Genomic DNA, 72,089 nt, shown 5'->3' on the forward strand with positions numbered 1-72,089 from the left:
TGGGACAATGACCGACAGCAGGATCAGGCAGGAAGCCACTTTGAAAATAGTCAAGGTACTGGTGACAAAGGGATGGGGATAGGATTGAGGGGAGACATGTACAGAAAGCCATGTGTGAAGCATGAGCAAAATTTTGTCATGGTCTTTTCAATGGACAGAAGAGAAGCCTTAAAAGGCTGATAGTGGAACCATCAGGAAACTGTTCTGATAGTACTATAAAGCAAGGGGGAGGAGATCACTTCCTTCTCATGGAGTCTACGAAGCTGGGAGATCTCCCTCTGTCTCTCTGTCTGCCTCTGTCTTTTTGTGTTTGTCTGTCTTAGTTAGGGTTTTTAATTTCTGGGAAGAGACACCATGACCATGGCAACTCTTGTAAGGAAAACATTTTTGGGGGGTTGTTCACTTACAGTTTCAGAGGTTCCGTCCATTATCATCATGGTGGGGAGCATGGCGGCATGCAGGCAGATGTGGTGCTGGAGTAGCTAGAGGCCTACATTCTATAGGCAGCAGTGGTCGACTGTCACACTGGGCAGTATCCTGAGCATAGGAAACCTCAGAACTTTACTTCAGAACATGTTTCTTTCCCTGTTGGGGGAGGCTGCTTTTTCATTCCCAGCTGCCCAGACCTGAAATAATCACTCAGAAACTATATTATTTAAATCACTGCTTGGCCAATCACTTAAGCATATTGCTAGCTAGCTCTTACATCTAGAATTAACCCATCTCCATTATTTTATATTTTACCACAAGGCTCGTGGCCTACCGGCAAGGTTCCAGCTGGGAGCTCACATCTTTCCTCTCTGGTGGCTACATGGCGTCCTCCTTACTCTGCCTTTTTTCTCCCACCATTCAGTTTAGTTTTCCCTATCTACCTCTATTCCATCATTCACGGGCCCAAGACAGCTTCTTTACTCATTAGCCAATAAAAGCAACACATATACAGAAGGACTTCCCACACCATTTCCCCTTTCTGTCCCTCAGATTCTGTGTCAGTCACCTGTCTGTCATTAGCTGGTGTCGTCAAATCATAAAGAGAAAAGGGTTTTAGAAGATTCGGTTTTAGATACTTTAGTCTAAGATTGGGTAGACTCAGCCTGCAGGTGTTCTGAATGGCAATGGTGGAGAGCACACGGCAGAACAAACCTCAAGGAAGAAAAAAAAAAAGAAAAGAAAAGAAAAAGAAAAAAGAAAAAGGAAGAGGTCATGGTCCTATAGTTCCCTTAAATAGTGCATCCCGAGTTGTTCAAGAGCCTTTCATGGTCTTCACCTTCTCACTACTCCCTCCCAGGGTTGTGTCCAGGAACAAGCCTCTGGCACAAGAGTCCTTGGAGGACACATCCAAACCCTGGCAGGTTGTATGTGTGTGGGGGGTCACTCACATTGTGTCAGTTGTTCTAGCGCTTAGAATGGGGCCCACTTGATTTGAACCCCTTTAAATCCTTAGAAAAACCCAGAGAGGTTAAAATGAAACTTGATATATGTGTTATATATGTATATATGTTTGTCAAAATAAAACAGATTTTTTGACTTTATATATGTAAAATATATAAATAGATAATAAAATAATATAATATATTATATTTCAAAATTAAAGGAAATGAACATGGATCATTATGAAAGAAGTTGGGAGTTTGGAGGGAGTACATGGGAGTCAATTTTCCTATTCTTTACTTTGTAAAAGTTGAAATTTTACATAAAGCCTTGATTCTTCTTTATGGTCATCTATGCCATAGCCATAATCAATATGTGTGTGTTTGCACATGCATTCTCAAGGAGCGGCGTCCCCGGTCATAGAAGCAGTGGTTCTGATTTCATCCCATGTAGTTCACAAGGTAAGGACCAGCCGGGCTCTGAAATCTGTAAGTTTGTCCAACACTGTAGCAACTTGAGAGCTTGAGTGAACTCATCTTGACTTTCTCGGCCTCTGGCATGGGAACTGTTGTGAGGGAACACATCTCCTCAGCACTGAGACTTTCAGCAGCAAGCATTATACAATCCTCTCCATTCCTTGTCCAAATCCCAGTCACTGTTCTGTGCTCAACTGCTCACTCTGAACGTGGAGCCTGCAAAGTGAGATCTCAGAGAGAAGCCAAGAATGTGGCTAAATACTTTCCCCTGGAATTCTCTCCAGAGAAGGCACAGGAGACGCTATTCGTCACATTCTTGTCTGTTATTTTGTTTCCTTTCCACTGTTACATTCTTAAATTACCAAAATAAGCATAAATCTGCCTTCTCCCCGTCTCCCAGGTAGGCCACTTTTGTCTCCTTTACACAAGTACTCCTTATTTTGTTTTAGTTTTTTTCACCTCTGATGCTTTTTCCTTAATACACACTCCCTTAACATCTCTGAATCATTTCCATACCAGATGAAGATCTTACATCAAAACAACAACAACAACAAAAAACAAAACAAAACAAAATAGGCTACATGCAAAACTTTGAAAATGGTCTGTTCATAAGTCACATAGTAGATATTTAGGCTAAGATAAAATATTGAACAATTTTAACTAATGAGGGATAACCCAGTCAGAATTATGAAACATGTAAAAAGAAGTACCCCAGAAAATAAAAGCTATTATACCCAGTAAAGGACAGAGGCTTGCAAGTCTTTGGAACTAGGAACACTTGCAGACTCACTGTGATGAATAGGTGATAATGGTTTTTAATTAGCATGCAAACAATGTTGTGAGTCAATTTTGCTTCTAAAATACTCACAGATTAGCTTTCTTGCTTTAAATGCAAAAGAAACTAGAAGGATCCACACCCTTATTTTCATAAATGTTGAGTTTCAAGAGTCCCAGTTCATAAAATTCAACTCTCCTAAAGAGTATTTGCCAGCAATCACTTCCACTTTTTAAAAATGTCGCTCAGAGAGTTTTCTACTCTGTGTTCTGTCCACCAGAAAGTGGTCATATCCGCAAAATATCATATCCCTCGGTTAACAGAGATGGCTATTGTGAAGTATAGGAGGGAAGTTAGGATCCGTTAGAAGTGGGCACAAAGAACAGGGTAGCAGTTAACTGCTAAGCAGACACATCAGCCACGTGGCTTACTTCACAACTCTCAGGCCTCCAAAGCCATCACCTCAGCTTTGAGATTCCCTTCCAGAGGGGTGACTGTGGGCCCAGCCCTTTCACACCCTGAACTTTTCAGTCAGCTAGAAATGCTTTTGTCTAAATCCAGATGTTAGGTCGGTCCTTCCGACAAAGCATTTCTTATTGGCTTTTAGAATCATTAAATAACTTCACACTAACTTCTTATGACTATAAATTCTTAATACTACTTCATTGTTTCTGTTCAAGTTTATCAACTGTCCTAAAATCCTTCACAAGGCAATATTATTTTTCATAGCTTTTTAATTTCCTGATTTACTTATTTAGCATATTCATATTTACTGTGTCTGTATATGTAAAATAAATTTATTATTTTAATCACTTCAACGTGTTCAGTCCAGTAAAGTTAGCATGCTCATACTGTTGGATAATCGTCACCATGAAAACAGTGTGAAGAGCCTGTAGCCCTAGGACCCAGGGTGGTTCTGCATCCTTGGACCAGGGTATGAAATTTGAGCCCCAGTGACTGAGCAATGTCACAAATGAAACTACTTAAAATTAAATGGCGTGCAAACCTCCTTGATGCCCTAGAAATTGGGTAGGCATCTGTCTCTAGCTGAAGGGAAGACTCGTGGCTAACTCATAAACTGAACACTCCAGTTTGATCCTGAGTGAATATGTAGGTATTTCAATTGTAAAAAATGTGTCTGAAGTTGAGGTTGATATGAGCTTGACAGGTGAGCTTGAGAGGATCGGAAAGAAGCATCCCGAAACCCCTCGGATCCTTGCATTTCTCGTCTAAGCTTCCTTTTATTAGGTACAAGAGAGGTTTCACGTTGTGGGTTTCCAGAGATGAATTACTTTTGTTTCCCTCTGTTGCTCAGCTCAGATCAGCTTCGAGGTTCCTCAGCAAACACAGCTAAGTAGGAGAATGTGGAAAAAAAAAATGGGTCCCAAAAGTTTTCTTAAAATTAGTTAGCTTGTTTACCTGGGGGAACTTGAAGCTGTTTTCCTGTGTGAGGAACCAGAGCTGTTTCCAAAGATGTCCCTGGGGTGGATCACCTATGTGATTGTGTCCACACGAGTTTGGAAACTTCGCCAAGTTCTTGGCTGCCTGAGAATGAACAGTCCGAGAATGGACTTGGATCACATTCCCACAGTTAAGGGATTCTGGGTATGGGGAATACACCTGAATCAAAAAACTGGTAAATTTATCTTCTCATTCTGAACCCAGTGACAAGAGACCAAGAGGAATGACTGCTTAGCCTAAACAGAAGACGTCATGGCAGGTATCCACCAGATACCAGATGGATGGACGTTAGCGCTGTGTGTACACTGTGTAGTGAATACAAACTTACCCTCTCCAAGATCACCATTTCACAGAGAGAAAAGCAGGCTCTACAACACATAAGCGATGCTTGTAAGTGGCCCTGCCTGGAGAGGCTTCGGAAGCTCCAGAGGGCAGGCTTGTCTGGGAGACCTCATAAGATGGGCTTGTTTGGAAGACGCTGTAAACACTGAATTCCCCATAGCAGTTAAGTGACAGGCTGGAAGGCAGAAGTTCACATAGCATTTCTTGGGAGATGACCCCACTCCACCTCCTTAGTGGGTTGAACAAAGCCATGGAAGCGAACCTTCTAGTTTTGCTATGGTTATGAAAGGGATAATAAACACACAGGGTGAGGAACACTAGCTAAAGCTCCTGAAAGCTGGAGAGACGAGATGAGAGTCGCGGTCCACATCGGGTTTCAAGAAATAGACCTTAGAGGGGTCCAGCAAATGACGGACACTCACAAGCCTGCCCAGAGTGTGAGAGAGAGAAAGAGAGAGGCAGAATGGCTCATGCCCTGTGAAGAAAGGCAGATCTGAAGGGGTGAAAGTGGTAAGGAACAGGCTGACGTGGGAGGCTCGCTTGCCTCTTAAGGCTGTGTTGGCATCCGGGGCTGGGCTGCTAACAAGGACCATGTCTGCGTCTGTAGCCCTGCTGCAGCTGCGTTCTGTGTTGATGTCTGTGGTTCCTGTTATCACCGAAGGCCATAAGGACGTCTGGGGTCTGGGCCGCCTCATGTGCCACGTCGGTGCCTGGGGGCCATGCCACCACAGGGGCCACCGATGTAAGAGGCCTGCACTGCCGTCTGGGAGCACGGAGGCTTCCAGACCCAAGTTGCTGCTGAGGGCTATGTCTGGGTCCGTGGTCCCTTCACAGCCAGGGTCTGTGTTGAAGCCTGTGGTTCCCTCTACCACTGAAGGCTGCGCAGTTGCTTCGGGTCTGGGCTACCAGCTGGGACAATTTTGGAGTCCCTGCTGAGCCCATTCCGGCCTGAGAGGCCTGTGCTGCCACCCAGGGCATGGTGACAACTGGGCCGATGCTGCTGTTGCTGGCCATGTTTGCCTCTGTGGTCCGGATGCAGCTGGGGTCTGTGTTGATGTTTGTTGCCCGTGATACCGCAGGGGTCCATGCGAACCATGTGTTGAACCACGTGTTGAAGTAATAAGGACTTGCTGAGTGGTCCCAAACCTCTCTGGCCTGGAAGCCCCACCCCAGCCTCAGAGCTGACCCTGCTCCCTGCTAGCCCCGCCCCTCATAGCAAAGCTGGCCCTGCTCCTCACCATGGGTGTGGGAGAGCTAGCTCTGCCCTTCATGTGAGGTGGGTGCTCCCAGCAGCTCGGACTGACCAACTCAGCTAGCACCCAGGTCTACTTCCAGGGCTTTGAGTTGGCACTCCCCAACATTTACCCCATCTATGACTGACTGGAGTGCTTGAAGGGACCCGTCCTGCCGAACCATAGCCACAGGATCCCCATGACTGCGGCAACAGCAGGCTATCAATGATTCGATGAGAATCCAGCATTGATGGTATACCAGAGGCCAGAGGCCTTGAACCTGACCAACAACATACTACACAATGAACATTTGCAGGAACAGCTGTCCGGACGAAAGAGTGTACTGCATGATACGCATGCGCTCCAGCTCCCTCTCTGAGCTCCGCTCAGACCAATGAAGGGGGGGGGATGAAGAAGAGGGAAAGATGAGGAGCAAAGAGGGGTTTGCTTGCTTGCTTGCTTTTTGGATCGTTTGTTTTTTAATTAATATTCTTATTTGTTTCTTTTTGTTTTGGTTTTTTAATACTTATTTGTATCTTTTATTTTATGTCATTTTTTATTATTTCTTTTAAAGTTTCCTTTGTGGGGGGCACCACAAGGGTGAAGGTGGGTATGGCGAAACTGGGAAATGAGTGGGGTTGGAGTGCATAATGCATAATTCCCAAAGAGTCAATAAAAAGTTGTGTTTAAAAAAAGAAATAGACCATATAACACAGGTTAGATACCCCTTATACAACATAAATAGAACCAGAAGAGTCTCAGGTTTCAAGTTTTTTCTGATTTTGGAAGACATACAATGAGACATCTTAGGAATTCCTTAAGGTATCTTAAGATATCTTAGGACTCAATTCCAAACATGAAAGTCATTTATGTTCCTTGAACATAGAATCTGCAATTTACAGTAGCTTTTGTCTCTCTGCATTTGACTGGACATCACAAGAGTCATGGGTGTGGAATTCTCCACTGGCATTAGCACATCAGTACTCAAAAAGTTTTGGATTTTGGAACATTTTGGATTTCAATTCAAAAAAATAATACATGAGGATGTGCTCAAACAATAAAACATTAAGAAGACAATGTTAAAAAAACAGAAAAATTTCACACTAGAATCAGAACAAGTTGATAGGGTACTGTGTGGCAGATATGACTCTAAACTCCTTTAAAAGACATAACACAACCATAATGAAGGTGTCAATAATTACAAATTCTTCAGCAATTTGCACTCAGTGCATTTTGTGTGTCTGATAAGTGAGTGCAGTGCATTTTGTGTGTCTGATAAGTGAGTGCCAAGTGCATTCCAGGGGCGAGATGCTGTGCATGGCTATGGGGAGTTGGTGGGAACTAACCAGACACAACCCTGGTATTGCTACAAGTTTAATAGTCCGGCAAAATGCAAGTGAAATAGTATCAGAGGATGGAAAAGGACTTAAACCTTTGTCTCAGGGGAAAACCGTGTTTTGTGTTAACTTCATGGTATCTAAAGTATGGCCCACCTCTGCCTATGAAAGAATGGTACACCTTGGGCCACAGCGTTAGACTCTGTGTGACTTGGGCATACTGGCAGGATCTTTAAAATAAATTAACTCAAGTTAACGTTTATTTCTGTCCTTTATTTTTAGAAGTGTTGGAGATTGAAGCCCCCTTTTCCATGCTGAGCAAGCGCTGTGCGGTTGAAGCACACCTCCAGCCACTAACCATGTGCCCCAGGATGTTCTTGCTTATGGGAGAGGCCCACATCTACACCAGCAGCCTCCTGAGCAGCCACGTGACTTGCTCTGGCCACTGACATGTCTGTGGAAGTGATCTTGGAAAGAAGAGGCAGTTAAGCAGATTAGAGGTCAAGAGCGTGTTGGCTTCAGTCAGAAATGTCTGTGGAGTAGAATGGTCTCTAGCAGTAACCGAATGCTGAGTTTAAACTCATTAACTCCTTTAACCATGCATGCGCTATCTTACGCCAAAGCCCAGAGTGAGGCTAAGCTCACTAGGTAAGCCCAACAGGAGTATTCTAATCGTTACTGTTTCTCAAAATTAGGTGGCCCACTTATCATTAACACATATTAGTGTTGCCAATTTCTCTGTAATTGATTCAACTCATTGAAATCAATTTTATTGATGTTTAAGGACACCTGCAATGCATCACTTGTGGTTTCGGCTAGAAGTTTAGTGATCAGACTGGAAATGAAAGATTGATGCCTGGCTTTGTTACAGGCACCATTTCCTCTACACTTCCACAGAAGTTTGCTTAAACTTGAGTGTCCAGCACTGGGATATGTCCAGCACTGGTGACTACAAAGTGAATTTGCAAAGATGTCAGATAATGATACAGGAAAAAAAAAAAAAGGAGGACAATGCGTCTCTTTCCCGTCACTCCATTCAGTATTTGGGTTTTTCCTGGACACTTAAATCCAGACACTCTAGCTACCAGTTTATACCTTTCTTGCAATTAAAAACTACTGATTTAAAAAGGATCACAGAGTGAGCTTCGATCAGGCCCCATTTTTGGGGACTCTGCCTTGCCTGCTTGAGATCCTTGTTCATTTCTCAGAGCTATGAATGAACTTAGAGATCACTTGGATGTTGACAGAGTAAGTCATCTTTCTCATTGGAGTTAGACACTTTCCAAGTGGTCCCTGCCCAGTTCCCAAGGGGTCTCAATTCCATATCCGGATATCTGCCTCTGTAAAAGGGATGGGAGCTGTCCCTTTCTTCCCCCTCCTCCCACCATTGTCTCTAGCTAAGATTTTAAGTACAGACAGCAAATAGCACATGCTTATTTTGAAAACAACCTTGAGGAACACCAAGATACTAGAAATCATGGTCTCATGTTTTAAAATCCAGGTGGAGAGATAAAAGAAACAAGAAATATGTAAAAAAAAGTCAAAATGCAAAAATATCTTAGCAATTTAAGATAAAATAGTGACCGGCCACTACTTCCAAATTAATTGCACCAAAAATGGTTATGTGCTGTGGGACAATGGTCTTGTACCCTGTAAAGATTTGTCTCTTGTACTTCTTTAATAAAATGTTGATTGGCCATAGCCAGGCAGGAAGTATAGGTGGGGTGACCAGAACAGGAGAATTCTGGGAAGAGGAAAGACTCAGTTTGCAGTCATAACCCAGTTACAGAGGAAGCAAGATGAGAATGCCTCTCTGATAAAAGGTACCAAACCACGTGGCTGACACAGACAAGAATTATGGGTTAACGTAAGATGTAAGAGTTAATAAGAAGCCTGAGCTAAGAGGCCAATCAGTTTATAATTAATGTGTGGTTTTTTTGGAACTGAACAGTTGTGGGACCAGGCAGGACAGAAACCCCTGTCAATAATTATGTTCATGTTTTGGAAGAGAATCTGTTCATAGTGAAATGAGGTGATAATTATATGCTAAAGGTGATCCTTGAGGGAAATTTGAGAGGAAAGGGGAGAGTTCACTTCAGAAAGGTAGAACAGGAGGGGTGAGCTGTGTGGACAGAACCAGATGTCAAGTACTTTAGTTGTGCCATTGCACATGGTGCCTAGCGCACAGTAGGACTTATATATTGGCTGACGAAATAAATGGCATGATGGGCAACTCAGAACAAAGCATCAAGAATGAGAACAAAACAACAGACTCAGAGTCCAGCTGAGAAGACTTTGCCGTCCCAGGCAGTAGGATTTGGGCTTCGCTGTTGAGAGCACATCCTGGGCGGGAATGCACTGTCATGGAGTCAAGGCTTGATCAGTCCTTATCTGGACCACGGGACCTTGCCTTCACTTACTTCCTCCTGTGTTTTCTATCTTCCTCCAAGACTACCGCACACGATAGAAATTTGACCTGCCTCAGATATCTCAGGGTATTTATAACTTGTAAATGTCACTGAGGGATTACGTGCCCACAAGCTTTAATACGACCTTGAGAAGGCTGACTTTAGAGTGCTCAGCCATCCTAACTTGAGATGGTTAGTTTCCATGTGTTGACTTCACGACAAAGTACCCAGACACTTGGTCAATCATAGCTCAAACTGTTTACACTTGAGTGTTTTGGATGAAATTAGCATTTCCATGGTTCGATACTTCATGCATGTTGAGCATCTGTTGTGAACAAATAATATTGCAGAAAGCGAGTAGTAGAAATTTCTATTCATTAGTTTTTACTTCTGTTAAGCTCGTCTTTTGGGGGTTTGGGGCATCACATAAGATAAAAACTGTTTGTCCCTACCTTTGGGCTGGAGCCCCTCACCTGCAACCCTTCACAGATGAAAGTGCTACACTCATCTGAAAAGGGTTACGTTGGGGCAAGTTTAGACACACATTTTTCCCATCCCACCCCTGTGCCCACTTCCAGGGATTGAAAAGGCCTCAGGCACGCTGGGCAAGCACTCTACCACAAGGCTATAGTCCTGGACTGAATCTGAACTTCCAAGGGAGGCAGGCTTCACTGGGTTCTTTGATCTGCCGGATCCCTGCATCTATGGTGCCACGAAAGCAATCGTGAGAGACACTGAAGAAATAGTACCTTGACAACCCCGTAAGAGCTTCCATACAATGCCAGTTAGTAAACGGTGCCTTTCAGCCTAAGGAAAGTTTTCAGGTGGTCTCCAATTGCCTTCACTTTCAGCTTGCGATAAATGAAGTGCTGTGATCTTCTGGGGTTCAAAAATAAGCATCAACAGTAATTGTTTAACAACCCCACTCTCACAAACATAGAGAGATTGTTATGGCTTCTTCCATACTGCTGACTACTAGCTACTAGACAATCTCAGCATTGAGAATAACTCAAGGCTGGGGCTATAGTCCAGTGGTAGAACACCTGCCTAGCATGTAAGCGTGTGTGAGGTCCTGGATTCAATCCCAAGTATCACACGCACAAAAGGTAGTTGACTAAATCAGTTACTGAGTGACAATAGCTCAACAGTAATGTGCACAGATAGCAATAGCTAGACAGAAACATTGGGACTTGTTAAGAAAATTGTGCTGAATAACTTGAAAACAGAATTAAGAGGTAGTTTATCAATAACTGATAGATAACTGAATTCTAGAAATAACCTTTTTTGGTTTCATTACAAACGGCTATACAATACATATCTTCTTGCTTTCCAGAATCGGGGAGTGATTTCTGGTATTGCCAAGTCCAAGCTTCTGCAGAAGTGGACAAGGGACTGACTGTTTGGGGAGCATCTCTACCTATCACTTAGGTAACTTTTAAAGATCAGCTGTTGAGCCCTTATTTACAAAATCAACCCTGGGAAGAACTCTCAGAGTCTCTCCCACCTCTCACCTCTGTCCTGTCTTCTGGAACTATCTCTCAGCTACCAGACTGTCTCAGTCTCAGGAGACCACATGCAAGCAACCTTCATACCCATAGCTACTATCTGTTGACATGTTTACCATTTCTATGTGTTTTGGGTTTTATTTCGAAAGGGCTTTAATACATAGGATTATTTTGGAAGGAAAAGATACAAACATCATGCCGCTCCTGCCACGGTTATTTCCAGGGGCGCTCGCTGCTCACTAGCCCTACAAGCTTGCCTTTCTGATTAAATTAGGGCCTGAAATAAAGAGCACACCCTTCAGCTGAAACCGTGTTTCATGCCTTCCCATGAAAAAAGAGAACCTGGACATTAGAGGCTTATTGAAAAGGCCTCTGCTTTGATATACCAGAACATTCTGAGCAATTCTAAGAGAGTACCCTAATGGTGGGGCGAAGAAATAGGCTTATGGGCTGGTTTATTCAATAATCATTCTATACTACTCAACATATAAGTAGATATTAATTTACTCAGAAATGGAGAGCAATCATTCATACACACACACACACACACACACACTCTTGACAACACACTAGGCTATTTTAATTATACAACACATTTTTGTGTAACTCTGGAGCTAAGAAGTGCAAGGTCAAAGACCTTCAGAATTAAAGCTACCAACTCTGCTTCCACCTTGACCTTGAAGGTGGCCTCTGTCTTGGGACTTGCTCACGTGACTTAATAGAAGCGCTCATATTGTATACACATTTGCTTTTCCTTTTTCTTAATTCGTTTGAATTGAATTTTATGAGGGAATAAACACACGAATGCTGAGTATAGTTTTTAGTAATCCTTCAGCACAGGCACCATAAACACTTGTTTAAAAGAAGTAGAGAGGAGAGTGGCTTCCGTGCAGTGATGCTCAGTAGTGCTGTGTACACAGCTCCTGCTGGTTTTCAACTTACAGTCACTGAAAGCAGATCCTAGACACGTGTATGTGTGTGTTTATGTATGATGTGTTGCCTAGCAGTACTGAAAACATGCGACACTCTCCAGACCAACAAATACAGAGGTAAATTAAGCCCGAGGAAGATCAAATGAAAAGAGAATAGAAATGGATGTCACTGAGATCCTGGCACTGAAATAACATGAACACCCATCCATTGAAGGTAGAAATTCAAGATATAATTTTTAGTTGGCACCAAATGTTTCTTTATTATTGTCTCAGGGAAGCCAGGCTGACCCCCTGTGGCCTTTAATTGGCTTTGAAATACCATCCTGGCTCACACTAGAGTACAAAAGAACATCTCAGATGACAGCCCCTGCCTTCCTCCCCTCCATCACCTGTTCTCGGCCCAGTTTATTGGCAGAAGGGTGGAGGTGTCCATATCAGTAAAGTACTGTCCTTGGGGCAACCTGAAAAGGTAGCAAGAGCTGAGTGCCCATCCTAGAGTGTCCAGGGTCACAGTGGGAAATCCACCCTAGGGATGTATAGAACTATGTGTGCGTTTGACTTTTTCTTAGACTTGGCCAATATATACAATTATAACAAATATCCTATCAGATAACATTTGTGTAAGACAAGACACATTTGTAGACGATATGATTGACAGAGAGATGAGCTATTATGAAGTAGATTTTCCCATCTGTCTTCCCTAATACGTGAAATTGTACCTTTGAGCTACTATGAAGTAGATTTTTCCATCAGTCTTCCCTAATACATAAATTGTACCTTTAAAATACTTTTTTTTGTCATGGTCTGGTTGGAATGTCATGCAAAATACCCTAGGCTACTTTTCTTGAACAACACATGTGTATTTTTCATAGTCCTAAAACTATGAAGTCCAAGGTCAAAGCACAGGAAAGATGGGCTTCATTCCAAAGCCCCTTCTCTTGGCATGCAGGTGACCTCTGTCTTGCTGTGTGCTCACACGGTCTTCTATTTATAAATGAAAAGGGGGACCTTCTGATGTCTCTTTAGTAAAGATGCTAATCCTGACCAGAGAGTCTCATCTTCATGCCCTCAACTTACCCTGATTACTCTGCCTGACTCCTTGTCCCACACACTATCATGCTGGGGATTAGGGTCCCAACATGTCAGTTTGGTGGCATACAAAAATTCAGTCAACTTTTTATGAAGCCTTTATATCAGTAACTATTTTTTAAAATCTTAATTCTCCGGTATCTACTTCTTCAGAGTTAAGTTCATGCTTTGCTTCTTTGTCAGCTAATATCACAGCACGACGTAGGAGGTAGAGAAACAGTATATAAGCAGAAAAATAGATTCAAAAGAAGACAAAAAGAGGTAGAAATAAAAGGAAAAAATTTTATTGAAGAATTGTCCCAGGCAAGAGGGATGGCTCAGCAACCAGGCAAGGTGCTGACTTCCAAGCCTGATAACCTGAGCTCACCGTCTGGAGTCCACATGATGGGAGGAGAGAACTGACTCCCATGGGCTCTCCTCTGACTTCCACACAGTCACTAAGACACACATATCCACACTCACACAGACATAAATAAATAAACAGTGATAAAAAATAATTATCAAAAGGCTAGCCCCTGTGGAATGCTGTTAGTTTGTTCGTACACTCTATAACAATTAATTGAACTCATTAGGAACAGAGATTATGCTAAATGATGGGAATAAAACTGTGAGCCAAACCCTGTCCAAATGGATGTCATAAGATCCTGGAAATGGCACTCTTGATGAAGAAGATTCGTGTGCTGTTAGGTACCATAGGAAACAAGTCCAGGATGACAGAGGGCAGCATCAAAGGCAAGATTGACTTGAACCCCCAGGAAAATGCTCATTTGGGAAGCCATATACAAGAGAATTTTAAGTGAAAAACATATTTAGCAATAGAGTGGGGATGGGGAAGGTAAGCGGGTAGGAGGGAGGCCGGAGAGCTGTGGGGAGAGAGCCAGGCACAGAGAAAATACAAATTTCCCAAAATTCCACATAGGGGTGGGGCTCGGTCTGGATGGGATCACCTGCCCAGCTCAGGAGCTTACCCTCACTGGAAGCTTATCAGGGGCCACAATGCAACAGAATCAGACTTCCCATTTAAAGAAAGCACTCTTGAGGACGGGAGAAGTTGGAGACCAAGATAACTATAGGGGATTGTTGCAAACGTTTAGGTAGGCAAGGAATGATAGTTGGGGTGGGTGGTTGGAGAGGGAGAAGAAAGGAAGGGCGGAAGTTAGAAAGAACAAAGAGTGACAGATCCAGAGATATATTCAGTTACATTACGGAAGGAGAAGAATTCAGACATCCCAGGAGCTCTCTATAACCCAAAAAGAAAATTCAAGAGAAAATAGTAGTTTTGGTGGGAACACAGTGAGTTCCCCTGGGCATGCTCTATTGGCAGTACCTGCCGCTAAGAGAGAAGTGGGTCTAGCAGCCAGGAACTCAAGAGAAGAGCTGGTGAGAGCTACCAGCTCTGAGGGAAGCCACTGGAGTGTGTGTCTACAGGGCAGGGAGCCTGGACAACCTGAATAAAGCTGGCATATGTATCTATCTTCCTGACTACATAGTGAGTTCCTGAGGGGTCTAATCCACATGGTTCATTCTTAGGTATCTTACAGTGTTTTGCTTAAAGAAAATGCTCCCCAGCTGCGGATAGAAAGTGAGCTCTCAGCAGCCGTAAGGAAAAAACTTCAGCTCTGACACCAAGTTCACCAAGTCCAAGCTGCAATAGGGCCAACTAGAAAGGCGTTAGAAGTAGAAGCGAGGAAGACACTTCCTGTGTGTGCATTGTTTCTTGTTTTTGTTTGTTTGCTTTATTGCTTTCGTAATGGGAACAACTCATTTCGGAATAAAATAGTCTGTCTTAATACCCCGAAAGTAACATTTGCCAATAGCAAAGCCTGATGGGAAAAGACCCACAACAGGAAGTACTATTTGTAAGTAGGCATGGCCAGAAGGAGGGGGTCAGATGGAGAGTCACCCCCCTGGTAGAAGCAGCAAGGCAACCAAGCATGCTCTCGGCTTTCCGCTGTATTAGTGAGCAGCCTTTGTTTCTGCTAAGAAAGGTCAATTAATCACCCAAGGCATTGTGTGATGGTAATTAACCATCAGCACTGACAAAGCATCCGGTAAGAGCTCACAACAAAGGGTTTTGCTTTCCCCTTCGGCATCCTCCTGCTTCAGAGTCACACACATGTCACATCTCCCTTACCGGCCTCATTAGTGATTTCTTGCCATGAAGGAAGGGGTGAGGAAGCAGAACCCTTGCAGCTCACCTAAGCAGACCCACAGGTAATTAGTTACAACCCACTCCGTGCGCAGCAGAACCCTCCGTAACAAAGCAGTCAGCTGTCTCAGGACTCCGGGAAGGAGAGGAAACTGTGAGCTCTGGCCCTCGCTAGACCTGGCGAATTCCAGGATGGTACTTGGCAGGAGGACATCACCATGGTGAGTTCTAATGACGTTTCGCAGAAAAATGAAAGCTGGTGTTCAAAATTCCATAAGTTTTACCCCTTCTCCAGAGATTCTTAAGGCAAGTCTGTGTGTTTTTACTGTAGGTTTTAGTATGGGTATTTCTGCCACATGCCTAAAGATTTTGCAGTGCATGAATCATCCCCACACAGAACTCTACACTATTCCAAGGAGACCATATGCACAAACAGGATGGCTCTCACCACACAGTCTTTGCAGGGAGAAGTCTATATTTTTAGGAAGAGTCACTGTTGCTAAGTCTCCAGCTAGACCTGTGTACCAGAGAAGCACAACCTCCAAGTACCAGGTCCTCTCAGATATTCCCATGGGAGTTTCCAGCACAGAACAAACCAGATTTCCATTTTGCCTTTTCTGCCCACGGGGCTAAGGCTGTATTTTCTGTGTCTAGATCTTCCTCTTAGGTCAGCAATTTCTAGAGACTCTCGCCTCCACAATCTTTGCTGTGTCAATAAACACTTGGCCCCTTGTGTGAAAGGGGCCATGTTTTGCTTGCAACGAACACTAGAAATAACTTCCCTTCTTTGTGTAGGATCAGCCTAGGAGGGTGCAGTGTGAAACGCCACTCAACGCACCTAAGCAATTAAGAATTCTACTGCATCACATCTTCTCGTTCAATAGGTCATAACTGTTCTTATGGTTTGAACAAGTGTCTCGTAATGGCCCGTGTCTTAAAGTCTTAGTCCCCAGCCCATATCATTACTGGGAAGAGGAAAAAACGTTTACGAGTTCAGCCTAGTCTTCTGATCATACAAGTGTATACCTTTAAAGGAGTGTTGGCACCTCCTTTCTCTCTCTGTTGCTTGGCAACATTAGGTAGGATGCTTTCCTGACCATGCACTCATGCTTCCCCACAGGGACAGAACAGCAGATGAATTGGACTGAGCCTCTAAAATTACAAACACCAGAAGATGTTTTCTGTTTTTAAGTTGATTGCATCACATGCTTGGTCCCAGTAACAGGAAGCTCACTGACACGGTTGTCATAGATCCTTCTGGTTCTAGGAATATGACATCCTACACCACTTCCCTGCCTTCTGATCACTGACTCTCATCTTCAACAATTCTGGGGGCAGAAACCCTCTGAAACAGCTTCCTGTCTGTGGTCCCAGAAGGCTTCTTCTGGTGCAAAATAAAGGTAGTTAATGGTGTCCGGAGGAGGGAGAGACATTTTCTTCAGTGGTGTAGCCACTGGTAAGGTGCCAATTGTGGTGGCTTGGATGACAATGGTACCTATAGGCTCATATATATTAGAATACTTGGGTCCCCAGTTGGTAGAACTGTTTAGGAAGGATTAGTGGGTATGGTCTTATTAAAGGAGATGTGTCACAGAGGTGGACTTTGAAGCCCACATCATTGTTGCCAGTGTTCTCCTTCTGCCTCTAGTTAGCTCCAAGCATCTGCTCCATTGTGGTGCCTGCTAGCCTGCTGCCATGCTCCTGTTGTGAGGGTCATGGACTCTCTAACTCTCTGCAACTGTGAGCCCCAAATTCATTGTTCTCTTCTATAAGGTGCTTTGGTCATGGTGTTTTGTCACGGCGATGGAAAAGAAACTAAGACTCCATGCTCTGTAAATAACCCTAATTAAGTAAATAGACATGAAAGTAACCAATAGGACTGCTGGAAAGATCAGCAGGAGAAGGGCACAAGAGGGCAAGGGAAGGTGACTATGCCCCAAATACATTACAAACATGTATAAAAATGTAATAATACTCCCTACCATTTTATATAATTAATGTAAGCTAATAAATATTTTATATAGTATCCCTGTGCCTTTTACTCATTTGTTTCAATACTACTTTCCATGCCTTGTAGAGAGAAAGAAGAGTCTAAGGAGAGGTAATTCTTGGGAAATGTGGCACGTGGTGTCTGAACGATGGATGATTGGTTACATCAACACAGTCAGAGAGGGAAAGACACCAGAGGTCTCAGAAGCCTGTGATCAGGCAGAAAATCCCAGCGCGGAGCACACAGCAGAGCTGGCTGCTCATGGCACGGCATCCAAGAAGCAGAGAGAGAAAGAGACAGAGACATGAGGGGAGGGGACAGAAGGATAGAGTCCCAACATTCACCTGAAGAGTATACCTCCAGTGACATAGAAATCCAACTAGGCCACATCCCTTCAGTCCCTACCTCCTCTCAACAGCATCAGTACCGATGAACCAAGTCTCCATCACATGAGCTTCTGGGAGCCATTGCCGAAGTTTTCATACAAGTAGTAGAGGCAGCAGAGGATCTTAAGGATTGAGGGTGACTTGAGGTTTTCCTCAAGCATTGGATGGTGGCATCATGATTGAAGGAAGACAGAGTTGCAAGGGGATAAAAAATACTGCCGGGAACAAATTCGGTTGAGGATTCTTGTTGAAATATGCTGGTAGAGACGGTGAGAAGGATGCTGGGTAGACAAATATAGGGCTCAAGGGAGAAGCCAGGTCTATACATAGACTTGTGTATGTATTGAATCATCTGAGGAGGTGTTTAAAGTGGCACTTCCTGGGTTCTGCCAGCGATGACTCCATCACGATCACTCTGAGGTGGGTGGCATTTGCACTTCTACTTAGGTTTAATGAGATGGTTCCCTGAAGTCTTGTACTCTACCATTTACTTCCTTTAGATGGCATTCCTCTATTGGTCAGCTCTTTTACCATGCAAACACATACATATATCCCATCTTATTTGCACATCTTATTTTTCCATAACCATATGTAATATAATATTCTAATATAATACATACAAATATTAATATGTTGTTGAAAACAAATCACATCATGTAAAAATACTTCTGATATATACTAGTAATATATATTATTTATTAAATAAGTCACAGTATTTTAGCCTAGTTACATAATTATGTTTAAATATATTTCTTATCCTTTTCTGTCTTCATTACAAAATAAGAGATATCAAATTTCTCATAAAGGAAATAAGCATACTTTATTGACAGAATTTCCTTGTCTATGCAACTTTTAATGTAAAGGAGAAAGAGAAAGGAAGCAAGAAGAGGGTTAGTTACATTGAAAGAAATTGTTCTTCTTAAGTGCATAGTTATTAAGTGGTCTCATTTGGTTTCTGTTGCTATGAAAAAACACGGACCAAACACAACCTGGGGAAGAAAGAGTTTATTTGGCTTACACTTTCTGACCACAGCCCATCACTTGGGGGAGCCAAGGCAGGGACTCCAGCAGGACAGTAACCTGAATGCAGGAACGGAGGCAGAAAGCACAAGGGAGTGTTGTTCACTGGCTTGCTCTCCATGGCTTGGCCAGCTTGCTTTCTTATACCATCTAGAACCATATGACCAGAGTTTCACCTTCCATAGTGATCTGGTCTCCCCCACATCCATCATTAATCAAGAAAATGTCTCACAAACTTGCCTACAGGCCTTTCTAATCAAACAATACCTCAATTAATGTTTCTTCTTAACAGATGACTCCAGTGTCTGCCAATCTGGCAATAAATTAACCAGTACTTTGATGAAGAAAACGAGACTTCATCAAAGTCACATCTAATATAGTGTGACTTCTAGCACACCATATTAGAAACTCTTCTGAATTTAGGCAGGGGATGCAAATACACACACACACACACACACACACACACTATGCATACGTCAAAATGAAGACAGACATTTTCCTGCAGTGTTTGGCACCTCATTCAGCTTCCGTGACTTCTCAAAACCAGCTGACTGGTCTATCATCTCCAACCTCACCCTTGCTAACTGTCCCCCTCGACAGCCTGGTGTTCAGTTGGGGCTGAAACAGCCTAGAGAAGCTCTGACTTCCTCCTTTCCCCTCACGGCACTTGGAACCGGAGCTGTGTTCCTCTCTGGCTTTCCTGTTGACAACCACTCTCCTTATCAGCGTGGGAGCCTCAGAGTAGAAAACTCTTTGACCTAGAATGGGTCTTCCCACTCAGAAAGCTCCTCCTTTTCTCTTCTCTCTGTTCTTCTTCCTTGGAGGCCAGGTAGGTTACTCTGTGATTCAGTTGGGTTTCTCTTTGCTTTGTAATGCTGGTCTCCTCCCCTCTTTGATCTTCCTGACACAATCACGCAACATCTTTCTTCGCGGTTTGTGTGAATGCTTGGCCATGTGACTGTCTTCCTGCATGTCTCTTTCATACACCCTCCTGCTCCCAGGCACCTCCGCATGTTCATTATCTCACCACAGCAGATGTTTTGAAGTGCTCCTATTCCACGGTGAACATTCATAAACCATTATTGGACGACTGATGGGCTTAGCTTTCCGAATATGGCTAGCCGATCAGGAAGCCTGCCACAAGGCTGTTCTCATTACTCAACAGTCTTTGTTGCTAGTTAGATTACTGCTCAGGTGAGGTCAGGGGAGCTACGACTCGGGTCCAGGACAGCTGACCCCAATATCTCTCCAAGGCTGGTTTAATGGTTAAGATAAAAGGAATTCTGGAAACAAAGTTCCGGGAGACTTTGTGGTAGAATAAACGGTGGTGGTGAATAGGGACATGCACTTGCCATTAAAAGTGGCATGTTTATGGGGTGCTGACACAGTTTATGGGGTGCGTGCCTTTGGGTACCAGCCAGAACCATGCTTTTCCTAGAGTTTTCAGCCTTTTTCCAAAGGTTCGCACAGCACAGCTGCAACCAAGCGGCCTGGAGAATGCCTCAAGTTGAGGGTTGTTTTTCTGCTTAACCAGCGTTCCCTTCTACCACCAGCATTGCAAGCTTGAACGGTCACACTCTTCAGACCCAGCTATGCCACTGGGACCACCACATGGCACAAATACAGAGTCCCTTTGCATGATCTTGTATGTTGTGCTGATGGGTTCCCTTCCTATTGAACATACACACACAAACACACACACACACACACACACACACACACACACACACACACAAAACACACATCCCTCCCTGGGTGGTACTACTAAGAAGCCTTGCGTGAGTTCCTAGCTTTACTGTGCTTGCCTTATGGTATCCATCTTCATCATGTATGACCATACTTCAGTTGGCCAATGTGCTTCTAAGCACTTCGTCCCTGGGAGCACAGTGGCATAATATAATGATAGAACAATTTCCATGGAAACACCATTTTGTGCTCCACCTGTGCACCTGGCTCCTACCACATATCTCAAAATGAAAATTAAACAACAACAACAAAAAAAACCAAACAAACAGGAAGCATGGCTGCCATGTTTTGTACTCTCCAGAGAATTAAGTAATTCTCTTTCAAGGTGACAGAGTTCTGCAGCCTTGCGTCTCAGCTCTCTAGAGTTCTACCAACAATGTCCACACGCTTTAATGTTCATCTTGGGTTGTTATTTAAGGAAGTCCACAGCTTTGGAAGCCCATCTTCCTTACTTTGGGTACCAAGTAAGACCTGTAAGACTCAGTGCAACAAAAACCCAGTTTGGTCTACATTTGCACAAAAGACAAGGGGTGATTGGAGAACCCCACTGGGTTTAAAGTAGAGTGTGCCATGTCTCAAAAGGTAAGCTGGAATTGCTTAAAGATGAAAGATACATCTATTTTTGCCTATTCCAGTTCCACCTCACCCAGGAAGATGAGATGAGGAAGTAGCCAGACTTTGACCAGACACCTGATGCTGGATGTATCAGGCATTTCTAGGATTTATACAGTTGTGCTGTATACAGAAGAATACCTTTGCAGAGCCAGGCGGTGGTGGCACATGCCTTCAATCCCAGCACTTGGGAGGTAGAAACAGGCGAATCTTTATGAGTTTGAGGCCAGCCTGGTCTACAAGAGCTAGTTCCAGAAAGGGCTCCAAAGCTACAGAGAAATCCTGTCTTGAAAACAAACAAACAAACAAAAGCAGACTACCTTGCAGAAGGCTCCAGAAATGATATGTAGTAGAAAGGCTGGAAGATGGCAAGTAGCCTTTGACAAGTAATTGTGACCAGTAATGCTTCTAACTAAATCTCTGTTTTTTGTAGCCCCTGTCCCTCTTTTCAGAGCTTTCTACCTGGTTTCAGGTCTGAACTTTTTAAAATTTTGTTTTGTTGTTTGAAACAGGATTTTGCTATGTAGCCCAGGCAGACCCTGAACTCCTCAGGTGTCAGACTCAAGGGATCATTCTGTCTGAACATCACTAATGTTGGAATTACAATCAGTTATGATTTGAGTTTTCTTGTCTGCCAGTCTCACCATTTTCCCTCTGTGCTGAATGACCTCAAAATCTTTCTATCCAAGCATCTAGACATAGCTAGACTCCATATTTCCAGCAGTCTAGACATAGGACTCCATATTCCCAGGCCCACACCCCACCTCAGTCCCACTCCTTCAAGAATGAGACTATGGAACCCACTTCAGCCCATCTCTTGCCTTCTCCTGCTCAGTCAGTAACAAGCCAACATCTTTGTCTTGCACTTCAATCAACCATGCTCATCGTCCCTCATTCCCTGTGCACACTTACCTTCAATGGACGATACAATCTTTCTTCCCTCTGTGTGCAGCCCTTTCTAACTCCTGATTTCTGTATAATTTGTTTTGACTTTTCTGTCGTTGTCTAACCAGTCTGGAAACCCCTTCTTGGCCCACGTTGTCTATATGTCCGCTATCTATATGTTTTCATGACATTTAAGAAGAGCAGTCAGTGCAGCACGTGCTGCAAGACACGCAAAATGACAATTCTCAAAGCAAATGATATATTCATATTATTTAACCCCAAATTCCATCAATTCTTAAAAATAGAAAGTTGTGTTAATGTGCAAGAGCAGATGATTAAGATAGCTGAGGAACTTTTGAAAAACAAATATATTCTGAAAAAAAAATTGACTACCACTACCAGATTCAAAGTGTTTTAAAGAAGCTGTGTCTCCGCCCAGATAGCGCGGTGTGGCTAGAGCAACGGAACAGAGAGGAAAGGATGGATCCGTGAAAACACAGGTGTTCTGCAATGTTTCCATACAGTATTTAAAATTAATAAGGAAAAGAGTGCTGCCCTGTTTAGTATTGCAGGTGTCATTCATTAATAAACATTCGGAGAGAAGTTCAATTCTTCTCAAAAATACTTGTTAGTTCTTGGAGGATTTTGTACATTGCGCTTTGAGCACAGCTGTGCCCTGCCTCTCTCATCGCCTTCCCACTCCAGTCCCATTCTCTAGCCACCCAACTCTGTGTCCTTTTTGATTTTCACCCATAGTCCATTTGTGCTGCCCATATATTCTTGGGTGTGGGGTCTTCCACGGGAGCACGGTAGACTTAATGGCGGCTACACGCCTAAGGAAACAGTCACTTCCTGTTTCAGCAGCTCTGCAGCTGGCGGGGAGGGTTTTGGTGCCCACTTCCCCTCTCCGTGTTGGAATCGGGTCCGGCATGAGTGTGCCCGGCTCTCATACATGTTGGTACAACCACTGAGAGCTCACATGAGCAGTTGCCCTGTTGTGTCCACAGACATTGCTTTCCCATAGTCAACCCTTTTCAAGTTAAATTTTTGTATCATGATGGGTTACTAAATATGTCAAAAACAATTAATAGAGAGAAGTAAGGGAAAATATCTTTACCATTGTGTCCAAAAGAAGCTTCAGTATTTTACCAAAATTACGTAACATGTAGAAGGGAGCATATCAGACAATAAGAAACAGTGCGGTACTTTTAGAAAATTATTTTCAACGTCTAGTACGAACATAATAATATGAAACTTGCCTTGTCTTTTCATAGAAAAGATAAAGCTCTAACAGAAAATAAGTAAAACACACATATACCTACATGGAAAAAGGTTAGTGATGGGAGTGATTTAAGAAATAGGAAGTTAAGAGAATGAGATCCTCATCTGAGCCCCTAGCTTTGCTCCAGATGCAACGGCTATCACCCACACTGCAGTATATGAACAAACCCTTTCATTTATTATTGTGAAAACTGAAAACTGTCACACAGTTTTAAAGTAATTCCCCAAACCAACTGATCTTTCCAGGAGCAAAAAAAACTTTTCATATCACTCTTTAAGAATCTGTCCAGCAAAAATATGATCATTAACATCTTAAGATACATGGCCTAGGTGTTCTTAGAAACATTAATTTTTGAAAGAACGAGATATTAAAAACCACTTACGTCAACAGAGGAGTGGCTGAGTAGCTTAGGCTCAAACTCCACTACAGAACGCCCAGAAAACGTTAAATAGGTTGAGGTGACTGTGGATTGCCTTCTCCTGAAGGGGACCCATAATACATTAGGTTAAAAAACTGCCCACAAATAACATGTGTAATGCAATTATATTTCTGGAAAGTATCATGTTTGGATGTGAATATAAAACAGTCTGCAACACTAAACAAAGCTGCTAACAGTGGTGGTTGTCACAGGATGAAATTCTGCGCAGACCTTACATAGTCTTTATCACTTGAGTGGTGTATGCTAAGCTTACATCTGTGTCTATTCATGGGGTGGTGTTTTTTAAAAAATACTAGTAAGTGGATTCCAAGAAAGATTCCAAGGAGTGGTGGTGGCTTCCAGGAAACCATGTTTTCTGATCACAGCAGGGCAGGGGAACATGCAAACTCACAGAGGCTGTAGCAGCATGCCCAAGACTTTCACAGGTTCAAGCTGGGGTATGGGGGACGGAAAGTGTACAGAAAATCCCACTTCAATCAAAAATAGCTTCTGGGTGAAGAAAAAATTCGTTTTCTCCGATGAAGTCACACTGGCTGTATCAACCACACTCCAGGGCAGGCCCCATGCTCAGGGGTAGTTAGCCAATACAAATGGGACTCCATGTTTCTGTGTGGGTTTTACTTTTTAAGGGAGAACAAGAACATTAGGTTGGGTGGTCAGGGAGATGGGGGAAGATTTGGGAGGAGTCAGAGGGGAAATAATATGATAAAAATTGCATGATATTCTCAAAGAACGAACAAAAAGTCATTTTTAAAATATTCCTTAAGAAACATTCCTTAGGAAAGTCCCTGTTCTTCTCTGTCTTTGCCTGGGTCCACCATATCGTCTATCCTGATTCTAAATTCAGTGTTTAATCACCGTCATCTTCTAGTAGCTAATGCTGGACCCCTTCAAGTCTCCCCAGTTCTAAAGCAGATACAATAAAACATCCATTTTACCCTAGTAGTTCTTGCAGTAACCTAAACAAGTTGCATTGTAAATAGCGGAGCCCAACGACAAATTTTTGTGTAGACTACTGCCAATAGACTTTTCCTCTGAGGGCCCCCCTCACCACCAGGGTGTGTGTGTGTGTGTGTGTGTGTGTGTGTGTGTGTGTGCGTGCGTGTGTGTGTTGTCTTCCTTTTATCCTTAAAAGTCAGAGAAACTCCACAAGCCAAAACTCCGGTATCAAGCACCTGAACTAACGTTTGAGATGTGGGTCAAAGGGGAAATTGTTTGATAGCTGGCATCTTTCCACAGGCTTCTCAGATAATGCCAATGGTTAGAACAAGACGTCAGAAGCATCCGGGCAGAATCACCCTGGGCATAGACACAGGAGGAGGGGATGACGAGGGGGAGGACAAAGATTCTTCCCTTCACTCCTCACCCCCACATTTGATTTGCCCATCAGTTGTTCCTTATTAGTGTGAACCCTCCTTTTTTCGAAGAAAAATTTATCTAATTTACTTGCAAAACCTGCAAGATGGGTAATCAATCTTGCCTACTGCCCACATAGACAATGTGGGTGCTGGGGTGGGGGCTGTGTCTCCAGCTGCATCTCTGGCACGGCCTTTCACTTTTAAGATAAAGGAATTAAAGGGTAAAGATGGGAATCACAATTAAGATATTTTTAGAAACATAAAATCCTCCGGAAAACATGACACTAATGCTGGTATTATGATTGAAGGAAGGAATTATGGTTATTAGAAGCTTTGCGGTTTATGTGCCTCATAAATCTAATCGCTCCACACATCCAACGATGCCATTGCTGTATTTGCTGCAGACATCGATGGTGACAGACAGTACCTCTGAGAAAGGCCATATAAACACAATATTTTACAGACTCCAGCTTCTCCGTGCCGAACGGAGCCATATCATGGAGAGAAAAGGGCTTCATTAAAGGAAGTGCGCCAGGTGCTGAGAGCTGATTTGCTGAGGAGAATTCCATCTGAGTTATCCGCTCTTGTTGAAGAGGAATGCTCCTGCTTCCCTCCTGGAATCCTGAATACAGAATGGACAGGGAGGGGTCTGAAGGTGGTGGGGTACAGAAGAGGCAACGGAGAGCTCGCAACCTTGAAGTTGAGAAACCCCAACAACTTGAAAACCATCTGGAAGAGATACTATGCAAAAACCTGGTGTTGTGTGTGATCCATTAGGAAAACCCACCGTTACAGAAAGGTATCAGGGAAGGATGGAATTGCATAAGGTAGCCCCAGAATCTTCCTCCTCCAGCACATCTATATTACTGAGTCCTCACACCCTCACGGAGGAAGTATTATGAGGTTGGAAGTTATAAACACCAGGTCTCCGAATAGAGATGAAACAATTTTAGGATCATGGCTGACTTTGGATGTTCCTTGAAGTCGAAGGCAACCCTCTGTTGAGATCCTAATTTCAAAGACCAAAATTTATGTTTGAGAATACTCTTCTGTGAAAGGCATTAAAACTGGGGAGGTTTTAAAGGCGATTAGCTCTTTCTATATTTGCTCTAACAGAGTATGAATGTAGGAATGCCACCTTGGCTACGGAGGCATGATCTCCCTTCCAGACCCACTCCCACACACCCACACAGAAAGCCATCTACATTGTTTAGATTCCCTGGGGCAGAGATCCCAACATTTTACATATCACTAGCCCCAAGAGAATGGTCCTTTCACATTTGTAACATGATGGGCCGGCTTGTTGGGGTTTCTGTCCCGCCCGGTACCCCACAGCCGGCAACTCCCAAGGAAAATCAATCACACAGAGATCTCTATAAGTTATAAAGCTGATTGGCCCATTAGGTCAGGCTTCTTATTAGTCCTTATAACTTATATTAATCCATTATCATTATCTATGTTAGCCATATGGCTTGGTACCTCTTTCAGCTGTCAGCTCACATGTTGTTGCCTCTTCGGTGGTCTGCGCAGGAATGGCGGAGGGAGCTTCCTTTTTTCCCAGAATACTCCCAGTCTCTTTGCTCCACCCCTACTTCCTGTCTGGCTTTCCCACCTATACTGCCTGCCTGGTCAATCAGCATTTTATTAAAATATGATTGACAGAATACAGACAATTCGTCCACACCACACATTGTGCACACTCAAAAGATGTGATTAATGGAGCATGCTGGGCAATAGAACACACCGTGGAGGAAATGTCAACAGTTCCCTTACGCATATGAACAATTCCAACCTAGATTTTTAAGTGAGGAGGTAGAGAAGGTGACCCACACTAGCAATGCCCAGTGTGAATGTGTCTGTAAACTCCAGGTGACCAGGTTCAGTAACGATACTATTAAGATATCACCTTAAGGATGGTATCTTAAGAAAAGGTGCAAAGAATTCTGATAAAGCAAAGTTGACCCCACTTGGCTACTGATCTGCTGAGGTGAAGAGGAGAACAAGGAATCAAAGATGACGCCCTGGTTATTTTATGGCTTGTGTAACTCATTACATGGTGGAGGAAAGTTTGGAGGAGAAGATGGTGGGTTTCGCTGTAAATAGACTGCATCTGAAATCCTGTGGCTATCCAATTGGGGAACTATCTAAACGAGGTACAAGGTCAGCTGTAAAAGAAATAAGAAAACTGAGCTGGGAAAGGAAAACAGGAAATGCTGGAAATGTACTTTATGTAGCCGAAGACCTGGTGTACCCTTGTCATAAGCAAAATGCCATTCTGAGAAAATCATAGAAGAAATACCATTGCATGATAAACTCTTTGGGGTCTTGGCGTGGTCCTGTTTTATTCCTAATGAGTAAGCAAGTTTTCACCCTAGGCAGCCTTACAAACAAGGATGCCAACAACCACGTAGATAATTGGAATCCTGCCGTATGACAAAATGAAAGTCACCAAATGAACTCTACATATCCTCATGAAGACTTGTGTAATTGTCGCAATCAAGCGTTCTTCCTAAGGATAAAATGTCCAAGTGTCTTTTGTCACGCTCCTTAGAAGTTAGCTTTGTTGATAAACATGAAGAGTAGGATCTGATCTTATCTAAATATGGAGAAAGCTGATGGAAAAAAACAAGGGTGTGTAGGAGGCCCAGGGCCATGAATTATGCATGGCACATCATCGCACTTGTTCCTAAGAATGGAGTTGTGGGACGCTCTGATGGGAAAAGAAATTAGAATAGAACAGATATTGAGCAATTTTCTTCATAACTGGTTCTTACTCACCTTAAATGTAAAATTTTATTTAGCTTATTTCAAAGGGAGGCATCCTTATTAAGGGAACACATCTACTGGTGCCTGTTGGAAGGGATTTAATACAAACGAGCCCAGAATAATTGAAGGAAAAAAAAACACCTTCTGACTCTTCTCAGAAGAGCTTAGCCAAGAAAAGCATGGAAGGAAAGAATTACTTTATTATATTGATTTTCTTGGAGAAATCAAAGGAGGATAACTCAAATAGACCAATTCTCTTTCGCCAAGCTCAGTGGAAGCCCGGGGGGGGGGGGGGGGAAGAGCCCTGAATTTACATGTCAAAACTGAATTTACATGTCAAAAACTGTTTGCGATCATTTAGTTGAGCATGCAGATCAGGATTTGTGCATCATGACTCTAATAAAACAGCTAATACAGGAGAGTATCTGGGTTCGTTTGCACACATTCCCTGCTTTAAATGGCTACGAATATAATGGGTGTAAGTTTTGTGTAACAAGATGTTTATAGTCCAATCAGGTCATCAACCTGAAATATGGAGAGAGGGGCACGATTATGATAGCGCAATAACAAAGACACCGGGGCATGACGAAAGCAATCGGAATACGGCTCTCATCAAGCCAGAATCTATTCTTCTCTCGCAATGAGTAAAATACTTCACTTTTATACGGACTGTTTCCATGGCAGGTAATGCTGAAGCTGCACTGGGTGTTATGAGGTCATTTATGAAGATTTATTTGCTAAATCAAATAACACACACACACACACACACAAGGATCACCCTTAGTCATATAATTCTACATGGACTTTTTAAAGCATTTACAAGTATTCATTATGAATATGTTAAGAATTTGGTATTCATCCCTTAGCCTTCAGGTGGGACCAATCCTCTTTAACACTTCCTAAAGCATCTTCCACAGAATAATAATTCCATGGAATGTCACCTATAGGTTATTCAAAGAAATGGTACTGTGTGAGAGTCTAACCCACAAATCACAGTCTCAAAGAACTTAGACAACAATGAGAACCCTAAGAGAGACATACATCGATCTAATCTACATGGGAAGTAGAAAAAGACAAGAACTTCTGAGTAAATTGGAAGCATGGGGACCTTGGGTTGAAGTGGAGGGGAGAGGCAGGAAGGGGAGCAGAGAAAAATGTAGAGCTCAATAAAAATCAATTAAAAAAGAAATGGTACGGCCTACTCAAGCAAAAATGAGAAACACTGGAGAATGAAGCCAGATATATTTCTTCAATGTACCACTTCTTGGGGTTTTGCTATGTTGATGTACATGGAGAATCTGCAAGAAAGCGTATGTGAGTGCATGAACACAGACAACAGACATAGACTGCTGGTTTTCTCGAGCGCTTTCCACCTCCAGATGCTCTGGGTCAGTGAGCACATTTCAGAGCTGGTCATCTAGAACCCACTAGCTTGTTCGTTTAAATTATCAGGGTAATAGGTAAAAACGGGCAGGCATAAGGGACAAAGAAGGGACTGTGGCTCTCTAAAGAGGGGTTTCATTTTGTTCACAGACAGCAAGGTAGGTATATCAGGCTCTTAATAGTAGCAAGAAATTTGGGGGTTTGTGTGATTGAATTTGCTTTTTCATCCAGCAAGAGGGACGCGTGGACTCCGAGCTTTCTGACTGGGATTTGTGTCTCCAGGAGAGCATTTTGTTATTCACGCTGTAAAACTCGCTGCTCAGAAGTCACAGAAAATGAAATGATCTTCCAGGCAATGGCTCGCGGCCACGGTTATGTAAGGCCATTGGTCTCTTGGGCAGCACTCCTAAAAGCCAACTCACACAAGACCTACACTAGAGCTTCTTACGTCCTATGGGCCACAGCTTGTGCTATGCTGTCCAGTAGGCTGGAAACATCACCATAAAGACAAAACAAACCCAACGTTCACCAAAAACAATAATAGCAACAAGCAACAAAGGCCATGTAACTAGAGAAATAGAAATTTACTTCTTCAATGTTCTAGAAGCCAGAAGTCCAAGGGTAAGTTAGGTTTCAGCAAATTTGGGTCTCTCACTGAGACCTTGAGGTCACCAATTCAGAAAGGCTGGCCAGCCAGTGAGCTTTAATGTCTACTGTCTCTCCCTTCTCTTCCTCCCAGAGGGGTTGGCTTCTTACAGTGGTGCTAAGCATCCCAATTCCAGGCCTTGTACTTGTACCACAGACACTTTACCAACCAAGCCTGCGCTCCAGCCCTGTGTCCTGATCTCAGTCACTTCCTAATATGACTAACAGTGTTGGGTTAGGCTCCATCCAAAGGATCTTATTTTAGTTTACAGACTTCTTTAAGGATACTGTTCCAAAAACACAGTCACATTCTTAGTCAGTAGGAGCTAAAACATCTAAATTTAGGTAAAGCATAATTCAACCCAGAATAGTAAATGACATTACAAAGACAAACACCTAACAGGGGAGAGAGGGAGGGATCAATAACAGGCGACCAAACATAGGTAGGAGGAATCATTTCTGGTGTTTCCCGCACAGTAGGGAGCTGTTATTCTCAATTACCTGGTGTATATTTTAAGAGGAACTAGAAGAGAGGCGCTTGGAGGTTAGAAGCAGAAAGAAATAATAGAGAAACCACCCACCATCAATTTGATCAGTGCAGATTATGCGACTGTGTTTGATATCACACTGTGTCCAGCAGTAAATGACTCACATGTATGGCTATTACATACGAATTACAATACTTTAAGAGAGATGTAGTTTAGGTCTCTTTCACAGAAACACAAGGAAAGCCTGCCACCAGAAGAGAAACACAGCTAAAATCAATAAGAAATGGCGGGAAGATATATTGAAAAGCCATGTACTACACAGGGCCTCAAATTCTTCTTATCATGGCATCTGCAAGTCCATAAGAAATACTTTGGAGACTCGCTGGATAATGTGACCAAGGGCCAGAGGTGGGTATGGTGTGCATATATATCTGACAGCTTGTGGGCTGAACTGGGCCAGAGAAAATAGCAGTTTTGAGTCAAATCTCCAGGAGGGCATCAAGGGCAGACTGGTAGCTAACAGAATCTTGAGAAAGGTAAATCATGTAAGATGAGATCTTGCTGCCCCTTTTTTTCCTTTTTTCATTGCTTTTAGTGTTTACGAACTTTCAAAAGTAAAATATAATTTCATCGCTACCCCCACACCCCCTCCAAACTTTGCCTTCCTTTGAAGCCCCCTGTGCCCTCCCACTCTCAAGTTGATAGCCTCTTTTCTTTAATTATTAGCATTATGTACAAAATGTGTATATGTATGTATGTGCATGCACAATTATCTCTAAATACAACCTGTTGTGTCTGCTTTGTTGGTGGTATGTATATGACTGCAAGGCTGAGCACTCCTCATAGGACGATCAATAGGGTCTCATCCCCAAGAGAAGTGAATTTTTCTTCTCCCAGCTGTCTTTAGTTGCCCATAGTTCTTTGTCTTGAGGTGAGAACCCATGAAATTTTCCCACCTGGTCATCGCTATTGCCATTGTTCTGGTCTTGTTGGTGCAGCCATTTCTAGGACAGCTTCACCGCAAACTTCCTGGTATCCTGACTCTTCCAGTCATTCCGCTACCTTTTCCACGGTGTTCCCTGAGCTATAGATGCAGGGACTGTGATGCAGATGTACCTGTTGGAGCTGGGCTTCCCACGATCTGTTGATCTCTGCACTGTGCCGAGCTGAGGTTTTCTGTGATCGTCTCCATTGGCTGTTAAGAGGGACTTTTTTGAAAAGCGGTGGTCTCTGCACTTACCCGTGGGCATAAGCCTAAGTTGTAGAGCATAGGAAGGAATTGTACTGGTCTAGCAGAATAGCAGCAGTAGATACTTTCTAAAGTCCTTGACCTCACTAGCCCATGAAGCTGACTAGGTTTCCAGTACCCTCTTGATGAGTGAGACCTAGGTCTAATTAGACAGCTGTTGGTTGCCACAGACATGGGATTTCTTGCACCTGTATGCCTATCTTGCCAGGTTGGTAATCATCATAGCTCATAGGTGTTGCAGTTGGGTAAGAGTGTTTAACTGCTTCCCTCTCTTGAGAACTTGAATAGCATTTTCTGGAACAATGGGAATCAGACTGCAGGGGGTGGGGGGAAGGCTTTTCTGGTTAGATCCAGCTCAAATAGCCAAAGTCCTGTGTTCTAATTGTGTAGTGTCTTTAGCAATATAGGCCCATCCTCCACCTCTGAGAGACAATCAAGGACTGCATGAATCATCTATACTGTTTGGAGATAATAAGGACTATATTGATTAACCACCTGAAAGAAGGTTTCTCAAGCCCAGTGCTGGGGATTTTGTTAGTCTGTGGCTCTTGTGGGGAGCATTGCCAGCCCAAGAGGCTTACATTCCTTTAACTCAATATCCAACCCACTCTTGCCTGCTCAACTATGCTCATTGATGCCCTATTTATAATAGCCAGGAAATGGAAACAACCTAACTGTCCTGCAAAGATGAATGGATAATGAAAATGTGGTACACATACACAATGAAATACTATTCAGCTATAAAGAAAAACAAAATCATAAAATTTGCAGGTAAGTGGATGGACCTAGAAAAATTATATTGAGGTAACACAGACCAAGAAAGACAAACTCCACATGTTCTCGCTCATCTGGTTCCTGTCTCCAAATCCTTGGATGTGTGTGCAAAATCTGGAGTATTCACAGAAACCAGGAAAGGGAAAAAGGACCACTGTTTGGGAGGGTGCTTGCGAGAGTGAGAAGAAATAGAAAATGGAATATCAGGAAGGAATTCCAAGTGGAGAGAAGAGAATGAGGTCAGTCTCTCTCTCTCTCTCTCTCTCTCTCTCTATATATATATATAGAGAGAGAGAGAGAGAGGGAGAAAGTGAAGGGACAAATAACACCAAGGTTGTCTGACAAAGCCTCAGGGCTTTAACTTTTTAGATTATTTTTTATTTAAATTGTTATGCAAAAATTTATACTATTCTTTCCTGTAGAAGGAGCGGCGGGCTGCATTCCCACCTGGCTCCCGCCTGGCTAGCTTTACACCCAGAAAAAACAATACACAAACTGTCTTCATTTAAACACTGCCTGGCCCATTAGTTTCAGCCTCTTATTGGCTAATTCTCACATCTTGCTTTAACCTATATTTAGTAATCTGTGTAGCACCACGAGGTGGTGACTTACTGGGAAAGATCCTAACCTGCATCTGTATCGGAAAGGAGAATCATGGCGGCTGCCTCACTGCCTTCTTCCCAGCATTCTGTTCTGTCTACTCCGCCTACCTATGTTCTGACCTATCAGGCCAAGCAGTTTCTTTATTAATTAACCAATGAAAGCAACAGAAATACAGAAGACCCACCTACATCACTTTCCCCTCCCCCAGCTCCTCCCACCTCCTCCTTACCTCTTTCTTTATCTACCCAACTTCATGCTCTTTCTCTTTCAAAAAAACAAAAACAAAACCAGCTACAACAAAAAGAAGACAAAAATACCACTGGAACAAAACAAAAGGATCGCAAAAGAATAGGGAGTTCATTTTGTGTTGATTTGGGCACAAGGTGCGTCACTGCAGCTGAGAAATCTGACGAGATCAGAGCTCAGCTCAACCTACACCCACATCAGAGAAGCCGCGTCTTATAGTAGATGGGAATGAGCACAGACCCCAGCAACTTGGTAGTGGGCAGAGACTGAGAGACTTTGGAGCACTCAGCCCACAATGGTATCCATTTGTGCACAGAAATCAAGCTAACTGGTTAGGGCTGGAAACAGCGAGCAACAGAAACTGGGTAAGCAGACTTCAATGAGGCTGACGACTCTGGCATAAAAGCTTTTACGATGGGGCCGGACCCTCTTGCTGGCTGTAGGCGGTGCTCCAAAGAGTAGTTTTAGTGCTTTAATGTCAGCATACGGGCATTCCCAGAAAACTAATCTTTGCTCTGGTGTCGTAACACTTTTATTAGCAAGTTCAGTGATTCGGTGGGCATGCTAACTAACTGTGCGGCTGACAATAACTTAAGAGAAAGGGGTTTCTTTGATAGAAGCCAGGATAGCAGAAAGCAAGACGCCGAATGTTCAAAAGGGCCTCAGGCTGCAAAAGGAGTTTGGGGAATTTTCGACCTACCACCTTTAAGTGGAAATATAAGTGTGCTCTTTAGATGCGGGACACACTCAAAAGAATTGAGACTTTTATTCTCGCCACTCACCTCGGAGACTGGAGCTGGTTTCAGCTCAGTGGTGCAGCCTTACAGACGTGTCTTACATAGTTATATAGTTTAATAAGCATCTATGCTAGGTACCAACTCAAGACCGGTCCTTGTTTGTTGGATATTTAAAATGTCCTCTGTGTGTCTTAATTTCGCGGAACATCTGGGATAAAAGGTGTGTTCTCATAATGCTTTATGTATAAAAGAGCTCTCGGTTAAAGGGCCCTAAATGCCTATACGCCTCTAACGTTATTATTTTGGCTACAGCCAGCAAGTGTGAGAACACAGCGCATAAATAAGGTCGAGGAGGCTTCCTGGCCCGCTTCAGTCTCAGATATTGTTAATGTCATCAGAGTCCTGTGTTTTCCTACAACAGCTGAACTCGTGGGCTGCCAGGTCAGAAGCTCGGCGGTGCACTTTTCAACTCTCTCTGAAAGCCCCTGTCTGGGGAAAGCACTCGGGGAAATCTTGGTTCCATTTGCGAGCTCGTTTCTGGGTCACATTGTTACTTTGGCAAAAGCGGGCAACAGTGAAGAGTCTGCCGAGTGCTTACAGCCGGCTTCACCCACTAATGGATAAGTCTAGCTTTGTCCTATAATTTTCATTAGGGTAACAAAAAAATGGTCTTAAGCTTTTCATGAAAGATCCATTTTCACAAACCCTCATGGAAATTCAGAGAAGCCAGAATAAGCAGCAGAAGGAGGCCAAGACCATCCCAAGTTTCCAAAACTGAAGGTCTACCTAGAGAAACATACGCGCCCTTAAACACAGACCAAAAAAGTATGTCGGGTCACTATGATTCCAGTGCTTGTTCCCCCAAAACTCACGTTGGACTTGACCTGCTCTATAGCAGTGCTAAAAGCTGTCACTGCTCCCTCACAATTCTCTGTATTGATTTGTAGGGAATTTCACATTATGCACCCCAATCCCACTCATTTCCCTGTCCTTCCATGTCCACCCTCCTGATGTGGGCTTCCCCTCTGGATGCTGTGAATATCGCTGGTTAATAAAGGAACTGCTTTGGGCCTCTAGCAGAGCTATAGGGGAACAGAGCTAGGTGGAGAAAACTAAACTTAATGCTGGGAGAAAGGAGGTGGAATCAAGGAGAAGCCATGTAGCCCCTCCAGAGACAGACGCTGGAACTTTAGGTGGTGAGCCACAGCCACGTGGTGATACACAGATTAATGGAGATGGGTAAATTAATATGTAGGAGTTAGCCAATAAGAAGCTAGAGCTAATGGGCCAAGCAGTGATTTAATTAATAAAGTTTCTGTGTGACTATTTCCGGGCTAAGCGCCAGGAACCAACAAACAGCCTGCTGCTACACCCAACACCCTTGTAGCCTCCGCCCAAGAAAAGAAAATTTAAAAAAATAGAGAAAGAAAGTTATTTTGCGTTTCCATTTTCCCTACCTCTCCATCACGCATTCATTGGCTGTCGTGGCACTGGGAGCTGCAGTGTGCCACACAATCTATCCTTCTGCCCAAACAGCGTTGCTTGCAAATGTTCATTGCGATGCATTGCTGATCTGGTTCCAGGCCTCTGGTGTCAACTACCCCATCAGCACCGGGCTCTCACTGAACTTTCTCTAGGATAGCCTGTTTTTGCCCCTGTCATGGAGTTCCTGCTGCTGTGGTTCCACAGGACCAGTCCCTTTAAAACTCCAGAAGATCTTAGCTGTGTGATCTTAGATGTTGGGGTAGGCTGTCAAAGCCCTAGTTGTGGGCCTGGGTAGTAACCAAGTTGATCAGTCTGGGTCTCCAGCAAACTGCTTCCCTTCATGGGAGGGCCAAGGCCAGAAAAACGGTGACTTTTAAGGTGACAAGTGTCTCAAGTTCATGAGCAGGTCAATGCCATTGCTTGGGAAGTTGGTTTTCGTCCTCTTCTTGTTCGCCTTCTCTTTGCTGTCTGCTATGTGATGACCTCCACCACACAAAGGTCAGAAAGCCCTAGCCAGATGCCGACACTTTTTTGCTAAGCTCCAGAACAATGGACTGATAAATTTTTGTTCAATAAAATTGCCCTGTCCATGCTATTCTGCTACAGTAGCAGAGCATACTATGTGTGCGAGTAGATGTAGTGGGGTGCAGGTGGGTCCAACTCTCTCAGCTTGACTCTTACATAGTGATGTCTTTAGTTAGTTAACTAAGAACCTGCTAAGCACTGAGTGTTCTGAAATGTTAGAGACGATACAAAATCAGATAGAGTTTCTCTATTCGATGGTCTATTAGAAGGAAAAATCAAAAACGGGGGGGGGGGGAAGCCAGTACAATTCCACGCAAAGGGAGTTTTAAAAGAAGTGGGTGACATGCAGTGACAGCATGTTTAACCTCTGGGTCTGAAGGGATCTGGGCCCCAGAGTGACCTTCTAGAACAGGACTGCCTGAAGAGCCTGAGTCTCAGTCCCTACCTCTGGACCAATTCTGAGAGAAGGATAAAGTCACTATGCATCACTACGTTCCAAACTTCCCTGTCTCAAGAATTCAATATGAATACCATAACCAATGCAAGCTGAAAGTTTCCTAGCTTAGCATAGGATTGAAGAAGAAAAAGATGAATTCCTGAGTGGGTTGTTCTAATCCGTAGCCACCGTAGGCACTTAAAGCTTCCAGAAAAAAACTTAGGACATTATGTCATTATATTAGCAGATGGCTACAGATCTTGGACATTCCTCTCAGCAAGATGTGTTCCATATCTCTGAGTCAAGGGACACTTATGGGTGCCTTACCACAACAAGTAGATCATAATTACTACTAACCCGAGACAGTGGGTAAGAAAGGGTCAGACAGCTGCCAGGCTGATTCCTAGACTACTCGTGCGGAAAGCCAGAGCCACTGTGTCAGAAGTCCGGCTGTCTCCAGACCACTCGGCTGGAGAGGCCACCGATAGGATGCTCAGGTCGAGTTCCTAGTTGATTCCATCTTCCACCCAACACTGTCTGTTGCCAAGCATACGGTACAGAAGTCATCTGGGAAGAAGATTCATCAGCTCCAGCTGTTCCAATGCCAAAGACTTGAGGCAATCTCAATTATCTGAGATGCTTTTGTCATTGAGAAGCAGAAAAAGAAGCATTGCCCCTCCTGTTCCAGATCCACACTGCCTGTGCTGTGGTGGCATGACATGGCCCTTTAAGGGGGCTTGCTTGATCTTTAAGGTGAATGAAAGAAGAGTTGGAGAAGAAGGTGTAAAAACCCAGTTCCTGACCACCTCGAACTCAACAACTGAGATTCATCCTAAGTGGAAAATGAGATTATCCAGAGGGCCTTTGGCTTCAGGGCAGAACCCCAAATCTTCATTGGCGCGTGTTCCTACCAGGCCCTCTATGTCACGCTATATGCAATGACATCGAGAGAGGTGGCTGCCAAGACACTGGGAGGCTGACATCATCAGGACAGTTTGCCCATAAAAGAAAACGGCAAGTGTCTCGAAGTCCCCAGATGACAGCACAGCCTCAGTCCCTTTTTCCAGATACTGGCTTGTGACAGTCAAAGATGTGTTAAGGAGCCTCTCCAAGTGATCCAGGAAATATGGGGCAGGGCTGCGACAGCCTGTTTTCATTAATACCAAAATACCATTATGCAACCTGAATTTCCATGACATCTCGCTCCTCGGAAGAATGCGAGCGTGCAATAAGTTGGGGCTTACAGTGAATTAAGGGCTGTGAACTTGCTGACATATGCTGGCGGCCAGGACAGGATCGGTCCACAGGAAGAGAACAAAAAGAACCTCCCCCCTTCCTACCTTCTCTGCCCTTGAGTCAATCCTTCCATTGCAAGCTCCCTGAGACTTTGCTAACCCACATTTGGTAGGACCCTCCTTTTCAGCCTTAAGGATTAGCCTCTAGTTAAAATAAACCAGTACCCTGTTGAAGTCATTAGTCCAGTATCTGAATTGTGTCATATAATCATATTTCTATGTAAATAAGTTTATTCTGATGGCCACATTGAAACTGCTCAGTGCCCAGCAAATCTTGTTTTTTGGCCTGTAGCCAAAAGGAGTCAAAACTGGATTTTGCTAATAGAAAGGGAGGACAGATTCGAAGTTTTAGATTTCGGTAGATAAGCTCATATCTGTGAAAATCATTGTCAAAAGACAAGTAAATTCCCTGAAATATGGCTGAAGAGTGTGTGTTTCCTCACCAGCGACTGAAGTTTAAATTTCAGGTCTTCATCACACATCTTTATTTGGAGGGCCCTCCCACCCCCTCAAACCCCTCCCTTTGTGGGGAAGAATTTGGAGTTATGTTTTATTGGAAACTGCACCCTTCCCTATCAACCTTTGAGACCCATGGAAGTGTCAATCCACATGAAGTTAGTCTCTGTGAACTGATGGTCCAAGTAGAGATTTTTATAGTAAGTCCAAATGGGGATTAGCGTCACACCCTACAAGGGTAATTTATCTGAACAATAATTCCGATTCCTTAACGGAGTATGATACTTCCTAGAAATTCAAATCTGCTAAAGAGACACAAGTTAGGTTATGAAGTACATGATTTAAATTGTGACCCTTCGGTAAAGGAGCTTCCAGGACGTTGGGACTTGATGTCGCCTGGAACCTCTGGGTATTTGAAATTATATGACAGTGTTGCATGACTGGCCTATTACTAAAACGAATATTTCAATCACAAGTTCAAGTGATACCCCTTCCTCAGGAACTCTCCCCATCCTCTTTTCGCTGAGAATCAGTCTTCCAACACCAAGGGTGACAGGGGCTACTGCAGCCTTCGGGCCTTCTCAGAGTTGTCGACTGTCTTCCGGGGCAATTGGCTAATTGTAAAACAAACACCCATTAGTATCTCTTCCAGAGGAAGAAAAAACATGTTTTTCAAAGATGAATTTCAATTTTCTCAAATAAAAGTCACTTTCTCTTTTTAGTTTTCTGGATCCTTTGTTGTATCAGAATCCTTAAGCCTGAAGAACAGGCTAGTCCGCAGCTACTAGCTCGCCCATGACCAACCTCTTCATAGAAGCTCAGGACTCAGTGACTCTTTCAAGACAGAAGTCCTGGATACCACACAGGGCTCACCCCTCACTGCCTGACCTATGGGGAGTCATTTCAGACCTGTTTCCTCCTCTGCAAAGTTAAAATGAACTAGAGACGCTTGCAAGTGGTTTCTAGGTAATGCTGTAGACAAGAGGTTGCTGTCCTTGGGCATTCCAGTCTTGCTGTAAGATGGATGTCACCCATCGAAATGATTCAAGGAGCTCTGCTATTCCAAGCTTCCACTGTATGCTCAGCTCGGCACCATGAACGGTGTAAAGTAGTGGACACTGAACCTATATTCAGTGGTTCCCAGCGTAGTTGGGAAAATGAGCCTAAAGTCACGTGCCATCCCCAGCAGAGTGTAGCAGTTGCCACCTGTGCTGGTCACTCGCTGCTCCAAGGCAGGTTTCAAAGATTTACCTCCCAACAACTCAGTCTTTCTGCATCTGCATCAGTGAGACAAGTTCAGGAATAAACTAGATGGTACCGCGCCACAGGTTTGCCCTGCCCTCCTGACACACGTACCCCAAGCCTCCTCCCCAGACACACATATGCCTGTCTTGTTCCCGTCTCCACTCAAACACTAAGCACCGTACAAATGATTTTGCTCATTTTTCTTATGAATTCTGTCCATCATTAAACAGGCCAAGGTGCTTATCAGCAGCCCACAAACTCGGTTGCTTTAGCTAAGAAGCTTATTTAGATATAACCCAGTAACAAGTCAGAGCCGGGTCAGCTTCCTCTACTGTCACCTCCAGCTACCTTTCATTTCTAGATCCAGGAGAGTTCTTATAACTTCATACATTAATCCAAACAGCAATGGTAATGGCAAAGTAGCTTGGGCACCACAAGCATTCAGTGTTTAGGTTGTGTGTGTATGCATATATATGTGTATATTATATATATATATATTATATATATATGACCTTGAACTTACATAAACATTTAAAACCAAGCCTCTTTCCATGCCTCAAAAGGGACTCTCTAATCAGACTGTTTTCAGAGCTGTGTCCCCAAGTTCCTCTGAGAATTTACGCTGTTGATGAGGAACATTTGTGGTAGAGATGCATAGAGACTCATAGCCAAACAGTCAGGAATAAAAACAAAATTGCAAACGTGGTGTAAATGACACAAAGCCCTGGAAGACAGCCAAGTTGGTATCAAGAGGATTGCTACTGTGTGGGCAGAAATAATACTGATGTTTGCTTTGGGCTCCTCCTGGTGTGTTACGCAATGACACTGTTCCAAGCTGGAAAAGACGTTAGCAGGCATTTTCCAGTATGTAAGCTTCCAGCCCCGACCTCAGGGGAAGGAGGAAGAAGGGATGGGTGTTTCACTTTAGGAATATTTACAGCCTCCAGTGAGTCAGGAGATTGTGTGTCAAGAGGGGAGCTGTCATTGGAAGCATGCAAAGATCTGGGGGAAAGATGACCTTTGTGAAATTATCTTAACAATGGAGAATCATATGGGATTCCCCTCTGTATGTTGTGAACACCATTGGTTAATGAAAAAGCTGCTTTGGGCCTATTGCAGCATAGAATAGGGCAAGGCAGGAATTTCAAGCAAACAGAGGAGGAGAGAGTAGGTGGAGTCAAGGAGAAGCCAGGTAGCCACCATAGAAAACTGATGCCGGAAGGCGGAGGAAACCTTATGGCAATACACAGATTAATAGAAATGGGTTAATTTAAGATGTAAGAGCTAGCTAGCAATATGCATAAGCTAATAGACCAAGCCGTGTTTTAATTAATACAGTTTCTGTGTGGTTATTTCTGGTCTGGGAGGCCAGGAACAAACACGCAGCCTCTGCCTACAGAGCATGTCTTTGGGGTCCAGTTCAGAAGCTAGGCCACCATACCCCAGGTCTCCAGACTGAGTGTGTCAGCATAACAGCTTCATGAGCTAGGGAGTGTGCCCCTGATATCTCTTCCACTGTACACATAATACTTAGAGAAATGGGAACTCATCCCCTAAGAGCCACACGGGGGGAGGGGGTAAGATAAATAGTGGCAACCAACAGACACAAGCCCTCACTTTCTGTAAGACTTGTTCTTCCCAGGATGGCAGAAAGAGACTGTTTTCAAAGCCTTTCTAAGGCAAAGTGTGTCCCAAAATATTAATATGGAAAAAAATTAAGCTTCTAGCCAACAGAATGTTATTCTAATCAGCGTCCTTGGAACATTGAATTGCTCTTTCTCAAGTTGAGCTTCTTGCTGTAGTCATCACATTCGAGCACAATGCTGTTTAATGCTATAATGTGTATAAAAAACACTTAAAAATCACATATAATTTTCCTAGTACTGTCTATCTATTAAGAGATAAAACTGAACCAATACATTGAATGTTAGCATAAAATCTATGCTCAAATTTACAAATTCTCAAGTAGGCGGTAAATATAAACCTTGGCTTGGCTCCACTCAAGCATTCACCCCCAGGGCTCTGCATTGAACATGTACATTTTAAGCATTCTTTCAGGGATGTCCAATGTTTTGACATTGTCAACTATAATCATATTAGGCTATATTCAGGGCTATCCTGAGCTACATGTGGCCCAAAGGTGGCAGGCTGGAAACACCTGGCTCTAAGAGAAACCTGTATTGTATTTCTCCAGGGTGATCAGCTATGCCTTGAAGTGACCCCTTCCTTCCAGCAGCCTGGAGCTATACAAAGACAAGGTAGTTGTTGGCCTCCCCACTTCCTCAGCCTGAGGAACAAGAAGTCCCTCCCTAGACACACAGCTGCCAGCTAACCCCAACATAGTTGCCTCCTAGTCTCTCCTCCGGGGCCTCTCCCTTCAGCCTGAGAACTACTTCCCAAGAAAGCACTAAGCTGCCTTAACCTTGTTAGGAAACCATGCCATCTTCTTGCCGCCTAAGCCTTGCTATGTTTGTCTCTTTAATGTTGAAAGTTGGCAGTCAACAGAAATGAAGCCTCCACTCTTAGAGTATCAGGTTCACTGAGCGATTTTCCCTGTGACAACCCACATGTCGAATTAACATGCTTTTTACTACTGTGGGTTTTTTGTTGTTGTTGTTGTTGTTGTTTTTCTCAACGGAACTCCCACATTGAGCTTTTTTTCTCTCATTCTGAATTGACAAGGACTTCCATTGCCAAGCATTTACAGATCTCTGGTCTGAAGATTTCACGTGAGTCCCCCAGGCTGTGGTCCACACTGTCATCTCTGAGCACATAGATGTTTACAGAGGGCAAACTGCTTTTGCGCGATTCAAAGTATTACTAATTAAAACCTGTTACCTTCCTAAGGGCAGAGACAGTCTCCTCTCCAGCAGCATTTGCCTGCTCCATTAGCACTAATGGGAGTAACACAAGGGCATCAAGAGGCGAATGGTCCCCTTGGATCTTTGAACTTAAGTCTACTTCAAAACTGAAACCGATATATACAATGGAATCATTGATGCCATTAAAAATCATTATGCTTCACTGCAACTTTTATAAAAAGTAATTGTAAGCTTCGTGAAATATAGTCGGCTCCTGGGAGTTGTGCATTATTAGGCCGAGACTGGACATGATAAAATGAATTGCACTGTAATACTTGAAAAGAAAATATTTTGTTCAAGGGAAACAGCCAGATCCCGCCAGGCTCATGCAAGGGTCTGTGCTCACAAAGACAGTAAGTTTCAGTAGATAGTAACCGCATGTGCACTATGCCAAAATTCAGGGAAAGATCCAGTAAGGGATGCAACTCAGTGTCTGTGTTTACAGTGCTGTCTTAATGGGCTGCTATAAAATGCCGTCACCTTGTGTCTCTGTAAGAGCTTTCATTTGCATAGTCCTAAATGTTTTACAGCCGTTATATAGCTGATTTACTAGTTATTATAGAGGGAGAAAGGAAAGAGTCTCTCCCCACCCCCAAACTGTTCAGCTGAGGCTTAGAGAACAACATGAAGATCAAGGTGAGGGCTAAGGAAAAAGAAAGGGTTTGGTAACCCACCTGAGATGCCAGTCTGAGGTTCTAAAGCCTGGAAGAGGAGCCAGGGTCTGCACAATTAGCCCTCTTATACGGTGTCCTGTAAGACGGCTGAGTGTGAATGACAGCCTGGATTTGTGACCCCATTAGTCATGTGACCATGAGTAAGTTTAATGGTTTTTCTTATGTATGGTGATGGCAAAGCAATACTTCATGTGGTTATTGCAAAGATTAAATGGCTCGACATGTATGATGGTTTGAATGGTGCCTGGCCTGGAGGATGTGCTTAGTAAATGTTAGAGACCATATTAACCTTTAAGCCCAGCCACGGCTGGGTGATCCATGGGGCAACAGTGAGGTTGGGGGAGGAGGGGTAGTGGGGGGCACAGCAGGCTGCATTCCGTACTCCAGTCTCCCCAAAGGCAGGTCTACGTTGCTCTCTTCATGGACAAAGTTCCTCGGCTCTCTAATGTTAAAGTACCTGGAGAAAGTAATGCGTGGTCCACGTGGGTGTGTGACACATAGCCCAATCTTCCTTTCCAATTGTACCTGTTCTGGGGAAGGAGAGAAGGACCATGTTCCCTGAACCCTCCAGGAGGGGTAGACCAAAGTTGGCCCAGTTTGATGCCTCCACCACGACCTGGAACCAGCTTGGATCTCAGGGCTCTGCTACTGCCATATGCAGAATTAGCCATGAATTCTCTTCCCCTACTAACAGGTTGTTTCTGTAGTTTCTTAGTCAGCCAAGTGTCACAGGAACTAGAACTTTCCAGGTCTGAGATCTCAGAGCTGAGCTTGCAGAAGGCTGGGGTATGCCCCAAATGCCTCTTTCTACTGCCTTCTGTGTACGTGACTCCCTGCCGAGTCACTGAATGGGAAAGGGTACCCAGGAAGAACTCCTTCTATCTGTTAAAACCCCCTTTGTTTCCAACAGGACATTTCTTCTCCTCTGGGCTCTGGGATGCCCTCTTTCCTAACACATCTCACATGTCACTGAAGTTATCTACGATTTTTTCCACTGGCCTGTGAATGTGTAGAAAAGACTGCGTACTTTATCTTTATGCTAGTATGGTGACAAGATCCGTGGACACCCAAAGATTTATGAATACAAAACTTCTTGGCAAATGAGACTGGCAAATCATCTCTTAAAACCCCCGAGTCTTCAAAGTGTTCTCATGACCAATTCATGCTTAGATTCTCTAAGTCCACCCCTCAGTGTTCTCGGGAGGTGATTTGATTTGCTACAAAGTTGCCTTCAGATTTCTTAGCTTTCAAGCAATTACACAAATGCTAAATCGGACATTTTTTTTTATTTTTTAAATGTCAGCAATAATAAACCAAGCCTATGTTTGCTTTTTAAATGTAATGAAAGTAAAATTAGACTACCAGATCAATTTTACAGATTATTTTTTATATCTTGGGATTTAAGCAGACTAACAAAAACCATGGTCCCCAGAAAGCTTAAGTGTTCAAAAGCACTCGCTTAATAAGTTTTCCTTATATCTATTTAGCATCTCAATAAACCTTATCAACCTCCTTTCATTCCACTGGCAATTTTCTGACCTCCAAACTGAAGACTGGAGCCCTGAATTCTGCTCATGGGTGAGTAATCACAGCATGCCCATAGCAGAACCTATCCCCAAACTACAAATACATCATCTTCGGTGTTGTAAATCAAAGCCTCAAAAAGCATCATTTAGCCTGCAGCTAAAATTGCTTGTTTATCAGATGGTGCCTAGTTTAACGTGAAGCAGTCCCTTGTAAATCTCTGGGACCTTTTACAGCATATACTTAAGCCAGCACATCGGCTCCTGGGAGGCTTTCTGAGAGCTTTAATGACTGTGGGCTGCTAAAAAATCCAGGCCTTGGTTTAGCTAAAGTGGCCACGGGTACAGTTTGGCTCCATTTTGTAAACTCACAAAGATAAGGCGTCTGCGGTCTCCAAAGGGAGATCGGGCATTTGTTTCTTGGGGAATCTTTCTATCCAAAGTGTTAATGTTCTTGTGGCTTTGGATATTTTGATCTTTTTGTCTGCTAACTTTTGATTTACTGAGGAAGAGAGTTCTTCCTCTCAGCTTTATGGCCACTCAGGGAAGACAATGAAATGCATGTGACTTTGCAGACTTACATAGGAGACTCGGGACACCACACATGGTACAGACAATGGCAATGCTTTCCAGTTTCCCCAACTGCATTCAGCGCTGCGACCTCGGGGCAGTGACAGTTAAGGCCTCTTCACTGGGGCAGTTAATACTTCACAATTCACGGCAGACTCTATAAGAAACTGGCTCACCTCAGCATTCTCCTCCTCAGAAAGAAAATTGTGGGTAAATTTCAGCCATGTAGCCAGAGATCGCAAAGGGAGATGGTCCACCAAATTCCCACTGGCTTAAAAACTTAACTGCTAAAGTCATGAATAGCTTATTGACTAAACATAGCACCAAGGGCCCAGGCAGCCCACCAAGTGTTCTTCTGATAGACAACAGAGTGCTGGGTGCAAGTCACTAACTAAAGAAATTTTTTTGCACATTTTTTCTTATATACCTTCTTTCTGATAGGAGTTAATGAAGGTACTCTTCCAAACCCTCACCTGGCATGGGAGTGATTCCCTGGAGAAGCAGAGCGGAAGCAGAGGTCATCTCTTGTTTCCAGGCAATGGTAAATTGTTTCCTTGTTAATTTGAGAGCTGTTATGTCTGAGTTTTGAAACACAGCCTTTTATCCCTAACACTGTTTCTTTTCTTGATAAGACATTTTGCTTTTGCCTTTGCATCTGTTCAGGGCTAAGAGTTTTGTTGGGGGTTTTAATGGTGTTGCTTGAGTTTCCACCCCTCTCTAAGCAAGCGTGCTGCTGTGGGGAAGCTGTTCTTTCTCCTCTTGGCATCATTTTGATGGAGGCCACTCAAGCCGGGGACCCTTGAGGATACAATGAAGTACACAATGCTTGTCATAACAACTATAAATACGTGCACCTGTTGTGACCCGCTGAAATCACAAGCTGGCCCAGCGCTTGGGAAATAAAGTAACTCACACACTTCCTGCAAATAGACTTTTCTTCCTCCAAACACAGCTCTGAGAAGCACTTGGTAATACCTAGGTGAATTAGAAGGCAGATGATATTGCTGAGTCCCTAAAAGATTGTTTTAAAGGAAGAGGGCTCTCTTCCTTTGTGTACCTGGTAACCACACTTTTAGACACCTTTCTTATAGCCCCCCCCCCAATCAAGAGGCATCACAAGGGGATCCTCTCTGGCTGCATGATGTCACACGAAATTTAGTGTATTCATTAAGTCATGTAACAATTTCTCTGGTCTTCACGGAGGACATAGTCTTGTAAGACTGTCTGCCTGCCTTTTGTTGCCATGTCTCCTGTGGCTCCCCATTGAGGTTACAGTGCATGGTACCTGGGCTGTTGTTTCTAGTCCTGTAGGCATATCATATCATGGCAGGAACTTGTGGTGGTGAAGGTTGCTCCCTTCATGAAAGCCAGGGAACCAAAGACAAAGGGGAAATTGGTCACAGTCCCAATATCTCCTTCAAGGACATGCCCCCTCTTAAATTCCACCTCCTAAAGCCTCACACTCTTCCAAAAGTACCACCTGATGACCAAATTTTTAACACCTTGGCCTTTGGGAGACATTCCCAAGCCAAATTTAGCAGTAAAGGATTACATTTATCTGTAACATGAAAAGGCCGGGCCTGCTTGTTGGGGTTTTTGTCCTGCCCTGTTCCCCCAGCTGTTTAGTCCCAAAGTAAAATCACACAAGAGATCTCTATAAGTTATAATGCTGATTCGCCCGTTAGGTCAGGCTTCTTACTGGCTAACTCTTATATCTTGATTAACCCATTTTTTTGATCTATGTTAGCCATGTGGCTCAGTACCTTTTTCAGTGGGGCAGCTCACATCCTGCTGCTTTGGTGGTCTGGGAAGGAGTGGGAGGAATCAACTTCCTCCTCCCCAAAATTCTCCTGCTCTCCTTGCATCATTTCTACTTCCTGTCTGTTTTTCCCACCTATACCTCCTGCCTGGCCAATCAGCGTTTATTTAAAACATGATTGACAGAATACAGACAATTCTCCCACACCATTTATCAATAAAAAGAACAGAAGTTTAAAGTTGCAATGAGACAAGAGCTGCACAGGTGGTAACCAGAATACTTTGGGACTTTCTGAAAAGAAGAGGGAGTCTACCTACTTCAAAAAATCTGGAACAGTTCACCCATGAAGATAGCACTATGACTGGAGGGATACGTCAATGGTCTATGGTACTCTCTCTGATGAAGAACAGCATGCTCCAAGGCCCATAAAGGAGAAAATTCCAAGGAGGCCAGTCTAACAAAATAGAAGACTTTAAGAGGAGCCTGGCGCAAGTTAAGCTTGGACCTTCCAGTCTTCCTTGGTTTATGTCCGAGGACCTTGTGTTCTCCTTCAGAGCCCCGGGAGTCACTGAAGAGTTTTAAGCAGAAAGTAATGCAAGCGAGCTTGCTTTTGAAACAGCTTCAATAGCTTTCAGGTGAGAGAAGACTGGAGATCACTAGGACCCGTCTCTGGGAAGACATCCATTAGAAGGGAGCTGTAATAGTTCAGGCAAAAGACAGTGAGAGTGGGGTCAAAGATGGTGATGGTGGAACCTCAGGGAGAGCAGATGGACTAGAGACATATCCACAGGTAAAAATCAATAGAATTTAGTGATCTGATATTTAAGATGCAGAAAGAGATGTGTGTCAGGCATTTCTCCTAAGCATCTTGTGTAACTGAATAACTAGAGGTTTCATTTAGTATCCTAGGCCAGAATGAAAGAAGGACCAGGGTTGGGATCAGAGAAGAGTCTGAGATATGGTAGATAGCAGATTGCTTCAAAGCATCTAGAGACATCAGGTAGGCTGCTTGGTCAAACAGCCCAGAGCCCCAGATCTCTCTGAGTCAGAGTCGTAACAGAGACACACGTGGAGCTGGGCACTGAAGCCACATGTATTTCAGTGCTTTCTGGTGTTGCTGTAACAAACAAACTCAAACACGGCAACTTAAACATCAAAAATGATTCTTTTGCAGTTTTTTAGGCTTGAGAGTTCAAAATCAAGTGTGCTTTGGAGTCATCTCTTCTCGAAGATTCTGAGAAGAATGCTTCCCTGTTTTGCCGTTTTCCCTAGGCATCCTGTGACCCTAGATCAGGCTCACTCAGAACCAACCCACTTGGATCTGCCTATGTCCTCTTTCTCTGTGTGTCTCTCCCTTTCGCTTGTCTCTTACATTGTTTTCAGGATCCATGCATTCAATCCAGAAGGGCCTCATCTAGAGACCCTTCCTATTAGAACATCTGCAAACTCTTTGGCCAAACAAGTTTACATTCATAGGTCCTGGAGGCTGGAATGGAGACATATGTTTTGTGGAGTTACCTCTTCAAGACACGATAGTATGCTTTTGTTATACTAATGAGATCCCCCCAAAGGGACCAAAAGAGAGAAACTAACTTAACATTGTGCCTAGAGAAAGTCCAATGCTTACTCGGTGTGTTGTGTAGGAAACCACTCTGTGGCAACCATATCTATTGATTAAAAGTTCCTTGGGTGGCTGAGAGAATTATCAATTAGAAAGCAAATTCTCCCATAACTCATCCGTCTCCTTCTGTTGTTGTTCACTGCTATGGTTCCTTGCTTTTAGACACTCTCCGACAGTCCGTTTTCTCAAGCTTTTCCGTCCGGTACACTTAGCACTTAATTAGCACTCTTGGGACAAGAGTGCTTGTTGCTCTTCCAGACAACCTGAGTTGGGTTCCCAAAACCTGTGTTGGATAGCTTACTGCTTCCTATAAGTCAAGTTTCAGAAGGTCTGACGCTCGCTTTCGGCCTCCGCAGGCACCTGCAAACTTGTGGTGTGAGTGCATGCAGACTTAAATAAACAAATTTAACATGCTCATTAATTACTCTCTAGAATGTTTTATATATGTATATGTATGTGTGTATGTATATAAGTCAGTATGCTTTGTGTTTCTATTTCCCTCATATTTCCCCTCAAAGCATTCAATACAGCACTGAACACATGCCATAATGTAATGGATACTTATTGATAACACAGTATTAGCTTTCTATTTCTAACAAGATCTAAACTTAGTAGTCTGAAACAACAGCAATTTATTTTCTTACATTAATTAACTTAACAGCCTAATACGGGTCTCCCTACACTAGCGTGAATGTATGGGCAAAGCTGTGGTCCTTCCTGGAGGCTCTAGGAACATCCATTTCTCTGTCTTTTCTACCATGTCAAGTTCCCTTGCACTGCCTGCCTCAAGGACCCACTCCTCCAGCGTCAAAGCCAACAGCAGTGACTTGAACTCACATCTCACTGCCCTAACCTCCTCCTCTTCCTCTTCCATTCTGAATCTGTGATGACATTAGACTCACAGATGATGCAGCCACACTTCTTGTATTATTTACTAGGGGGGTTCGAGTGGAATCTGGGATAGGCACCTGTCCTTCACGGTCTCAGAATGTTCCACAGGCAGCCCTTTGACAGTGTATGGGAGGCTGCCCGGCCAGCTTGTCCTCCTCCACTTAAGGAAGGTCCGCCTTTTATTTTTGCGTCCTTACTTCTAGGAGGAGACCTGGCGGAGGTTCTGAGTCCAGTGTTAGTTCTTGAAGACTATGACTTAGGCTCTGCTTATGCTGAGCAGCTTCAGTCAGCTTAAGGAGTGGCTACTTGTAAACTCGGGCCTTTCCGTTCTAAACGCTGATGCCATCGCAATAACACTGCGCTCAGAGTGTGGTGAGTGGCACATGGCTGGAAGGCAGAGCAGGATTCATGCCCTGGCATTTATTATGTTAAATAGAATGCCTACCTCTGTTACTGGGCTTGAATCCCTTCGTTTAGGACTCACAGGACATACACAAGCGAAGACATCTTGGACACCTACTCTGTGCCTAGAATCTTCTCTCTTCTCTCTTTGATGATATGGCCTCTTCTGCTTGAGCTAAGCTTGGAAGACAAGGCTACCCTAGAGCAGAGCTCTGAAGTACATGGAACACATGAACCCTGGATGGGAGAGAGCCACCATTGTTTGCACCGTTGGTGTGACAGTGCCCCTGCAAAACGATCAAATGTGACTGACGTGACTAGCATTTATTCATGCATCAATAGTACAGAGGATCCTGGGGAGAGCACGGAGACATTTGCTTGACCAGTTAGGGTCCCTTCGTCATGCTCTAGGCTGGAGACAAGGAGGACATGCCACGATTCTCTATATTCATTCCTAGGTGGAAGCAATCTACGATAAACTGGATCCAGAATTCAGCAGCTGAAGGAAAGTTATGCTGGGAAGACTTTGCACAGGCTGCTAGATCGGACAGATGTTTTAGAAGCCTGTGTACAAAGCAGTGCCACGGTTCTTAAACAAACATATAGATAAAGATTGTCCTGGTTGGTTTTTTTTGTCAACTTGATTCAAGGTAAAATTATCTGGGAATAGGGAACATCAAATGAAAAAATATCTTTATCATATTGCCTATAGGCGAGTGGGTAGGGTATTTTTGGGCCCAGACCACTGTGAGTTGGCACCACCACTGGGAAGGTGCTCTTGAAGTATATAAGAAAGCAGGGTAAGCAAACCACGAGGAGCAAGCCAATAAACAGCACTCTTCCAAGGCCTCTGCTTCATTCCTGCCTCCAGAATCTTGCTTTGAGTTTCTACTCTGACTTTGATGTTGGACTGTGGTCTGGAAGTATAAGTCAAATACATCAAACAAAGCAACCCCCAAGGTGTTTTTGGTCATGGTATTTTATCACGGCAAGAGAAACCCTAGCACACCGTGCTGGGTGGTTTTAGATCTACTTGACACAAGTATCTACAGGGAGCCTCAGATGAAAAGATTCCTCCATAAGATCTGGCTGTAGGATATTTCCCTAATTGGTGATCAATAGGAGAGGGCCCAATCCATGGTAGGTGAGGCCATCCCTCACCTGGGTTGCATAACAAAGCAGGCTGAGCAAGCCATGGAGAACAACTCAATAAGTAGCACCCCTCCATGGCCTCTGCATCAGCTTCTGCCTTAAGGTTCCTGTCCTGTTTGAGTTCCTGCCTTGACTTCCTTTGAAGGTGAAGAGGGATATGAATGTGCTAGCCAAATAAATCCTTTGTTCCCCAACTTCATTTTTGGTCATAGTGCTTCCTCACAGCAATAGTGACTCTAACTAAGACACACACACACACACACACACACACACACACACACACACACACACTTTTAGATTAGCCTGAAAGGAGAGCTTGAATACATAAAATGCATATGCAGACAAAGTCTCTAGAAAACCACCGAATGCTTGTGATACCAGCATCTAAAGCAAATTTCCTGCCCTCAGGTATATCAATGGCTGTGTGCACACACACATAGAGGGTGCACACACAGAGGGGGTGATTAAAAACATGTACACCTTTATCAGAAAAGCACTTTCCCAGTTGTGCCATGCCCAGGGACAGCCAGAGGATGGGGTGGTGTAGGCACAGAGTCTGTTAGCAGCCAGGGCTCTTGGGACAACAGGAAGCAAGTATCAAGCCAGAGGTCAGAACTGGTAGACAAGCTGATGATGGTGGTGAGGGGTGACAATGGGCACTTTTCTGGTTTTGAAGCTTTCCTGAATCGACACATTTTCTCCTCTCTGGCATTTCTGTCTTTGTAAAATCTGCAGTGGTAAGATCCTCTATTCTGAAGCACAATAGATCAGCCGACACGAGGACAGCTAAGGGCATGGAGGGATCCCATGGCTACCTCAACTGAATGGAGTTCATGAGTCATTACTGGCTCACAAAAGAATCACCCATCTGTGCACACCGGGAGAAAGAGTCTCACTGAAGAGTGCTGATACGGGCTGATGGCCTGTCATGGGGCTTTCTGTGCAAGCTAAGCTGAAACCCAGTCATCAACTTTGCCTCGGCTTCCCAGCACTGGGCTTATTCCACAGTGTTCTAAAGCAGGTTGAGGCAGGTTGGTGGTGCCAGGGTTTGAATTCGCTCTAAAAGCCATCTATCTATCCACGGCTTCTGTGCCAATGGCACCACACATTGTGTGACAATCCTGTGGGCTAGGGTTTTCAAACGACTTCTAAAACAGTTTGATGGTCACAACACAATTCATCAGGCCCGCTGTAGGGATTGCAATGCCTGTTGTACATATAGGCGCTGTTGTACATATAAGTGCTGTTGTACATATAGGCGCTGTGGACGCATCTGAGTCAGCAACAATTTACCTAACATTCATTGTACACTACTTTGTGTCAGAAATTGGACAAAGTGTTCTGATTTATTCAACTTCAATTAACTCTGAGTCGTTCCAGAAAATAGTTTCTGAGTGATTATTATCCCCATTTTACAGAACAAAAACAACAAAAATAAGTACTGAAAGGCTTGCCCACTTTATCTATTACCCACTCTTACCCAAAGCCATCCCTCTTGTCTAAAGTCACCCAGTTAGCAGAAAGAGGAGGAGGGATGTGAACTCCAGAGTTCACACACAAACTGGGTTTGTCAATATTTGATGTTAGCATGACAGGACCTGCAATCACCAAGGAGAAAAACCTTTGAACTTGCCTATGAGACGCTCTCCAGATTAGATTAACTGAGGCGAACAGATGCACCCTAAATGTGGTGGTACCACTTAATGGGCTGCGGGATCCTGAACTGAATCAAAAGGAGCAAACGCATCAGCAATCATCCATCTCTGTTTCTGACTGTGGATGTAATGTGAGTGGCCAGCCACCCCAACCTCCCGTTGCTATGACTTCCCTATTAGGATGAACTATCTCCTTGATCCATGAGCCAAAGTAAACCCTTGCTCCATTAAGTCAAGGTCTATCACAGCAATGAGGAAGTAACTGATACACGCCCTCTGTCCTAAGTAGGTAGGCTTCTATTACTGTGATAAACACCAATGACCAACGCCACTTGGGGCATAAAGGATTTATTTCATCTCACACTTCCAGGTCACAGCCCATCGCTGAAGGAAGTCAAGGCAGGAGCTATGGAGGGGTGCTGTTCACTGGCTTGCCTACTCAAGACTTGCTCAGCCCGTTCTCTTATATCCCAAGCTCACCTGCCCAGGAGTAATGCCACCCACAGCGGACTCTCCCTCATCAATCTGCAATCACTAAAACACCCTCACATACTTGCCTGCAATATGTCCAATGTGATGGAGACGACTCTTCCATTGAGATTCTCTCTTTCCAATATATCTAGATTTGTGTCAAGATGACAAAGCAGTCAGCACACTCTTTAACATTAGTAGAAGGAAAAATATCTAGGCCAAAAGTACCAGCTCCTACTCTCCTTCCCAGCCACTACAGTGAGTATATACAGGATGTGGGGAATGGGGTGCAAGATCCCATGGCTCCTGGACACAGGACTCAGTTAGATCTGTAGGATGCCAGTCAAAAACAGCAGGACAAGAGCAAGCTGGGTTTGGAGTTCGGCAAGCTAGGCTTGGCTTGAGATTCAGCAATGCAGCCTTGTGAGTTTGAAGAAAAAAATTATATCTGGCTCAATCTAGTCTTGTCCCATATTAAAAGCAGGGTTAACTGTTAAGAAAAATGTTGCCTGTGTGTTTCTGATTCATTAACACACAACTCAGCCCCATTTTGGTCTGAACACACTGTCATCCAGGATGCTTTCTAAAAGCCTTCTGAAAGCCTTTGTGTGTTGTCTCCAAGTCATGCCAACAATAAATGGAACTAGGTCATCTTAAAATTTTAAACAAAGAAACCAAAATGTCTGAAGAGGCCAAGAGGACACTGTGAGCTGTAGATGGGACCCAGCCAAAGCTGTAGGTGTGGGCGTACTCAGAGGCTTAGTCTAGGGATGAACCTCATCACAGTTCAAAGGCAGAGACTTGCGAAACCTCCCTGAGAGCCTTGTACTTCTCGTCCACTATACAGATCACGTTTACTTCACAGTGTGCAGGAATGATGATTGGCGGGTGTTCAGGTTGTGCTTTTCATGATCAAATTCAGAGTTTGTCTGAATACACATCTCAGGTACTGGGAGTCCTAGGAGGGAGGCGTGACTTTGATATGAGTGTCCCAGGAGTCCCCTTCAGCTGTTGTTCCTCAAACACTTGTTTTTTTTTTTCCCCCAGAGGTCCACCTGTCCCTGCTTACCCAGCACTAGGATTACAGGTGGCTACTATCGCAACTGTTTTTTATGGGAATGCTGGAGGTTCATCTCGGGTTCTCAGACTTTTCGTGGCAGAGACTTACCGAATGAGCTCTAAGCTAGAGGATTTTTTTTTAAATGAAAAAGAATAAGATTGGGTATGTATTTTATAAGCAATTAACAATTTAGGTCACGGCGAGGGCAGAGGTAGACAATGCCCTACCAGCTTTCTAAGCACACAGTATTAATCAAACAGTAGCAACCATGTAGAGAGAGGGAAGGAGCTGAGGTGTCATGGAAGGGGCTAATGTCTTGATGATTGTTGGTTTTGCTTTTTGAGACAAACTCTTGACTGGGTAGCACAAGTGAGTTTCAAAACTTACTACAGAGCTGAGGCCGGCCTCAAACTCATGATCCTCCTGCCTCGGCCTCCTGAGTCCTAGGATGGCAGGCATGAGCCACCATTTCCACACCAATTTGAATTTTTAACCAGAAACTTAAGGCATAGGATCTCTAAACTCTTTTAAAAGGTACATTTCTTTAAAGATTCCTTTTTAAGGCATATTTTTTTTCTACTAGAAAGAAAATCAAGCCACTTATAAAACAGGGACCACTGAGGACAAACTTCCCCCACCATGCTCTTTCTTTTGCATGGGCAGGGATCTGGATGCTAATGGTGCTCCCCGGCTTCAGAATCACTGTGTGATCCAAGTAGGCCAGCGCCATGCCCGCCTGGAATAAAAGCAGACAGGAAGCACCACACTTCAGGTTCCTTGGGATCTTTTTTCCTTCTGACTCTCCAGATTTGAAAAGCACAATTTCTCCCTCTAAGAACTGTTTAAGAAAGGTTAGAACAAAAACGTTTGGGCTAGGTGGGGTAGAGCATACATCAATGTACTCTGGAGGCTGAGGCAGCAGCACAGAGAGTTCAAGACCAACCTGGGCTACCTAGGAAAACCCTGCTTCAAATAAACAGGGGCAGAAGAGAGGTGACATCACCTTCTTGGGTTCTAAATGAGAAATGCAGCTTCATGTGGCAAAGACTTTGGAGATACTTACTGCATGGGATACTTACTGCATGGCCATAAACAAACATGACCTACAGCCAGGGTGACATGATTTTGAGCAAATTATATCATCTTTCATCTCTCATGGCTAATTATCTATCTCTGTGTGTATTAGCTAGTTTTCTTTTTCTTTCTTTCTTTTTTCTTTCTTTCTGGAGACAGGGTCTCTCTGTGTACCTCAGCTGTTCTGGAACTCTCTGTCTAAACCAGACTGGACTCGAACTCAGAGAGCCACATTTGCCTGCCTCTGCCTCCCAAGTGCTGGGATCAAAGGTGTGTACCTCCACTACCCGGCTATTAGTTGCTTTTCAATTCTCGTTACAAATCCCTATGACAAAGGAATTCATGCAACTGGGCTGTGATTTCAGAGGTTCGGTGTCCATAGTGGTAAAGGCATCATGACAGGAACTAAGAGCTCACATCTTAAACCAAGATTAGAAGGCAAAGAGGAAACTGGGGAGTGTCCTAGTCTTTTGAACCTCAAAGCCCACCCCCAGCACACCTCTTCCAACAAAGCTACATTCCTTTCCAACAACTGAGAACCAAGTGCTCAAACATAGGAGCCTATGGGGGCCATTCACATTCAAATCACCACATTGTGTAACGAGTCTCTACAGATCTGGCAACCTGAAACCATACACACATCTGGTCGCATGGTTTCTATGGGTGAGGAATCTAGTCTACCTCAACTGGGTCCTGCGCTGGAGTATTTCTCTCATGACTCAGTCAAGGCCAAGCCAGATCTAAGGTTCATCTGAAAAATCAAAAATCCAAGCTTTCTTTCATTTCTTTCTTCCAAGGCTGTTAAGCTGACTTGGTTTCTAAGTGATCATGGACAGCTTTCAGTCTGTGTCACAGGTCTGTGATTTGTGATTATAGAGGTCTTGCTGAGAATCCCTTCGAGGATGGCCATAGTTTAAGGTACATACAATGTCTGCTTTGTGGGAAGAATAGTTATCTTGTTAACACAAAGACCTTCTCAGCATAGATGTCTGTTTCACAAACTGACAAGGGAGAGAATCTGACCCTAAGATAGAAGCCACAGTCTTCCACAGCACAGCCGCAGAAGGGGCATGCCTTCGGTGTTGCTGTAGTCTGTTGATTGTGAGCGTGTCGCTGAGCTGGCCCACCATCAAGGAGAGCTATGACACAGGGCATGATTAGCAAGAAACAGACGAGACCGAGGCCATCTCAGGCTATCTACCACACCTCACCTTTGTACCAGATGGATACGTGAGGTCTCCATTTCACAAGACTGTTTCAGTGTGCTTAGCTGTACAAAGAAAGCAGAGGAGCGCCTGGCACACAGTAGGCCTGCAATAAATGCCAACCACCATGACCATTCAATCATCTCTCTTTTCCTTGCCATTTTATTATTATACGGCATAAGCCAACCTCTTCTAGTTTCTTATAAATCCATAAAATAAACAGTGTAGGGAAAGTACCAGGTCAGGCACGGCAGACCCAGCTGCCTGGCATAGGTGTTATCCATCCTACGGTCCCCACCCAGCCCAACATGCACCCGAGAACTCAGAAGTGCCAAGGAAAATGGAGGTGAAAGGCTTTCTGGTTAAAACAGGAGGGATTTAGTGCTTTATGATAGAAATCTAGATCTCAGATGTTGTGGCCATCCTCTCAAAAGCGACTGCTCACTTAATCCTTAAGTGATGCATCTACTTCTGTTTCCACAGTTTATTAAAAATAACCAGAGGGGACAGTGAGAAGGCTTGTCAGGTAAAGACACTGGCCCCCAAGGATATCTGCATTCAGTCCCCAGAGCTCACACGGTGAAAAGAAAGAACTGTTTTGTAAGCTTCCGCACTTTTCTGTGGACACCCGAACCTCGAAACAGGCGCGCGCTTTTCCTGACTCGAGCCCACGAGAACGGACGACTGTCCTAGGGGTTTGAACACATGACACACACAAAGAGACCGGGCTCATCTGCCAAGGAGCAAGTGGCAAATGGCAGCTTTATTAAGCATAAGTCGGGTATATATACTGTGGGGCAAAAGGACACCAGCCCCCCATCAGGAACAAGGAAAGAGAAAAGTCAGGGGGCCGCACCCAAGGTCGGAGAGCAGCTGAACAGAGAAAAGAGGAAGCCAGGTGGGCGTGCTCAGGCTCAGAGAAAAGCTGACCCGGGAACCTTGCCTGCGGCGAGAACCTTGCTTGCAGGTGGAACTACCATAACAGTTAAGGGAGAGTTCTTTCTAAGCTACACCTTTGGGCCGTAGGCAAAACTAACAAAACAGGAGAAGGCAGGTCTATGCTACACCCTCAAGCTGATGCAGTGGAACCAGGAAGCAGAACAGCCCTGCATAGCGCCTCGGAAAAATGGGGAACCTGTGTACCTACACTGTTTCCCACAGTTGTCGTCTATGTGCCATCACACACTACCACACACCACACACACACACACACACACATCATTAAAAGAACATTAGAATTAGATGAATATATATATATATATATATACATATATTCTTTTAAAGAACCTGTGGGTTGCAGCCTTGCCTTCACCTACAGCACACAGGAGACATGAATTCCTGATCTTGCTCCTACATGGAACACAATGGTGGTGTGGAGTTGGTCTGCCTCATTTTAAGAAATTTCACTGTATAAAAGTCCAAGCCTTGAATTTTGCCAAGTTTGCTTAGATAATAAGCATATTTGTTCCATAAATAGCATTCATGGTCCGTCTCTCTCACACTCTGCACTCCTTTAAGCATTTATGAGGCAGGAGAGTACATCGATGACTTTAGGGCCAAGAAGTAAAACCGAGTTAGGCATGCATACAAGTCATGATTAGATATTAAACAAAGAATTAAATAAACCCCAAAGTCATCATAAAGGGAATTTTCTTTTTGTCTACAATAGATACAGTAAGTTTGGCCCATTTTATTCTGTACAACCATGTTCCAGGCACTGTTGAAGCCCTGACATTTTGTCTGCTGTCAGTCATAAGGCAAGCATAGATGTGCTTCCTGGGTGACCAAATGCCGGGTGCTCAATTGATAGGTTGCTACGCTGACTTATTGACCAGCAGAATGATGTTGTCTGAAAGGTCAAAAGCACTGGTTTTTAAGTATGATCGTTATTCTCAAAATAGACGTGGCTTTGTGAGCTGATCAGTAAATACAGAGTTCAGCAGATAATGCTGTCATGTACAGTCATCCGTAAGCAAGAAAATGAACCCATGCTAAAGCTCACACCTTGAACAGTCATTAACCCCAACTTTATCATAGACCTAAAAGTAAAATGAAAACCTACAAAACACTATACAAGTTTTATGGCAGGTTAACTAAGGAGCCCTTAGACATGTCAAACAAAACAAAACCCATAAAAGAAAAGAGAAATAGACTTCAAGATTTCAAAATCTTTGCTGGTTGAAAATTCAAAGGTAAACCACATGCTTGGCAAAGGACTTTGTAGTGTTATCTTTCTGTTGCTATTGTAGAATACTCTGCCAAGAAGCAACTTAGGGAAGAACAGGTTTGTTTTGTCTTCCAGTTCTTTACAATTCTAGAAAGATAGAGTTCATCCTAGTGGTGAAGGCATGACCGCTGGAACGTGAGGTTGTCCAGGTAGTCAGAAAGCAGAGAGATGATAGTTGACCCCCAGACAGGAAGCAGAGGGAGAGGACAGGAAGCGAGGACAGACTTTAAGAACTTAAAGGCCTGTGCCCAGTGACGTACTTCCACTTATAAGGCTCCATCTCTAAAGATTCCATAGTCTTCCCAAACAACTGGGGACCAAATGTTCAGAAAAGTGAACTTCTGGGTACCCTCCTCATCCAACCACCACAGACTTGTCCCCAAAGTATGTCAAAGACTCTCAAAAGTTAACAATATGGAAACAGAACAATTGAAAATGGGTGAAAGGCCAGAGCAATTACTTTACCAAAGAAAGCATAAATAAGAGCCGGTCAAAATGGTCAGTTCCTGGTGTGCATGTCAACTCATGCTGAGAAATTCTGCACGTCCAGCCAACACAGAGTACTGGTGAAGGCCCAGCTACTGGGGCCCCCATCTGTCGCTGGTGGAGATGCAATTGGCGTCCCACTCGGAAAGCAGGTGACTTTTCATAAACCTAAACATGCACCCACTCTTTAGTCTAGCAGGCTAACCCTAAGGATGAGTCGGCGGTGTTGAGGCTTCCCGGCTCATACCCCTGGCTCTGTCAATTACTAGTGCAGGAGCTGGAAAAGCTCATAATCTAATGACAACAGCTGAGACTTTCCTTCACCTTGCACTGCCCCCCTCCTATAGTATTTACTTTCCCCTCGCTTCTCATTTTTACAAGAGCAGGGATTCATCCAAAAAAGTGTTTGACAATAGTTCCTCACGCTCATACGGTACAGTGTGACACTTTATAATACAGTTATAGTTAATTCAGGCTAGAAAATAAATTGTGAAGTCAGCCCGAGCAAAAAGACCCAGTTCACATAGAGGAACAAAGTGGGCATGTAATACTTCTTGATAAAAACCACGTAGGCCGGAACATGGGTCTTCAAAGGCATGGTAGAGGAGAGCTGCCAACCTACATTTCTAGAACCATCAAGGACAGCTTCAAATATTAAGATAAGACATAAAGACCTTCTCAGACAAATCAAGTTTGTAGAATTTCTTGTCGGCATGTCTTTAAGATCCACAGAGCTTCCTTGAATGTGGAACATTTTCAAAAAATCATGCAAAAGTGAGAATTTAGATTTAAAAGGGCAGTGAATAGACCTAGGCCCTCTACATATATGTGGCAGTCATGTGGCTTGGTCTACTTGTGGGGCTCCAACAGTGGGAGCAGGGGCTACCCCTAATGCTTTGGCTGGCTTTTGGAACCCTATCCCTTTACTGGGTTGCCTTACCCAGCTTTAATACCTAGGGAGGGGCTTAGTCTTATCACAAGTTGATATGCCAGGCTTTGTTGATAACTGTGGGAGATCTACCCCTTTGTGAACAGAAACAGAGGAGTGGATTGGGAATGGGGTGATGGTGGAGGGGGTGAGAGAAGAGGTGTGGGGCATGGGAGGAAAGAAAGCATGGGAAACGTAAGTTGGAATACAAAATAAACAAACTAATTAAATTTTAAAAAGAGGGCAGCAAACATATGGATATACGCATGATGTATGTTTTTGATTTTTGATCTCTATGAAAGATAACTGCTCAAAAGTGGGCACTGTGTTATGGCATTTGAAATATGAACAGAATCAAAGTCTGTGGTGGCAAAAGCACAAAGAACAGATAAATGGGAAGCAGGAAGCAGAGTGTTGGGAAAACAGGTGAAGGGGACCGGTATTGGGGCATTAAGGACCTGAAGGCAGGCTGGCTGTGATAGCTAAATACAGAACTCAGAACAACCATCCCAAGACCCAAGTAACAGAGAAGGATGGCAGATGCAGGGCCTCCCACTGAACTCAGAGCTAGGCTAGTGGCCAAGAAGCCCCAGGGCTCTTCCTGCCTCTGCCCCTGACAGCACTGGAGTTACAAAAGCGTGGATCCACATCTGGCTTTTTACGGGGATGCAGCAAGGATGCTAGGACCCAAATGAAGGCTTGCACAGCAAACCTCCCCCTCACTGAACCATCTCTTAAATTTTCCGGTTTTCTTTTCTAAAAAAAAAAAAAAAAACTCAACTTAATGTGTTCTCAGGAAACACACAGCGTTTGCTGTGGTAGTCTGTTGGGGTTTTTGCTCTTTTTCAAGTTCAATTCAGGACATTTTGGCATGAAGACAGCCTGAATGCAGGACTCAAGCTTCCAAGCTGCTCCTAGAACATTCTGGAAAAGTTCCATGGGAGGTGGGAGGCTTGAAACAATTTTCAGCGGATAGTGAACATGACGTTTATGGAGGACTCGCTTTGCTATGGATGCTGGGAGCACAACAGGAATATCTCCTACTCCCAGGAGAATTCCATGTCAGTGTGCAGAAATAGACAGTCACCTAGCAACTAAAGAGATGACCCAAACATTCACAGAGAGTCCTATGCATTGTTTAAACACTAATGGATTAATAGAACCTAAATAAAAATGTGCTTCAGCAGTATGCTTTCCCTCCGGTGATCCTTGAAACTTAGGCTGTTACTATTTCCCCCCTAATATCTGCAAGAAAACTAAACATTTTTTAAATGAGGGAACCCTATATTTAGAGCTACCTCAAACTATAATTTCCTTTTTTGTGATTATACTTCAATGACTTTCAATAGTTTCAAATGAGGACTAGAGATGGTCCTTGGTAGGTTTAATGCTTGCATAAAAGTCCCTGGATTCCATTCCCAGCATTACCCAATTGGGTTTGGTGGTGCCTGCCTACGATGCCGACACTTAGGAGGTGCAGGCAAGAGAATCAGAGATTCGAAGCCATTCTTGGCTATATAGACAATTCAAGGCCAACCTGGGTTACAGGAGTCCTTGCCTCCAAGATAAACAAACTTGTAAAGGCATTCTGAAGCAACCTGCCATCTCTGTCTCAACAGGATAGATAGAGGAAGACGTGAAGGAGTCCATGGGCTTCAAAATTAAGAAACTGAGGAGAAATATCCCAGCTTCCTTGGAATATGCTTCTTCATGCTCAGTACCATGAGGGTCAATAGGACAGGTGGAACCCAACACACCGACTGAGCTGAGCAGACACTTCACCAAGATCTCTAGTGACCTCTGACTAACACAGCAATATTGATTATATTAAATGGGAATTACTCAGTAAAAATTTTCTGCTAAACCATCCTGGAAGGCACTATTTTATTTAACTAAACAGTGTTGATTAAACACTTGGGGTGAATGCTTAGCAAGTTGCTTGGCTTGCTAGTGGCAACAATTCTTTCTGCTGCCCTGGGCTTCCATCTCTGTAAATGAACGTCCCTTTTCCTGGACCTCACTGATGACTGGCAAATTATGCAACTATTTTTCCTATAAGAAATTAGATAATGGTCTCACTACTTCCAACCAGGCTCTATAAATAACCATGTTACAATTTGATTTAAAATATTATATCTTGGCTCTCCGAGCAGTGTTTCTCATTGTTCATATTCCCCAGAAAAATAGATATCCAGGGTAATGGATATCTCACACTAACCACCTATGGCTAAGGATTTGACTAAGCAATGGGGAGTAAGTTTTGATAGAGAAAGTCAAATCATAGCACAGTGTCCATAGATATCTTCAGTGGACAGAGTATGAAGATACGTCTTTCATATAGGTGTTCAGCAAAAGGGGATATCAGAATAGGAGAATTTTAAATCAGTTACAGGTATACAGTCGACCATAAAATGTGGATGTTAATCGGCCTCCTTTTCCAGCCATTTCTGTGAACAGTTGGTGTATTCAAGAGGAACAAGAAAGGAAGAAAGAAAGAAAGAACGAACAAGGAGAAAAAAGATCAAGAATAAAGATGTGGCATAAAAGAAAAAATGTCCTTGACCTAGGTCACCTAAGTGCAAATGTGTTAACCTTTCGACCAACTCTGTGCAATCAAGTTATATTCAGAAGCACAGGATTTTTCTAGAGGAATTAAGCAATTTTGGCAAAACCTTTAATAAGAAACTGATTTAGACCATTCTAGAAATCTATTGTTTCAACAATGATCCTCTTTTTAGTTCTTAGCACTAATGCCTTCAAGATAGAACCATCTCACCCCATCGTCAAAAATGAAAATGAACAGAAATTTGATTCACTAATAATACAGCTTTGAAGTTAGACTTCAGCACAGCACAGCCATTTAAAAAGAAATCGATGAAAGCCAAATGGCTCAGAGTAGTTCACAATTAATCCGCAAACTTGCTTGTGCTCTTTTACCCACAAGGGAACATTTTTTTTTTAATGCAAATTGTTCGTTCAAATACTCTAATTGTTCCAAAAGCATTTCTGATTAGCAGTCTTGATAACATGCTTGTGTGCTTTCTTGTTCTATTCCCATGGATTCTGGATTTCCTAACGGCGTGTGAGACAGCACAAACCCTGGTCCCACTAGACCAGTGCAACCTGAGGCCGGAAACGAGTGGCTCTCAGCTCCGGGCCATCCGGGCTCGCTTGACCCCTGTCTTTCCAGCGCTGGGAAGCAGCTTGGCTGGGCTTGGCAGTGAGGGAATGAACCGCATCCATTGCTTGCGCGATTATTAGCTGGAGTGGAATGAGCCTCCTCCTTATTATGCAGATTAGCGGAGCTCTCAGTCCCAGCATATTGTGCAGATGCGGGCTAGCAGCTGCTCTTACAGATGGCGAATACACAACTCCATTAGGCTGGATCTATTGTCTGCTCCTGGCTTGCGTGGAGGCTGGGGGCCTACGCAGAGAAGAGAAATTGTTTCAGGACGAGCTGTAAAAAGGCGCACACACACTCTTAAAAACCAGCACCCAGGAGACTCTTTACGCAGCAGGGCCGACAGCACTCAAATTAGAAATCCACCCTAAATAAGGACTTTCGTATGTCACAATTAAGCTTGTGTATTTTTTAAAGCAGATTAACCGTTAAAATTGAGTAATATAATTCAAATTCGGCAATGCCACGCTATTAAATATTCAGATTAAAGACAAATCCTGAGAGATTCATTCAGAAATCGGCACGACGTTCAGCTCCTCCGGGACCCTGTGTTTAGTTAGCTCCTTTACAAGGAGGCGAGTTTATCTTCCCTAACATCAGAACGTGATGAGGAGCTGCTGCGTTAGGGGACTTCGTCCTTTCAGCGTGATTGTTTATACTAAGGACCATCAGAGCCATCGGTTCGAGTTTGTCTGGAGCGAATCATTTTCTAAGTTATTAGTAAATGGCATTGCTGCATGATTTGGGGTATGGGATAGAAGAATTTGATTGCGATTTGAAGTCCTTAAGCCGTCTAAGGAACAGGTTTGGCTTGGTTTTCTGCCTGTGTTTGTCTAATCTTCAAGTTCTGAAGGGTTCTAAAGGAGCCAGAACTTTCAGAACAACGGGAGGAAACCGCCAGAGTGCCAGGGGCATTCTTTAAACTGCCCATCAGAATAAATGTGTTCTGTTAAGGATTCAGGCTGGAGGTGACTGCCTCAGATAGCAAGCGGTGACTGGCTCCTCCTGACCAGTCAATGCAGACAGCGGAATGAAGTAATTTTTAACATATTTTTTAAAATGCCTGCTGTAGAGTCAGGTTTATTAAGTAAGAGGCAAAGGTGAAGAATGTAAACGGATTAGTCTCAAATCATGTCTCCCAAACTTTATTTTCTGTATTTTTATACATTTTAATTAAAATATATTTACATCACTTTCCCCCTTCCCTTTCCTCCGTCCAGCCCCTCCCAAGGCCTCTTTCTCCAACACCTTCTATGCCCCCCCCAAACTGGTAGACTTTTCTTCCTCAAATATTATTGCCATGTGTTTCCATGTATGCCTCTGTGTGTTTTGTGTGTGCTGTGTGTGCTTATGCATGTGCACAGATATAGAAAATAAAATTGGCTGAGTCCATTTTTGTCAGTGGTGTGTCTGGTTTCAGGGCTGACCACGTTGCATTGGACAACCGATTGGAGAGAGGCTAACTCTCCCTTTCTCAGCTGTCATCGTTGCTGGTCATTCCTTGTCTGGAGATGAGACCTGTGAGATTTTTTCCCCCTTCCCAGTTAGCAAGTATATTGATATTGCCAACTCTTCAGATCTTATTTATGCAGCCATTTCTGTGAGAGGCTGTTTCACAGCAGACTCCCTAGTATTGTGGCTCTTATATTCTCCCTGCCCCCTCATCTAAGATATTTCCTGAGCCACAGATGTATTCGCTGGGGTTGGGCTCCCCGCGATCTGTTGATCTCTGCGTTGCGCACTTGCGGTTCTGTGCGGTGGTCTCTGTTTTCTGTAAAGAGATGATTATTTGAGGAGGGGAGAAGGTGACACTTGTTTGTGGGTCTAAGGACAAGATTTATGAAGTGTAGGAATCACACCGTCTAGAAAAATGGTGGTAGTAGATTCTCTCCTGAGACCCGTGACCTTCCTAGGCTTGGGAGGTTGGCTCGGTTTCCAGCACCAGTTCTGTAACCTGCAGTCCAGCTAGAGAGGCGCTGGTTGCCACTGACACGTGACTGCCACTTTGTGCCCCTTTATATTTTGCCATAGTGGTCATCCTTGGGATTCACAGGGGTCACAGCCGAGTGGAACTATTAATTGTTTCTCTCTCTTAGCAGCTGCAGTTTTTTCTGGCACAGTGGAAACGAGACTGAAGGAAGGGGGGCTTTCAGGTTAGAACCAAGTTGAATCATCTGACTAAGTGTCCTAAGTGTGCACCATTTCCAGCAACAGGGATTTACCTTCAACCTTTGAGAGGCAGCCAAGGGTAACAGTCATAGCCGATATTGTCTTGGGGGTCACTTGAACTACAATGACCCAACCATTCTAAAGGAGATTTCTTATGTCTGGTATTGGAGGTCTTATGTTAGTGTGTGGTTCTTTTGAACACTGTCGACTCTGGTGACATAACTTTATTTAATATGTTATAAGCATACTCTCATATGTATTGTGTGTGATTTTGGGTAAATTGTAAAATAAGATTCCTTGAGACTTTATCAAACCATCTTAGCATTATTTCTCATTCTCCCTCTTCTTACCCTCCTGTCTTGACCTCATCCATCCCTCCATCTCCCGTATGAAGAACTGTATCTTCTATCGTAATAAGCACATACATACAAGTTTTATAGAACTTGTCCCTTTGGCTCATGCTCTGTTCTGATGCTTGCATTTATTCTGTTCCTGTTTTCTAATGCTGGTTATAACGTGCTTGTCTCCTTGGGGCTGGGCAGGACCGCCCGGATGTAAAGCAGAGTAGTTGACTTGTGTAAGGTCCCTGCAGCACAAGGCTGTTAACACTCCCTGTGGAGGGAGAAAAGAGCCTCACAAGAGCTTCAAGAAGTCTTCACAAGATCCTTAAGAGAGGTCGTCCCCCTGTGAGATTCCAAAAACCATTACATAAAATGTAAACATTTGCCTAGGATAGTACATCTTTGCAGAGTGATTGCCTGCAAGTTTCTTGTGGCAGACCTGCCACTGACTTGGGCTTCTGAAAGTAACCTCAATAAACTCCACCAGGCTTGACCTGGACAGAATCCTTTCTTTAATTGTGCCAGGGTCTCTCCCATCTAGGGTGAAGAGATATTTTTTTATGTCTCCCTAAGAAATTTACACAACAAAGAATTAAATGTATTTCATAGCTATGTCCAAGACCTACAGTCAGAAAAGCATGAGGATAGACAAGGGTTAATCTGATAATATTGTAAATAAAATGAAAGGGACTGGCTGAGTGCCTACACTGGTGTGAAAGATGAAAGGGAGCTTATTCCTAGATCAGGACAGCACTGACACTTTTCAGGGTTTGGCAAGGAGGCAGAACCTCAGAAACTGTGTGTTTGGGGAAGACTTAGCCACAAGAGAAATAACTGAATAAGTGGCTTCTGTGGGCTTCAGAATGTCCATGGAGAAATGCTGCCGCGGAGTTCCTGCTCAAAGGTCTGCAGATCAAACAAAATCTAAAATAGAGACCCTCCCAGAGACAGTGCCACACAGCAAACCCTGGAAAAAAGCATTCAAGGCAGTGGAGAGATGGGACCGCGGAACCCAGAGAACCCAAGGCTGGAGAGAAACCATGGCAGAAAGTCCATGGGTAGCCAAAATCTACAAAATTGCAAGGTTTCCAGAAGTACAACCTCCACTAGTGAAAGAATGCAGCCAGCATTAGCTGTGTGACGGCTTAGTTAGGAACTCAACAAAGGGTGGGACAGACAACTATAAAGCCGGGACTTTTGAACAGACTGACATTATAATTTAGCAATGTGAGTGTTTCATTAATACATAAAATTATATTAAACTTGAGGCTCAACTTGTTTTATGAACTAACTTGAACTCAACATCCTTTCATTTTTAAGAGAGAGAGAGAAAGAGAGAGAGAGAGAGAGAGAGAGAGAGAGAGAGAGAGAGAGAGAGGAGGGTAGAGGTGTCCACCCCACTTTGAGACAGGGTCTCTCAGTGGCCTGAAGCTCCCCAAGTTGATGAGGCTGGCTGGATGCCAAGACCCAGGACATCCCCCACCCCCGTTTCTGCTTTCCCATAACCAGAATCACACGTGTACACGATAACACCCTTCTTTTTATATAGATGCTGGGGATGGAAGTCAAGTCCTTGTGCTTGCCAAGCAAGTCCGTTATTGACTGAGCCAGACTTGCTCCTCCTACAGGTAGACACTCATCTTTCTGATGGAAGCTACCCGAATCCAGAAGCCTACTCTGTTCTCTTTACTGATGCCCCCACAACATGTTCACAGTGACTTATCCAGGAACAGGCTCTTAATACCTCTTAATACAGAGCTGACGGATGAACGGTAGCACATGAACCAGTGTGTATGGAGTAACAGACACGTAAACAACCACAACCAAAAAGATAGGTCAGCAACATGTAGTATAGAGTTAGCAAGAACCTACTGGGAATTGGGGGCCATGGAGCGCTTTTGAGATAGTCTGAAGCATAAACAACAGAAAGATAGGCATTGTAAGGAAAAAACAGAGAGATGTGCAGCACAGACTTGTGGGGAAGCGACCCAGCTGTAAACAGTGCTGTGTGGCCAGAAAAATAAGCATCTCAGTCAGGGAAACCAAGAACAGGGCATAGACACCAGGTTGGAGGAGAACACCAAGCCTGGGTCATAGAGCACCTTGATTATATCATTCCAAAGAAGCACCTGGACTTGAAGACATGAAAGTATGTTGTTCAAGAAGGGAAACATTGATTTGATTCAAATTCTCGGGGTTACATAAATATAACCATTGAGCCATTCATTACAAATTCTTAACACACTTGCTCTCCTTTCTGGTCAGACCAGTCCAGAGCTCTCCTGTGTGCCCGCTGGACTTTGGCAGAACGTTACTGAAGCTAAGAGCAGTATCTCTCTACTCTGAATGAGTCCATCCATCCTTTCTGGCTCTTGAACTTTGGGGTTGAGAAAGCATCCCTCCTGTGGCTGACAGGAAACAGGGGGTGTGGTCCATTTTCCTCCCCAGCAAACAGGTTGCTCAGGTCAAGCCATGGACTGACATATTTCCCATAGAGGCAGGCACAGACTGTTCTCCACCCAGGTTCCAGGAGTTCACACATGAATTTCCAATGTCTCAGTAAATATTTTTTTTTATGATTTGCTCTACCTAGAAGCCTTCAAGATGGCTTCTCCAAATTCTTCTCGGTGCCTCTGCTCACGCGCTTTTGTATCATGCTGGCTTCTTTCCACTCCTTATTTCTATTTGCTAAACACACACACACACACACCAGCACGGTCACATCCATTCTTATTGTATACTTGGATTTGTGCACTGGTCTCCCCCATGGATTGCAGTCCTTGAAGGCAGGAACCAGGAGTGATTTATCTTTGATTCTCTCACATCCAAGATAGCAGATCCTGTAATAAATGAGAATAAATGGAAGAGCATATGTGAAGCCCCTGCATTCCATGCAAACTACTGGGAGAGTGATAGTTCTTAGTTCTCAATAGATGATCTCCCTCCCTCCCTCTTTTCCTCCCTACCCTGCTCTCTGAGAGAGAAAATTCTTTACTTGTTAGCTTTCCCATCTTGCTCGGACACCCATCTCTATGGCATCCACCCTGTCAAAGCAGTAGGAAGAAGCTGTTCCTCTTTGTCTCCCTCGTTTTTCTCAAAAGACATCTTGCTCCTCTCCTGCATCTAAGGATCTTGACTAATGGCTCCCATTCAAAACAGGGCTTCGTGTGATGCACATATGTGAATGTGCCCACCAATTGCCTATTGAGCTGTGTGTAGTGAGGGTCAGTACATTGACTTTTGGATCCAACACCCAAATCCCCACTCTGTGGCTTCTCCTCAAAGGAGCTGCAGTTGGAGCTGAGCTGCGGCTGCCCTGTTGTCTGAAGCATACCCTTCTGTTTACCAAGATGCTTACAAAAGTATCTTTTCACAGTAGAGGTGAACATTTTTATTCCATAGCTCTATGAGAATCTAGGGTGGAAGAACGGTGTGATTTTTCTTTTGCCAGAATTATTTCATGCATTTTAGGCTCCTTTATGGGGTCCCTGGAATTCAGTGTTTAGACCCTTGATTCTTGGTTGTCTAGATCAGTGCCAGGTTGATTCCATCCGTCTATATAACTGACATTTATATAAATGACGTGACAGAAAGGATATATCACTAAGGTGAGGGAGTTGAGGGAAGCATTTACAGAAAGCTGGTGGTAAGACTGAAACCCAGTCCAGGAAGAGGGCAGAGAAAACACTCAGCAGGAAGCAGGAAAGAGAAAAGACCGAAGAGAGCCTGGGAATATAAATGGGAGCTTTGTTTCTCTCTTCATCCCCTCTTCCCCCAAACCCTAACAAGGCAAATAGTGGGTGGGCTTCCACCACAGAACCTTCCCTCTGAGGAGCTGTCAGCTCAACTCTCCACCAATCAGGAGCATCGGCACATGGACCAACGAATCAGGAGCCTCGCCAGGCTCCGCTTCTCCGACTCTCAGCTTGCGGGCTGCAACTTCAAGTCTACCTCCAAATCTAAAATAAATTTCTTGTGGCCAATCCTGTCCAAAAGTCATTGCTGGGAACTTTAATTCCACTTTAACTAAATAGCACAGAAAAACAAACAAAACCAAAAACAAAGCAAAACAAAACAAACAACAACAAAACACTGTAGCAAGTACTAGGTACAGTTCTGACCAGTGAGTTATTCTGTTGTGCCCAACGAATAAATTTTCACTGTACTTATAGCAGATGTATGCCTGGATTTCACGTTTCTCATTTTAAAAGTTAAAATAACCTTTTCTTCATATAGCACTCCCTGATCAAGATATAAATCCTTAATTAAAGCTTATTGTTTATACGAGAATAGAGATGGGAACAAAAGGCCAATTAGTAAGTGTAGTGTGGAAATCAACAGTATCTTATGGGTGTATGCATCAACTATTTATGAATTTCTGGCAAATGGGTAAAAACAAACAGAAAACAAAAACTGTTAATCAAATTAATCAGAAAGTTTCAAGGGATCATACATTTTTTTTTCAAGGAACAATGTTAAAAAGGAATCAAGAATTAAAGTTAATAGGTTTGCATAACACCACCTAAGACTTCATATTTTTGCACCAAAAATGGGGGGGGGCGACCACACCAGTTCTCAGTCTTGTCAGATCACAGCCCTAGGTAAACCCTTTACCTCACATCACCCCTGCTGATTGGGATGGTCGGTGCTCGGCCTCACGAACCAGGGCATCACGGGACAGGCAATATCCTGCCACTTACGGGATTAGTGTGTCTAATGAAGAGTCATCCTCACGTCGGCCACGGATGGTTAATAGCTTTCAAAAATAAGCTTAATTGTAAAGTGTTACTAAATGACAACTCCTAATTTAAGCTGAGCACTCAATTTCTTTGAGCACATGTCAATCAGAATTCTCTGATAAACATTATAACGAGTATTAGAAATTTAAATGGTACATTTAATTAATTAAATATTTAGCTGAGAAATTTACAATGTTTCTGAAAAATGAATTCTTTTATGCTTTGTTCTAGGATAAATATTGTATTCCCAGGCCTTACACTCCATGAGTCTAGGGTAAGACCTCATATTGAAGTCCTTATTTCTTAAATGTTCTTTCCTAAAAATGTATAAAATTAAAACTTCCCAGAAAGGCATCTACCCATAAGCTGCCAAGAACAAAGCTCTTTATTTCTCAGCACCCCAGGGATCTGACTGTCCCTTTCTGACAGAGTCTATCAGCAAGTTTAATAAGGTCTAAAGTCACACATCAGACTTGAGGTTTCAAACACACGTCCCCTTAGTTAAATGGAAAGGATACTCCAGCAGCGTAATCATGTTTAAACGTCATCTACTTTGAATGCCTTATTAATTATTGAATAAATGAATTAACTAATCTACAAACTAAGTACACGACCTTAGATTACTTTCAAAACCTCTTCTATCTCCGGCGCACGAGCTAGTTTCCTGGAACCTATTCCCCATGCTGGGTTGCTTCACCCAGCCTCGATGCAGGGGGAGGAGCTTGGTCCTGCCTCAACTTGACATGTCATGCTTTGTTGACTCCCATGGGAGCTCTGCCCCTTTCTCAACAGAGGAGGAGTGAGTGGATGGGAGGGAGAGATGGGAGGTGGGGGGAGGGGATGGGCAGAGAGAAAGGAGGGAAACTGTGGTTGGTATGTAAAACTGATGAATTTTTTTTTTAAAAAAAAAAAGATGTAAACATAAAAAAATAAATAAAGGTAAACCTTAAGGTACCTATTCTAGGTCTGTTATAAAAATATTCTTAAGCGTCATTTATTATTCTTGCTTTCAAGCCCCATTAATTAGGACTTGCCATCTGCAATAGATCCAATTCTAGAATAAGCCACCGCTGGGGAAGATCATTCCACAAACAGGAAGCTGTCTGAGTCTCTGGGATTTACAGGTCCTGGACACACAACCGAAGAGGATGGCGTCGAGCTCTCTAGTGTACGCAGGTGGCATCAACCACCACGCCGCAGCTGGTACCAAACAGTGGCTGTTGCATGTGTTGTTAAGCCCGTGTTGCTGATGGATTTCTAATTCAGAGTCCCATGGATGGAGTAAATGGGATTGTTGCATGTGTGTTCCTACCACTTACAAAAGATAGACTGAAAACAATCTGGTAGCAGCAGGCTTTGGTTTTTTTGTTTGTTTGGTTGGTTTTGGTTTTTTTTTTTTTTGTACTTGTCTGTGAGCAGCCCACTGACTACCATGATTCCACAGGTAACAGAGACACGTACCTGGTGTTCCGAGGGTCAGATTCTCCTGGAGTTACACAGCAGTGTCATCAAGCACATGGAATTAATTGAGAGTTTGGGATGTGTGGAGTGATCAAGGAAGACCAGAAATTCCATTAAGACGTTCCTCCTTGCTTCTCAGTGCTTGCTCTTGTCTTCATCCAGTGGTTCCCAACCTTCCTAATGCTATGACCCTTTAATACAGTTCCTCATGTTGTGATGACATCCAACCATAAAATTATTTTCATCGATACTTCATAAATAATTTTGCTATTGTTATGACAAGGCAAATATCTATGGTCTTAGTTTTCCAATGGTCTTAAGTAACCCCTGTAAAAATGTCATTCAACCCCAAAAGGAGCCGCAATCCACAGGATGAGAACCACTGTGCTTCTCTCGCCTTCCTCTCTCTCCTCTTTTCCTTTCTCTCTCTCTTCTGTCATCCACCCCCCAACCTATGACCTTCAGGCAGCACATCCTCTACGCATGCGCTCACTTCAGGCATGACTTGGTG

Source organism: Myodes glareolus, chromosome 21, assembly GCF_982192425.1.
Source record: "Myodes glareolus chromosome 21, mMyoGla1.1, whole genome shotgun sequence".
Lineage (NCBI taxonomy): Eukaryota > Metazoa > Chordata > Mammalia > Rodentia > Cricetidae > Myodes > Myodes glareolus.